Source organism: Rhipicephalus microplus, chromosome 6 (assembly GCF_043290135.1).
Source record: "Rhipicephalus microplus isolate Deutch F79 chromosome 6, USDA_Rmic, whole genome shotgun sequence".
NCBI lineage: Eukaryota > Metazoa > Arthropoda > Arachnida > Ixodida > Ixodidae > Rhipicephalus > Rhipicephalus microplus.
Window position 1 is genome coordinate 47357404 of NC_134705.1, and position 72089 is coordinate 47429492.

A 72089-nucleotide genomic window follows, 5' to 3' on the forward strand; every position below is an offset into this window, starting at 1 on the left:
CATATCGCAGTGCTTAAGACAATTGCCTTCGAATCGTGGAAGCGCACGTTCAAGTCCTACCGGGTGTTCATCTTGTTGTTTTGTTTTGCAGTTTTTCTTTTTTTTCTTTCTGTGACATTCTTTCAATCACCCCATTTTTCTTCACCGGACCAAGCGGCGAACGTGTCCCGGGAGCTAGGCACAGATGAATGAAAGCAGGAACAAGATAATGAAGAAAGCACGTGCTGGTTGTATTAAGAGATGTTAGTTTTGATTACCTACAGACATGTTAGGCCAATCTAGAACAGCTTCACTTTTAAAAGGGGGGATAGTTTTAGCTTTCGAGTTGATTGGAGCGGATGCTTCAGGGAGACTGAGATGTTTTTATTCTTCGTGTAACAAACTTGAATGGTTCCTGCACTAAACCTTGTTTTGCTCCTTACGTGAAGTTTTCAACACAGACATCAATCATAAGGGCCACCGAGCCTTTCTTCTGTTTAACCTAAATAATAGTTTACCAATAACATTCTCAATTTTTATTTGGGTGGCTCCTGAGTTGCAGTGGTTGTGAATCTTAACATGAACAGTGCTGTGCATTGGCCTCTTCAGATTCAGCCAAGGGGGGGGGGAGGGGGAGGGGGGCTATTGAGCAGTTGTCGAAGAGCACATCTTTGAGCAGCGTCCTTATCGTTGGGTTCGAGGTCCGTAGCCGAGGGGTGGGGATCTTCCCATAAGGTGCAAAATGTAGGAATTTCGAGGCTGAGGCTAGTCCGAGAGCCCCACAGGTAAGAGGCGGACACCGACAGACCCCATTTATACTTGTTCGACCTTCGGCCGCAATTGCTCGCTGCCAGCGGCTGCCACGTGCCACAAGCGCGCCAGCGATCGTCATCTTCCTCTTCTATCTCCGATCAGCACGCTCGCGGCCGCCACTCCCATACAGTTTATAGTAGGGTGCCGTTCTCCAATTTTTTAATAAGATTTATTACTAGAACACAGTGCCGTCAATCCAGCCTAATATATACCAGTTGACGTTTTAAGATATTTTGGTACGTGCAGGCAGTACTAGTGAAATTGTGAAATTGTGGGACGTAAACGACACAACGAAAAATTCCGAAAGGCTTCATAAAAGAAAAAGAAGTTCAAGGTTCCTGGCGAGGTGCTTTTGTGTAAAGCACTAAGCCCCAAGTCACTTTCCTATCTCAGGCGTACCAAATTCAGAAGCGAAAAACAAAAATGCCGTTGCTGACTACTCACACGTTCCATCAAAAGTTGTAACCGTACCAACCTGCAAATTTGACAGTTCGGAATGATTCAGAACTTGTGGCGTGTTTTTTAGGCGTCACTATGTCTTTTCGGAGCCTGTGTTTTACTGCCCTTCAAAATGTCTGACCGTAGTGTTGCGGGAGCTCGGGTAGTACTGTACGAATTCTTTGATAACCACGCGACTATGCTGCTGGAGTCGCCGTGTAGTACCCGCGCTTGCATCAACTGGCGCCGAAGAGAGGGAAGCAGTGCGCTTTCCTCGCTCTTGGCACAAACAGGCGCTGTGCGTAACGGCGCGACTGCACTTCGAACTCTTGAATAGGCCTGCGGAAATCACGACAAACGAAGCGGACGCGAAACAAAGATCGATAGATAGGAGGAGACTGAGTGGCCATATAAATCGTTCTCTCACATGCCATTCCGCGTCAAAGCCATTCTGTTAAGCTGTATACAATTTGTCTAAGTATCATGTCCAAGGGAAAAAAGGCATCAAGTTGTTGTGGAGGTGCAAACTAATACAGCACCAAATGGAGACTTCTTTTTCATTATTGTTCCTGGCAACCATGGGGTGTAATGCAGTGTACTGACACCGAGGTAATAAAGATATTAGGCAGACACATTCGAGGGACCCTTAAGCTTTTCCTTCAAGAGTTGAACGTGATAGTAAAATTCTGGTCCCTGTGCGTTCTATACAACAAGTCTTTTTGAATATCTTGAGCAAAAAATGGAACAGGAATGCTAGGAGAAGGTGAGAGAAAACAACCTTGGGGTACGTTTTTCTCCATAAAATTTGAAATATTTTTTAAGATTCTTGTTCACATTAGGTTTTTTAATTCATCTATTTGCCGTCTCTCGCGTCTGTACTCTTTAGTATTTCACAACACACCGTACACGAAGTTTCCTTTATTTTCTTTTTGTCTGGGGAATTAAGCTCTGTTTTACTAAAGCTATGCCGACAAAACCTAGTGACCGAACTGCTGCTGGCGAGGGCTGCTAGCCTGAATGGCTTCGTCTGATGTACCGTCGGGCTTTTCTCGGGTGAGACAAGATTTGTCAACAAGGGCTTGCATTGGGACTAGTTGCGAAATCTTCCTTGTAGCCTCACATAGAGGTAAATTGTTGAAACAGCCATAACATGAAAGAAAGCCCATATCTGTACTTATATTGAAGCAATACTTTTTTGCAGACTAGTTGGTTCATACTGCGCTCTTTCCTGTCTCCCTTGTTTTCCTTCAAGTTTGTGCAGTAATTTAATTTTTCTGTACTTATACTTTCTGCCAATTTGTGCTTCGCCGTTACAAGCCATCATACAAGCCAACTTGCTTAACACCACATAGGTGTTCTATGTCAGCGTGGAAGTCAATATGCGGGTAATTTCATTTTTAAAAAGAATTGGTGGTGTCGAAATGCTTGGTTGTCCATATACTGCTGCTCGTGCCACTCCATGGCACCTGAACGTGTGAGTGATAGGCTCAATCGGGAAATAAAAATTGCGGCAGCGATAACACTCTAGCCAGGGTGTGCATAGATTATCAATACTACAGCAAGACCTGAAAGAGTGGTTCCGAGAGGGAATTACAGAAGCAAGAGAGAAAATGAATTTAGAGAGACGCAGCGAGGTCCACCACAATTGTAGCATTCGGTTTTCTATCCTCCACTAAAAGGAGAGGGAAAGAAAAAGAAAGATGGGAAGGAAAGTAGATAAAAAAAGTAGATGCGCGAGAAAAAAAGACGAACAAGAGCAAGTGTCCTATGGCCTATTCAATAGGCCACTACCACACAACACGTTCAATAAAGCCTTGAATGTTATTCTGTGCGATGACAGATGTCGACTTTCGAGCACTCAATGTTCTGACAAGAGTCTGTCTTCAAGGTGGGCTGACACAGAAGCTAGCGGTCGTCATGGCGCGCTGTAGCCAGGACAGCGACATAGAACTGGCTATATCTTTTCATCACTGCTGCAATGATGACAGAAAATCTCTCGGATGTGATATTGCAGCCAACTCCTAAGTGATTCTGCAACGTGGTTGTATTGGTGTGGCCCAGCACGCTTGGACAAGTTATGTCGCTTTCTAGCCTCATCATGCGGGGTATATCACGTAGCCCACATGCTACCGCTGCTGAGCTTCTGAAGTCTACCAGAATGAATGCCCTCTTAAGAGGGTATCCACATAGTCGACAAATCCTCGGAAGAAAAGCAGCGACTGCCTATCACGCGAAAAATCACGGATTTGCGAGTAGGCTCGACCTTTCCGAGCCTCCTTCGGGGAGATGGAGACCTTTTTGGGGACATAGGGGAGATAGCGGGGAAATAAGGAGCCGACAGGAAAAACAATCGCCCCAGTGAGAGAAAAGCTGCTTTTCGGGTGGGCATTTGGTGCGTCAAACATGTCCCTATTGTCAAGTTCGGGCTTGCAACAGCAAATGCGTATTCAGCGAAAGGCTGCAGCGTACGTCTCAATCGCCTTGTACAGACCACCACAGTATTCTGGTTTCCCGCTCCGTTCACCTCTACCATATAAGCGAGGAACATTTGTGGGGAAGTCTCTACTCGTGCTCATGTCACTAGGCTTCATGTTTATCTCCCGAGAATTCACCCCCCCCCCCCTCGTGTTAATACCCCTAAACCAGCTGCAGTGAAATAGAAAATATGATCAGTGAACAAATAGCTGCAAACCCCTTCAATCCCATTCTAATAACTGCGCCTCAAGGTCGAATCGCCGTACATTCAGAAAACACAAGCAATGCATGAATATAGGAATTCCCTATCTCAAAAGCCAGTGGCACCAGCCCAGCGCCATACCTGCTTACTGTACCAGTGTCCAGTGTGGCGCTGACACTGGGAGAGTGCCACGCTGCGCGAGGATGCTGGCACTGCACACTGGACACCAACTATCAGCCAAAATCAGGCTTTTAAATTATGTTTAGAATTTGTGGTCATGCGGACATCGTAATTAAGGCTGAAACATGCACGCAGTGAAGAAAGAAAAAAACAAAGAAAAATTGAAAAATTCCGTGAGCTTGAGTCGAACCTATTACCTTAACACTTTTTGTATTCTGAGCCAGACACGCTGCCCACTACTCCACACCATAAACACAAGAACTTTTTCATTTTTCTTCATCTTAAAAGGAATTCAGGTGTCCAATATTTTGAATTGGTCGTTTACATACGCAGTGTTTCGTCTGTTCGTGCTCGCGCCAAACTTGTGATTGTTAACTCATTCTTTGTGGATTGCCTTGGATCACAGCCATCTGGCACGTTTTGCCGCAAATCTTGTTAGCGTAGCTTCAGATGCGTTACGGCAATCCTAGTGATTCGCTATGCGGTCAGTCATACCTATTTATAAAAGAGCGTTCATCTGAACTGCTCACTTAACACTGTAGATATCACCCCTCGATATTTTAGAAGTTTTTTCTGTCCTCCTTGTTTACGTTCCGCGAACGACAGCCGCAGCAGTTCACTCTATAGACGAAACGACCACTAGGCTTAAGGTCGTACTTCTTGTGCCCAGGTGCTGTGAAGATTATAGATATTCAGTTAGAAATAGTATAATAATCGTTACAATGTAGTGTTGATCATAACTGACCCATGAATGGTGATAATTTTACCTTCGGTTACACAAATCAGAAGCTAAAAACACCAATATTGGGCATTGCAGTGGATAACTGTGGCTGAGGACGTGTGGCTTTCTACGGGACGAGCCACAACGACTCACTGCTAGAGTAGGTTGGTCTTGATTATCAGACTGATATTACTGTCAGTTCGTGTTGTGAATTTTCAGTTCTATCGCTGCCGTTTGTGAATTACATTGACGAAACTCAATCGAACTTCAAGGAAAGCGCGCCCGCGCCAAGGTGGGCATCCATGGATGGGCTAAAACCTTTTTTCCTGGAATTCTTGCATGCTCCTCTTTTCCCCCTTCTCTCCAGGAGCAAGCATATGTAAAACACGATGCATAACTTCTGTCCTCCCTGCCCCCTGCAGGAACAAAGCTGTCGTTTGTCCCCCGAAGCAAAATCCTGGCAGCACCTCTGACCCGCGCGATCAACATATGAATGTTTTAGCGTACTCACATTCATCGCCTAAATAAACTGAAGCAATAGAAGTGTACCACATAGCTGAGAATTCCATCATATTCGGTAAATTTTACGCTCAACATGTCGCGATTGAATATGAAGTCTTACAGAAAGTGCGCCGATGGCGCCTAGTTTCTACCAAAGTCCCGTTAATGTTATCAGTGTGTGGTAGAGACTGTACTGCGTGACGAGTGGCTCCCAGCGCGCTTTAAGACACTGGGCTACGCTTTACAGTGTGTCTCATTGCCTCGCAGCACGCTGTAGTACTCTGGGACACACTGTACAGCGTTTACAGCGTCACCCAGGGCGCTGAAATGCACTGGACGATACTGTAAACGCTGTGTTTTTAATAGCGTTTGATCGAGACAACGACTGCAAATGATGCGCGGCCTGCCTAATTGTTGATGGTATATAGCATTCGTCGTCGTTTACTGCGCGACACACCCGTACAGCGACTAGAAGAAAGGACACGGTGCAGCGTTTTCTATCAACTGAACTTTTTATTAAAAACACAAAGATATATAGCAAAAGAACGGAAACTGCGTGACTGAGACTGCCTCCAGATTCTATCAAAGTTGCACACAACGCATCGAGGCTTGGACACAAAATTTTGATCGAATGAAAGTGCCGGCTCAGTCACAACGTCTTGTGTTCTTTTGGTGTATGTATTTGTGTTTTCAATGAAAAAATTTATATGAATGTCAGCATTCTACCTTGTCCATTTTTATAGTCTCTGTCTGGATGTTTTGCGCTGTAAACAACAATGAATGCTCACCAACTGGCGCAGTTATCCATCATGCTTAAGGTTGATAGCATCCAAACATATCTAAGACAGGACCGTTTGAATAACACCGCGTTGTGCATATGCGTATTTCTCCTAATGAGAACTAACAGACAACGATGCCAAAAGAGGTCTAAGATGTTATTAGAGCTGATTGGAATATGAATGTAAATGCAGAAAAGTGGACGAAAAGGTAACGAACCACCGGCAGGTTTCTCAACGGCGACCCCGGAATGAAGCATCCGATGCTCTACTACTGAGATACGGTAGCCGTCATCCGTCCGTTCGCTCTATATGGTATATATGTGCACTTAAACGTGGTACACACTCAGCGTAATGGAAAGAGGCGGCGCTGACTGACGCTCTCACGCCGCTTTGTGGCTTGGTGATAGACCATCAAACGCCTTATGTCGTTGTTGCTGGTTCGGTTCTTACCAGTGGCGAGTTATCTTTTCGATAACGTTTCTTTCTTCTTATTTACAATAAAATTGCTTTAAATAACGTCTCACAAATAACTTTCTCTTGTAACCATTCTCACTTTGGTCCTGTTTATATTTTGTCTAAGAAAGAAAAAATATAACAGATATCCACGGAGGGAATGATGTGTGGGGCGAAGCTTCTAGACGGACGGACCGAAGCACAGACGATTGGACGGAAACACGAATGGACAGACAGATGAACGTTTTCACGAACGGACTCAAGGACGAACGGGTGGACGCGCGGACTGCCTGGTGGACGCATGGACGGAAGCACAGACGGACAGATGTACAGACAGACGAACAGAATCACGGATGCACTCATGGAAGGACGGACAGATTCACGAACGTCGGCACCCCTTTCCCCACCCCTGTAAACAAGATACCTAGTTTATATGGGGTGGAAAACAGAACATGGGTGTTCGATTTGACTGTGATTTTCTCAAGGTTATACAAGCCTTTTGAAGGCCGCCAAGTTTTGCGACGCACTCAATTCCATAGTGTAGGCAAACATTCGGTCAACGCACGCACTCTACGTTTGTCGAAATAGAACCTCCATGACAGCTAGACTTCTCACTCTTCGAGCTATGGTTCAAAAGCACTTTGAGGTTTCTTTGTTTTTTTCCATTGTGAGTACATTGCACTCTTTTCGATAAAGTTTCATGCTTGCCTATAGGCAGCGACTTACTTAAAAGGGCCACCGATATGGGCACTACTTGCTTGCCAATGATAGTTTTTTTTAATTTTCTGTTAGCGTCATTTGTCTTTCACCTTCGGACAGCTGAATTGCCGTACGTAGTTGAGTTGCCGGAAGGAGTTCATAATTCCACTCTCTGAATCAGCCACAAATATACGCTGCTAAGAAAACCGCATATAGAGATAATAGAGACTATCTATATGTGAAGTGTTACAAGCCAACAAAGAGAAGCGGCCACTGTAGCCAAATCATAAACCACATCACAAGAGTCTTCCATTGATAGGGCTTAATATAGCCGAATAGCACGTTACGTGTGAGGCTATCTTGATCGTGTCACGGCTGAGGCACACTTTTTTCTATTAAAAAACTGTGATTTTGTATTTTCCCACTAGTACAATGAATATATTCTTTTGATAACTAAGACGGAGTTGAATCAGCCCTGAAGATAAAAATAAACGATCGAGAGAGGCGTTTTTACCTGGTGTATAGGCGTTCATGTGTCGTCAAAAAAGAAAAAAAGCACTTATCTCATCCCTCTGCTTCTGTAGCAAAAATATTATATTGTCAAGAATAAAAACAATTCACCTAAAAGAGTTTGCTGTTAGTAGCGACTGAATGAGTGCTTCTCCTCCGTCATTAGACAGGTCAATACAACTGCACGCTTTAACAACGCAGTACTTTCTCACTCGTTGGCCCATATAGCACTCCAAGCCTCAAATACTAGGAAGCCGAATTGTGTAAAGCTTCGTGGGACGTTTGGTATACGAAACAATAAAAACACCACAAAATGTCAAAGCGCCAAATGCGTATTGAGGCTCTCTTCAGTTGAAATCCCATTTCAATCAGCAATTGAGGATGCTCTGAAGAAGACGTTCAGTAAATTGGGAAGTTCTTACTAGATTTTTCAAAAGGTTTGGTCGGGTCTCAAAGAGTAAACTGATGACTAAATTTTAATAAAACTTGGGAAACAAACCCATTATCGCCTGGATACAAGATTACCTTACCAACCTTTTGCAGTTTGTAGAAATTCACTATCAGTCATCCTCTCTTTCACGCGTCACATCGGGAGTACCTGAGGGATGCTTACTGGCTCCGGTTTTTTTTTCTAAATTTTATGAATAATCTACCAATCAATACATGTGTTGAAATGAGGTTGTTCGCTGACGGTTGTACAGTTCATCAAGAAATTACCTCATTCCAGGATCACATAACAATAAACGAAGCCCTAACCCAGTTTCTAACTAGTGTACTGACTGGCAAATGACCCTTAACGTCGATAAATCGGTCGCCCTAACAATTACCAGAAAAAAACATGTCTGTGTTCTCATATACCACAACTAACGCACAACTATGTCGAGTTCAATAACACAAATACCTCGGTTTATTATTAACACACGATCCTAGAAGGGACTCTCACATCAACACCATTACATCAACGGCCTTAAAAAATATATCCCCTTTCTCAGAAGACTCGTACGTCTTGCGCCTCCTTACAGCAAGCTTTTAGTAAAAAAAAGTTTTATCCGATCAATTTTTTAATTTGCTAACATTGCGTGGGGTTCTCGTTCACTAAACATAACATTGATAAACTCAAACAGATATAAAAATGCCATCAGATTTGTATTTCACAAATTTAATACTTCAAACTCACCGACTGAATTACTAAAAAAGGCAGGCGTTCTTAGCCTTCAAAATAAATCCAAACTAACTAGATTGAAATTCAAGCATCAACTACTACACAACCAGGTAAACATTGCCACCACCACATATATTTTGGTAACCACATGTAGACCTACACGCAACACACACTCCAATACACTAACTGAATATACACACCATTCTAACTGCTTCAAATACTCTTACTTATCGAGAGTCTCAAGAGACTGGAGGGAACTATATACATAAAGTGCTTACACTCACTCACTAGACAGCTTCAATACGGCAATCGAGGTAGAATTACTAACGCACAATGGTTGAGTTGAGTTATTACCTCATTTGTTTGTGAACATAACTATTTTTATGTATGACCTTACTTTCTGTTACTCCTATTTTCTAGTAGAATGATGTTGGTTTTCTATAAATTGTAGTCAGCCTATTCTGCATTTATGCTTTTTAGTGCATTGATGTACAACTTAGCGTAATTTGCTCACTGTTTTTTATGTATTCTGCTGTGAACCCCCCTTTTCCTGCCTTGATCTAGTTTGAGATTGGCAGTATTTCTAAATAAATAAGTCAGTTTGTAAAATCCAGGAAAAGATTTATCCGTCCTACGATGGTTCTAGTTGCAACGTCTTGCGAGAGCTGAAGTTCGCGCTATGTTTTATTGGTCGCTAACCTACGGTAAGACATGTCAATGATATGTGGTGGAGGCCAGACTTTCCGTATTCTCGTGACTAATTGCCTTGGTGATCCGGGTGACGTAGACTGCTACGGGAAGCTATGGCGAGCTGCCAATATGCCAAATTCGAGATGACGCTGATGTCCTGGGTGGGAAGGAGATATGGAAAAGGGTGGTGCCGTTTGCGACAAAAGGAAGGGGGGCAGTGATGGCAGGTGCTTTTTTGCCCCCCATGCCAACGCCTATGACCAATATTGCGGTAATGTAGCCTGGCTTTTAAGAATGAGCCGATGCTAAGCATTAGGCAGGTTTGAGTTCTAAGGCCACACCTGCAGACATACTGCGAAGATTTACGAATCAGCTTACGTCAATATCTTCACGATGTGAAGAAGCGGAAAATAGGATGCGTCGATCCAACCTACTCTTTTTCGGTCTGGAAGACAATGCTGATGAGGATTGGGCAGCTTCTGAACAGAAAATTATTAAGTTTTTTCTGAGAAATCGCAGCTTACACTCACTGTTACTCAGTTTGAAAGTGTTAATAGATTGGGTAAACTTGCTAAAAAAGTGTCGACCTATCATTCACAAACTTGCCTTTTTTTAAATATAAGGACCAAATGTCGTCGTGTGCCCGAAACTTGAAGGGCACTACGTTATCAATACACGAAGATTTTTCATTAAAAACGCGACAGATCCGCAGAAAGCTAATATAATTTGCCAGAACCTAAAATAAGCCATTTAGGCTTGTAGGAAACAAGCTGCGCATCGAAAACGTTACTTACGTCTATGACGCCATCACTAAGTCAGTTATACGCTCAATCAGATAGCTAGAAGGAAACGTAGAAGCGTTTAGGAAGCCGGAGCTGCAAAAGCCATGCACTCTTCTATCACTAACAGTATCATTCACTAACAATAGAAGCATTTTATCCAAACGAGAAATAGTCTCATCTTATATCGATGATAGCCTTTCTGATATTGTTGTCTTCACTGAGACATGGCTCCACGCTGAGATCAATGACAATGAGATTTTTACGCATGCTAACAGATACATCTATTGAAGCGATCGTCCAGACAAAAGGGGTGGTGGTGTTCCTATAGCTGTTAAAAAACCATCACTTCTTATGTCGTCGCTTCCCATTATGAGGTTGAAATTATACGGGTAGTTTGCACAATTCATTCCACAAGGATGTAGCTCGGCAGCTGTTATCGTCCTCCCGATTGTCATGATTGTTTCTTGGAAGAGTTGCGCAGAAGCATTAATTCTGCCATTGAAATCTGTGACGCTCGCGTCATTTATCTATTCGATGATTTTATTCTATCATTTATTGACTGAGAGCAGATGTCATCCTCTTGTAAGTACTCAACTGACTTAATTACCTTAACTTTAGACTTTGATTTGGCTAGGTTGTCACTCACTCAAATCGCGGTTGAAATACACTTTACCTCTTTCTTACAACTGCACCTGAAACTATAGACTACATAAACTATTTGAATGGCTTTAGTGACCACACACTGCTGCAAGTTGATCTTTCTATCTTGCCACCTTTTCCAGGAACCGAATCAAAGAAAATTAGAGATTATAATAAAGCCGATCGTGAAGCCATTAACAGTCTTTCCTTCACATTGTGCTACCGCCTTCTTTTTACAGTCGCTCAGTTGAGTAAAACTGGGTTCTTTTCAAGAATGAGATTTCAGCCCTAATAGGAAAACACGTGCCGTTGATAACAATTACGAATGATAAATTTAATCCATGGTTCAACAAGTCTTTGCGCAGACTTAAAAACAAAAAGAAGCGGCTTTATCTGTCTGCAAAAATTCGCGTTCACACACGCCTTGGGATAGATTCGAGGCATGTCTAAAGAAATACTGCCACAAAATTACAACTGCGAAAAATAAATACTATTCCCAAGATTTGCCTTCACTCCTAAAATCTAATCCGAAAAAATTCTCGAAAGTAATAAGTCTTGATTGGGACGATAACTTCATTTCACTACACGATGCAAATAACACTCCTTTTGCAGACACTGATTGTCCTCATGTCTTTAATTCGTTCTTTTCATCCGTGTTTACTAGCAAACATCATCATCTTCCAGAAATTGTTGAACGCAATTACTCATTCATGTCACCTATACATACCACGATTGAAGACATATATAAAAGTATTGAAAATCTAAAGATGTCATCATCTTCTGGTATTGACGATATCAATTCAGAAATACTAAAGAACACAGTTTATGTGTCTGGCACTATCCTCTTTCACATTTTTCAGCAGTCGCTCACTACAGGAATGTTGCCTTCTGACTGGAAGATAGCGAAGATTGTGCCAGTTCATAAAAGTGGTAGTAAAAATTCACCTGGAAATCATCGCCCCATTAACTTGACGTGCATATGTTGCAAGATTCTTGACCATATCATAGCTTCTAACATTTACACGCATTTAGAATCTAACAACTTCTTTTTCTCTAACAAGCACGGGTTCCGAAAGGGTCGTTCTTGCGAGACTCAACTCTCTAAGTTCACCATCGACCTACATTCTAACATGTACAGTAATCTACAGAGAGATTGTTTATTTTTTTTTTTACAAAGATATTCAATCGTGTTACTCACTGTCGCCTGATATTAAAACTGTCATCACTAAACTTGATTCACTCACTTTAACATGGCTCAGAAACTTCCTAACTAACCGCCAACAATTCACTATCGCCAACAATTACTCTTCATCACTTTGTTACGTTTCCTCTGGTGTACTGCAGGGCAGTGTTCTTGGTCTCTTACTTTTCCTCCTCTACAATTATGACCTGCCTGACAACTTCTACTCATGTATGCGTATATTTTCCGATGACAGCATTATGTATCGTCCCATCCGCAACAATAGCGATCTTATAACTCTTCAAAAAGACCTCGAACATAGTAATGAGTTGTGCAAAACATGGCAGATGACACTTAATGTTTCCAAATGCAAACTAATCACCTTTAGTCGCAAACGTGATAAATTTAATAGCGAATACATAATTGATAGTAGCATTGTAGAACGCACTGATCATTAAAAATACCTAGGCATAAAGTTAACTTCTACATTTTCGTGGTCCACACATATCGCTTCTATCTGTGCCAACACATCAAGATCATTAGGTTTTCTGCGCCGAACTCTTTACAGTGCTCCCTCCGATGTACGCAAACTGGCTTATCTTGCTCTTTTCCGTCCTCAACTGGAGTTCGCATTCTCCATTTGGTCGCCATATCAACAATACCTCATCAATTAGTTAGAATGTACACAGAACAGAGCTAGTCGATTCATAGCGCGAAATCACTGCTACCCGTCCAGCGTAACAAAGATTAAACATAGCCTTGCACTCGAGCCACTGAAAACTTGCCGCGACATCTCACTTTTATCACAATTTCACAAACTCATCCACACCAGCATGATGCCATCTGTTCACCTTAATCTCGCACATCGAACTCCTAGCAGACTACATGACACCTTTTGCTTATCACGCATGTACGGCAATACTAACGCTTTCAACCAGTCGGCTCTTCCACGAGCTGTTCGTTTGTAGAAAAATTTGCCAGATGGTCTTGCGTCAGAACAAGACCACACAAAGTTCTATCATAGTCTTAAAAATTCTTATGCACCAATAACTGCTTTATCCCATCTTTGTAATCGTCTGTGCTTATAGGACTATTGCCGATGCTTTGCACTATTGCTAGGTTGTAGTTACTGTCATAATATTTTTTGTATTTCACCTTCACATACTGTAACTCACTTTTCTAGTATGTATTTTTGCTTACATGTTCATAAGTTGAACTGCATTTTCTATTATATTCAATATTTGCCCATGTATGTGTAGATATATATGTATATATAATTTTCGAACATATTATTTGTACCGCCTCCGTTACACAATGCTCCTCGATGACTCTGTAAGGTACTGTAAATAAATAAATAAAATAAATAAATAAATTTCTTCTTCACAAGTAAGTGTAATGCGGTACATTTCATTCACAATAAATAATTTCTATTTTTGTACCTTGCCGATTCAGTATCTTACTGAGTCAACTAGTCTTAAACGAAACCATTTATAGGAATGAATGAGCGCCTAATTATGTAGGTAGAGAACATATTTTGGGGCCATCTGGCTCCTCATGGCAAGTAGTGTTCTCGGGAGCTGGAGAAGTCGGGTAATTAGACGAAGTGAGACGCCCTGAAAGTTTCAACACTTGATCAGCCAACTACAAGGTTCATGTTGAAATAAATAGATTACCACAAGTGTTCTAAACAGTGATAATGAGCCGTGAGAATTGTGAAAACGACTACTGCTTTCTATCGGTGATGGTGATATTTTCATTACAGGCTGTGAGAATAAGTATGTGAATATTCTACAAGCACGCCGAAGTATTTCGATGTATATACAGCTGTTCAGTGAAGTCGATTCACCTTGCCAGCTCGTTAGTTGCCTATTAAAAATCCCATCTTATTTCCAGTGCCCGTACAGGCTATGTACACCTAAACTGTTCTTCAAACGAGTAACAACACTCAGTAGTGAGCTTCAGCGGAGCAAGGGCCATATTTGGCCGATCAGTTACATCTCTTTTTATGTGGTTTAGAGGGAATTGGTTATCATCATTAGAGGGTGTATAATAGCTTAAAAATGGATGAAACCACACATTGTGTAGAAGCGCAAATTATAAGTATGTAGCATAAATTATGGCACTGACTCGCAAAGTGATGATCGGTGGCCGTGGTTTTCAGAAGTTAAGACGTTTATTACCACCAATGCCTCCTCCACGCATCCGATGTAAAAGCGAGGAGACAGGTTCTACAGCTATGGCAGTACCAACCTCTCTTGACAGGACCTGCCACAAATTGCCTGCTTTGTCATATTGCCACACGTGCTCCGTTTTTTTTTTTTGCTTGTGTTACCGCCTTATTTACACATAAAGTGCCGTCTTGGGTGAACTACGTCGAAATGACTGGGAACACCCTACAGATAATCTGATAACCTTCCTTAGAGTTTACGTTTCCAACGCAAACATCAGCGTTTGTTGCAGAACTGAAGCTGTTGTTAGCAATAACTAATTATGAAATGGAAGCGCACAACGTAGAAGCAGACGGAAAGACAGGGACAAGCGCTAACTACCAACTGAAAGTTTATTCGGAAAAAATATGAAATATATACTAAAAGATGATACAGTGTCAAGGCACATACGATAACACCAAAGCACAGACCAAAAATGGCAACACCGATAGAATATCTTAGTGCGTCAGCCCTACCTTACCATCGCTTACTGTGCTTTACATTGATTAGTTAACTTCTACGGCATCTGCTAATGTTTAAAAACGCTAGCTCCTTATCGGACAAAGCGATTGATGGTTTGCTGACGCAAGCCCCGTGTTCCGCTATGTGTGCTGCTTCAATTATAAGCCTTGTGCGCTCATCTTTGTGCTTTTGGAGAACTACTGTCTTATCAAATTGTACTTCACAGCCACATCTAGTGACATGCTGGGCAAGAAAACCATCATTGCCGCTACGAACATTGCACGCATGCTCACGCAACCTGTCGTTGAGGCATCTTCCAGTCTGCCCAATGTAACAGGCACCGCACGAAAGTATGATCATGTAAACTACGTCACTAATGCAGTTGACAAAACGGTTCCTGTGCTTTGTTTTACACCGCTGTTCCCTGTGTCTAGCGCCACATGTCAGTCTAGCCAGCTGAGAAAGCTTGTGTGGTGCAGAGGAAACTACACGCACTCCCATGCGCTGCCCCACCTTTTTCAGGCGGTGGGTAACCTGATGCATGTAAGGGACAACAGCTACTCTTTCTCTTTCTTTTTCGTGGGTCCTGTTGTCACGTCCTACTGCACCATGTCCCTGGCCATCTTTAGCTCTCCGTTTTCTACGGATACTTTCGGCCACGGACACCAAGACCGCCTCAGGATACCCAGCTGACTTAAGCCTAGCCACCTGATTGTGGAAGCTGGCCTCCATTGAATGCATACAGGACCGGTCAAGTGCATTAGTGAAACACGTACTCACTATGCCTCTTCTTACAAGTTTGCTATGAGCCGACGTGTACGGCAGAAGCGGTTTTCCCGCGCGTGGCTGGAATTCCCAGCAGGTATGTTCAGCCCTAAACGTGAGCCTGAGATCAAGAAACCTGATTGACGAGTTTTCCGGCATTTCATGGGTCAATACAAGTGGACCAAGGTATTTCTTAAAGAGAGACAACACATTATTGGCATGAGACACAAAACCTCGAGGATCACACTTCACTATGACTAAAAAATCATCAACAAATCGAAACACTTTCTTCGCTGCAGTGCTCACTAATTCTTGATTAACGGCCCTGTCCATTTTCGCCAACAACAAATCACTCAAAATTGGGGCCAGACACGACCCAATCGACACGCCTTGTTTCTGAAGATACACGTTGTCATTCCACTCTACATATGTGGAGTTGAGATACATGCCCAATAGGTCTAAAAAACCACGCGCACTCATTCCTGTGCTGTTCTGAAATGACACTCCACCGAATTGGTCAATGCATTCTTCAATACAAGTGAGCAACGCATCATGAGGTAAAGAATAGTAAAGATCTTTAACATCTATTGAGAATGCCATGAGACCTGTGTTAAACTCTTGTCGGAAAAATTCGATAACTTCATCCGACTTCTTAATTAAAAATGGGTCATTAATGGTGAAAAGCTTCATCTTATCTTGCAAAAACACGCCTACATTCTTTTGCCAGGAACCACACTCAGATACTATAACTCTAAAAGGTACATCAGGCTTATGTGTCTTAGCTGAAAAGAATAAGTTCAACGAAAGTTTATCGCACCTATCGAACTTTTTCACTAAGCCTTCTAAATTGAGTTCTCGGCACAGGTCCTTTGCTCTTGCCTTCACTTTACGCAAATCGATGCCGGTGAACGTATCGAACACGGTACTATTGGCGGACTGCGCTTTTTCAAAATACTGCCTTTTTGTAAGCACTGCGAACCCTCCCTCCTTGTCTGAAGGCACCGCACAAAGATCATTGTCAATTAGAAAGTTGATTGTCCGGCTTAAAGGCAGGTGACTGCTGACGGGCTTACCGCGTTGAAGTATGTCCAGTCCTTCCGAGATGCACCGGCCAGAGTCTTCATGAGGAACCCGACTAGATACACTTCTAACAATGGCTAACAGGTCCGGGGGGTCTCGCTTCTTCACAAAGGCGAATTTTGGGCCTAGGCCTAACGTCCTCTGCACAAAGTCGGGAAGCACCACGTTACCAACCAAATGCACTGTTCTTTCACTCTGTTGTTTTCTTCTGACTTCAGAACGCAGCTTCCGAAGCTCTTGAACCCATAAGGAAGCAGAGCTGTCTTCAATCCTTGCTGCGAATTCTTCAAGCCTTCTTTTCCTCTTGTGCGAACGATGTTCTTGAAGAACTTGTAGCTTGAGCGACTCCCGGTATAGTCGAGCCTGCCGATTCCACTCAGAACGCAGGATTTTGCAAACCCTGATTCCGTGACCGGTCGAAGGGCTGAACCCACCAAATAGTGCTTTCACATCTTGTGGTATGTGCCTCTTACGAATGCAGAACGCTAAAGCTCTGGCTCGGCAGGTAGCTAAAGCGATGAGAGTGATTAAAATAGTGGGATGAAGGAACACAGACGAAGGAATGCCCGAAGAACTAGAAACGTAATTTGTCAAAATGGTTGATTGGGCGAGTTGGTGATACATGACTAATTATGAAATGGAAGCGCACAACGTAGAAGCAGACGGAAAGACAGGGACAAGCGCTAACTACCAACTGAAAGTTTATTCGGAAAAAATATGAAATATATACTAAAAGATGATACAGTGTCAAGGCACATACGATAACACCAAAGCACAGACCAAAAATGGCAACACCGATAGAATATCTTAGTGCGTCAGCCCTACCTTACCATCGCTTACTGTGCTTTACATTGATTAGTTAACTTCTACGGCATCTGCTAATGTTTAAAAACGCTAGCTCCTTATCGGACAAAGCGATTGATGGTTTGCTGACGCAAGCCCCGTGTTCCGCTATGTGTGCTGCTTCAATTATAAGCCTTGTGCGCTCATCTTTGTGCTTTTGGAGAACTACTGTCTTATCAAATTGTACTTCACAGCCACATCTAGTGACATGCTGGGCAAGAAAACCATCATTGCCGCTACGAACATTGCACGCATGCTCACGCAACCTGTCGTTGAGGCATCTTCCAGTCTGCCCAATGTAACAGGCACCGCACGAAAGTATGAGGCATAGTGAGTACGTGTTTCACTAATGCACTTGACCGGTCCTGTATGCATTCAATGGAGGCCAGCTTCCACAATCAGGTGGCTAGGCTTAAGTCAGCTGGGTATCCTGAGGCGGTCTTGGTGTCCGTGGCCGAAAGTATCCGTAGAAAACGGAGAGCTAAAGATGGCCAGGGACATGGTGCAGTAGGACGTGACAACAGGACCCACGAAAAAGAAAGAGAAAGAGTAGCTGTTGTCCCTTACATGCATCAGGTTACCCACCGCCTGAAAAAGGTGGGGCAGCGCATGGGAGTGCGTGTAGTTTCCTCTGCACCACACAAGCTTTCTCAGCTGGCTAGACTGACATGTGGCGCTAGACACAGGGAACAGCGGTGTAAAACAAAGCACAGGAACCGTTTTGTCAACTGCATTAGTGACGTAGTTTACATGATCATACTTTCGTGCGGTGCCTGTTACATTGGGCAGACTGGAAGATGCCTCAACGACAGGTTGCGTGAGCATGCGTGCAATGTTCGTAGCGGCAATGATGGTTTTCTTGCCCAGCATGTCACTAGATGTGGCTGTGAAGTACAATTTGATAAGACAGTAGTTCTCCAAAAGCACAAAGATGAGCGCACAAGGCTTATAATTGAAGCAGCACACATAGCGGAACACGGGGCTTGCGTCAGCAAACCATCAATCGCTTTGTCCGATAAGGAGCTAGCGTTTTTAAACATTAGCAGATGCCGTAGAAGTTAACTAATCAATGTAAAGCACAGTAAGCGATGGTAAGGTAGGGCTGACGCACTAAGATATTCTATCGGTGTTGCCATTTTTGGTCTGTGCTTTGGTGTTATCGTATGTGCCTTGACACTGTATCATCTTTTAGTATATATTTCATATTTTTTCCGAATAAACTTTCAGTTGGTAGTTAGCGCTTGTCCCTGTCTTTCCGTCTGCTTCTACGTTGTGCGCTTCCATTTCATAATTAGTCATGTATCACCAACTCGCCCAATCAACCATTTTGACAAATTACGTTTCTAGTTCTTCGGGCATTCCTTCGTCTGTGTTCCTTCATCCCACTATTTTAATCACTCTCATCGCTTTAGCTACCTGCCGAGCCAGAGCTTTAGCGTTCTGCATTCGTAAGAGGCACATACCACAAGATGTGAAAGCACTATTTGGTGGGTTCAGCCCTTCGACCGGTCACGGAATCAGGGTTTGCAAAATCCTGCGTTCTGAGTGGAATCGGCAGGCTCGACTATACCGGGAGTCGCTCAAGCTACAAGTTCTTCAAGAACATCGTTCGCACAAGAGGAAAAGAAGGCTTGAAGAATTCGCAGCAAGGATTGAAGACAGCTCTGCTTCCTTATGGGTTCAAGAGCTTCGGAAGCTGCGTTCTGAAGTCAGAAGAAAACAACAGAGTGAAAGAACAGTGCATTTGGTTGGTAACGTGGTGCTTCCCGACTTTGTGCAGAGGACGTTAGGCCTAGGCCCAAAATTCGCCTTTGTGAAGAAGCGAGACCCCCCGGACCTGTTAGCCATTGTTAGAAGTGTATCTAGTCGGGTTCCTCATGAAGACTCTGGCCGGTGCATCTCGGAAGGACTGGACATACTTCAACGCGGTAAGCCCGTCAGCAGTCACCTGCCTTTAAGCCGGACAATCAACTTTCTAATTGACAATGATCTTTGTGCGGTGCCTTCAGACAAGGAGGGAGGGTTCGCAGTGCTTACAAAAAGGCAGTATTTTGAAAAAGCGCAGTCCGCCAATAGTACCGTGTTCGATACGTTCACCGGCATCGATTTGCGTAAAGTGAAGGCAAGAGCAAAGGACCTGTGCCGAGAACTCAATTTAGAAGGCTTAGTGAAAAAGTTCGATAGGTGCGATAAACTTTCGTTGAACTTATTCTTTTCAGCTAAGACACATAAGCCTGATGTACCTTTTAGAGTTATAGTATCTGAGTGTGGTTCCTGGCAAAAGAATGTAGGCGTGTTTTTGCAAGATAAGATGAAGCTTTTCACCATTAATGACCCATTTTTAATTAAGAAGTCGGATGAAGTTATCGAATTTTTCCGACAAGAGTTTAACACAGGTCTCATGGCATTCTCAATAGATGTTAAAGATCTTTACTATTCTTTACCTCATGATGCGTTGCTCACTTGTATTGAAGAATGCATTGACCAATTCGGTGGAGTGTCATTTCAGAACAGCACAGGAATGAGTGCGCGTGGTTTTTAGACCTATTGGGCATGTATCTCAACTCCACATATGTAGAGTGGAATGACAACGTGTATCTTCAGAAACAAGGCGTGTCGATTGGGTCGTGTCTGGCCCCAATTTTGAGTGATTTGTTGTTGGCGAAAATGGACAGGGCCGTTAATCAAGAATTAGTGAGCACTGCAGCGAAGAAAGTGTTTCGATTTGTTGATGATTTTTTAGTCATAGTGAAGTGTGATCCTCGAGGTTTTGTGTCTCATGCCAATAATGTGTTGTCTCTCTTTAAGAAATACCTTGGTCCACTTGTATTGACCCATGAAATGCCGGAAAACTCGTCAATCAGGTTTCTTGATCTCAGGCTCACGTTTAGGGCTGAACATACCTGCTGGGAATTCCAGCCACGCGCGGGAAAACCGCTTCTGCCGTACACGTCGGCTCATAGCAAACTTGTAAGAAGAGGCATAGTGAGTACGTGTTTCACTAATGCACTTGACCGGTCCTGTATGCATTCAATGGAGGCCAGCTTCCACAATCAGGTGGCTAGGCTTAAGTCAGCTGGGTATCCTGAGGCGGTCTTGGTGTCCGTGGCCGAAAGTATCCGTAGAAAACGGAGAGCTAAAGATGGCCAGGGACATGGTGCAGTAGGACGTGACAACAGGACCCACGAAAAAGAAAGAGAAAGAGTAGCTGTTGTCCCTTACATGCATCAGGTTACCCACCGCCTGAAAAAGGTGGGGCAGCGCATGGGAGTGCGTGTAGTTTCCTCTGCACCACACAAGCTTTCTCAGCTGGCTAGACTGACATGTGGCGCTAGACACAGGGAACAGCGGTGTAAAACAAAGCACAGGAACCGTTTTGTCAACTGCATTAGTGACGTAGTTTACATGATCATACTTTCGTGCGGTGCCTGTTACATTGGGCAGACTGGAAGATGCCTCAACGACAGGTTGCGTGAGCATGCGTGCAATGTTCGTAGCGGCAATGATGGTTTTCTTGCCCAGCATGTCACTAGATGTGGCTGTGAAGTACAATTTGATAAGACAGTAGTTCTCCAAAAGCACAAAGATGAGCGCACAAGGCTTATAATTGAAGCAGCACACATAGCGGAACACGGGGCTTGCGTCAGCAAACCATCAATCGCTTTGTCCGATAAGGAGCTAGCGTTTTTAAACATTAGCAGATGCCGTAGAAGTTAACTAATCAATGTAAAGCACAGTAAGCGATGGTAAGGTAGGGCTGACGCACTAAGATATTCTATCGGTGTTGCCATTTTTGGTCTGTGCTTTGGTGTTATCGTATGTGCCTTGACACTGTATCATCTTTTAGTATATATTTCATATTTTTTCCGAATAAACTTTCAGTTGGTAGTTAGCGCTTGTCCCTGTCTTTCCGTCTGCTTCTACGTTGTGCGCTTCCATTTCATAATTAGTCATGTATCACCAACTCGCCCAATCAACCATTTTGACAAGTTAGCAATAACGCTGCAATCTTCGATGATGCATGTGTAAATGCCGACACGGATCCACACATCAATTATTCATTTTTTCATTATTTCGTTGATACTGTTAGCCTTTAAAAGCACCGTTACAGGGTGGAACGTACAAGTAGGTTTCATGAAAAACTACCTACGCAACTCTCAAGTCACAATGCTGGGTTTATAGCAAAGGCAGTAAAAATATACATAGAGAAATGGCAAAAGGTTACTAAAATTACAAATAAAGAGCAGTGTTAAAGCGCGTCGTGTTCGAAAGCAATGAAAAAGGTTAGATAGCATCAGGAGACAGATGATGGCATAAATGCGAAATAAAAACCACCTGCAGCCGCGAAGGTAGCAGTTTTACACTTTGTTCAAATGACGTTAGCGAAGACCACCTGATTGTGGATTGAGGTGCGGAATTATGTACATAGTATGAGGATGTCTGGAATTAAATGTTCTTTATGCTTACATGAAACAAAACTATGTGAGTTAGCTTGATCCAATTGGGAATAAACAATAAGAGGAGTTTCAGTCCCTTAATCTTTATTCTCATTTCCGATATTTCAATACCCGCTTGCACACAGAGCTCAGAAGGAGAATATCGACCACGACATTTATGAAATATAAATCTGTGGCCAAGTTTTTGTGTGCCTGCTATTGTGTTGCAGTGCGACTGTGTATAGTGGTATCATACACTTTTGGAATACACAACCATTCGTTTGACTGAGGTCTTGTAAGCTAGGCACTTTACATTAAAAGCGCTCTGATAAAGAATACGCCTGTCACTGTACAATGCATTAGTAGCCTTCGAGGAGACATTGTCGATATGTGGGTTCCATCGCAGATCAGAGACATACAATATTCCGAGAAATTTGTATATCTCTATACGCTTGACCTTAGCGTCGCGACCTGGTAGTTATATGTCAGTAGCTTTTTCTTTCTCGTTATAGACATAAGAATTTTTTTGAAATCTCGGTCAGGTTCCATTCCACATAAATTGCAAGTTTTTAAAGCTTGAGGTCTGAATTATTTGATCATGTTGAGTCTCAAATGTGGTATGAACAACACAATCATCGAAGAAAAACCTAATTAGGACACTGACATGGCTTCTTAAATGATAATTGAACAATAAACACAGAAAAGGGATCAATATACTTCCCTGAGGGACACCAGAATCTACTGCATCTATATTAAATTTCTTATATGTTACTTGAACAACCTGTGGCCAAGAAGTAAGATAGTAGGAGGCATATGGCGTGCAGCAGCCATGAAGTACTCGAAGGTGTCGGTGTAGTAAAAGAGGCTATATTTATAACACGTAAGAGGCTTCTTTGACCCTGCTAAAACCTTGGAGGACCCGGTTTTTTCTCTCGCTTATTCCTACTTCATCCTCTTCCTCGTGTGGTCCGCCAGTGCTCACGATAGAATCGAAATTCCCGGCTGCACTGTGAAGTTGGTCACAGAGTTCTAGGTGTTGGAACTTTCGGGCAGACCTTGTTAGGTCATCGCCTTCTCAGTGTTCCACGGTGACAGAACGGAAGTTACTACCCGAAGTTCTAGACTGAAAGATGTATGTGAATTTCCGCAGTTGTCTGGCCTGATTTTCGCAATCATCGCTAGCGTTCCTATTAAAACTGTCCCTTATTTTGCAAGCCTTCTCTGTCCACTTGGAATACAGACTGAGGACATTTTTCCCCGCCAGCTCACGGAAGAAGACAATCAAGTCGACAGGCTTCTTACTTCTCTGTTTTGAATCTTACCCCGGCCTGCTTGTGATCTTTTGTAACTCAGTCCACCAAAACCTTCCCTTCTAGAAAGCCGTCTTTGAAAAGGAGTCTTGCTGTCATGGCACCGATATCAACAGTATAATCAAGAAATGCTTTTTCTGCGACAAGCTCCAAGAGCCTACGTTCCAGCTTTACGATGGCAGCATGCCACTGTGTGAGAAATAGCTCGTTCGCACCCACTGCCTGTGACGACTCTTCTGGATGGCTCTCTCGGCTAGCCAGTCGTGCTTCGCTTCCTGTCTTCTGCTAGTGAGGACGTTCCACAACGCCTTGTGTCTGTTCCTGTCCTTGGACTAACTCACCTCATCATGGTGTGGTTTCTTAACGATCTTCTGCTGCATCTTGGGCAGCAAAGTGGTTGCATGCTGTAGCTTCACTTCTGCTGCCGTCGGCAGCTTTCGCACCTTGTACAACTCCTCATTCAATTGCTATTCTTGTGACTCGTCCTTCACTACTAAGTCTGCCTGAGCAGCCTTCCACATTCCTTTTTAGGTTGATATTCCAATTTTTACAGAGTCATCGCTCCTCGTAAAGCAGCAATAAAATATCCGTAATCTTGGTCGCATTATCACTCTTTTCCTGTTTGCGGTTAATTACTTTCTCACGCAATATTGATCGCAGCTTGGTCATCTTGGCATTCAGCAATGCAGCATTTTCCAGGTCACTTCTATCTTTGGGAACTTTACTTTGTGCTGCGTCGTTCTCATGGGTGAGCCGCTTGCAGTAACCGTATAACGCAGTCATCACGTGGGTCATTTCTTTTGAAAGGATGGAAGCCACCTGTATAAACACACTCGCATCATCGCATTCAGGGGTTCTCGGTATGGTATAGCCAGAAAAGGTTGCTTGTTCAATACCATCAACCATTGATGCATTCCTTGGTTCCGACTTCTTTGCGCTTTTGGTCTTAGGAATTCTTTCTGTGTCACGCAAAGTCAAGGCATGGCGGCCTTTGTACTTCCAACACGAGATTCTCCACATACAGTTGCGTGCCCTGTGGCCTTTCGTGGTACATCGGAAGCACTGTATATCACCCGACAGCACTTCCTTCTTCGTTTTCAAGGGAATGTCGGTAGGACACGCTTCGGTTGAGTGCTGCCTCGATGTGCTGAATACACAAATCTTTCTTTAACCTTCGAAATTTCTAGAGGAGTTTGTTAGCAGAACAGGTGAAGTCGGGTGGTCCCAGCTGCGACTACGGACTGGCTAGTTCGAAGAATGTTCACCCCCACTGTCTCGTCAACTGGTACTTTTGTAACCACTCTTCTCGAGGCTCTCTAGGTCGATTGAAACGAAGTTTATTAGACTGTCAAGCCCCGAAGCATAAGCAGTATGATCCGTAGCTGCTTATGTAGCACAGATACCGTGATATATGACCAAGGCTTCTCCAGGCATTGCTCCAAGTGTGATGTCGCAGAGCATCGACGAAAACGAAGCCCGCTGCACACCCAGTGACTCCAGCCCTCAGATGCTGACTAGCACTTGGTTATAGAGTGTTCGGAGGGCTCTTTTGTCACCAGATGCACGAACAGGAGTCAGATGACGCAATCTTGTGAAATATTCCTGTTCCTGGCACGTCGTGTCACGGAAGCGATTCTGTAGCACGTCTACAGCAGCCTTATAACATGCTTCTGTCCTTGGAAGACCGGTCACCTCTGAAGCAGCGTCACTTTTAAAAAAATTCCACGAATAATGGAACTTCTCCCTCGTTGTCAGGGTGGCTTTGTTATGGACAAGCTTGGCAAACTGCTCACAGAACTTCGTCCATTTACACACATCACCAGAAAAGGGCACCTTGTGAGCTTCGGTAACTTGGTTCTCAGCCTGTCAGATAGTGTAGCGAACTTATGGGTAGCCGTCACAGATCTATCTTCTGGTTGTGTACAATAAATCGTTTCTGTCTGCTTATGAGCTCAGGCAGGATACGCGTCACATTGTCCCTGTGTTCTAGAATTGTATAGTACTCGGCTTCGAAGCACTCGTATGAGATGAGACTTTCCAATTCAGAGTTGATCTTTTTCAGTTTCCGATGGAGGCGGAAATGTTGTAGGCCCGTGTGCTCAGATTTGGGTGCAGGTTAAAGAACCACAAGTGGTCGAAATTTCTGGAGCCCTGCACTATGGCGTCTCTCATAATCATATGGTGGTTTTGGGACGTTAAAGCCCACATATCAATCAACCTGGTTCAGTTCACCGTTATTCGTCGTTAGCCACTTGTATACGGAATCAAGCTACCCATACGTTGCAGACTCGTTCGGAAGTAGAGCACTGGCCTCATGAATGATCCGGCTGTTCAAGGATTGTCGCGCAGTGCGCTTTCCTTTCAGCTTGTTCACGTCTTCCAGACCACTCGTAGTCGTTGGTTGGTCAATCCCGGGTCGATCGGCACCGAAATGTGAGGGACATGGCGTGGAGCAGCCTTAGAAGTACCCGAATGCGTCGATGTAGCAAAGTAGGCTTTATTTACAGGTAAGAGACCCTTGCTAAATCTTTGAAAGACCCCGGTTTCTTCTCTCTCACTTGTTAATACTTTATCTTTTTGCTCTGGTGATCCGCTAGCTCTCGCGATAGAATTAAGAATAATATTCAGTTCATGCTATGAGCAAAGTATTTTGAAAAGCATTGTCAATTTTAGACCACAATTTGGCATGGGGAACTTTGCAACTGCTTTCGCAAAGTCCACAAACACCACGTTAGTTTACTTGACGATTGCATTGCTTTGAAAAGTTAATGAACAAATTGAAGTAACAGAGTTGATTCTCTTACCTCTTCAACAAATCTGTGTTGATTTGGAAACAATATATTACGTCTATCAAGATAGCCCAACAAATTTTTCTAATGATGTGTACCAGTACGTTCGAGCATGTGCCAATAAGTAATATTGAATGGTAATTATTCACTTTTGAATGACAACTTCTGTGAAGTGTACTTATATGCAGTTAAAAGAGTCATTGCGTATGGCTGACTAGAATAGCTTACAAAGAAAGCGGGGTGTGAATTCTCTCTGCTTATCTGTACAAGAGCTTATTGGGCGCAAATTTAGGGTCAGGGCTTTCTATTTTGTTTAGGTTAAGCAAAGCATTAGGGACCCCTTCATCACTAGCTTCCACATTATGAATTGGCTGCCCAGATTATCTTGATTTATGGCCAAGCCCATTTAGTCCTGGCCAGTTTCTTTTTTGTGTACCTTCATTTTCTTTTTTCAAGCCACAGGCTTGGCCAAAGGAAGTTTCATCTTCGACCCCGTGACCGCTGCTTTTATTTACATCACAATCCTGGGACAATATGAAAGGCTTCGAACGACTTGTACGTAATGCAACATGCCAGATTGTATTTAAAATGAGTTATAAAATGACGATCAGTGTGCGAGGAGTTTGATGGAAATATCTGGTATTGTTTTTCTTCAGCGATTGTATTATTGGCACCTGTCGTAGGCCTGGCAACACACAAGTCAGCCTATATCTGCAGAACGACTGCAAAGGAAGGTTTTGGAGGCGTCGGTGCGTCAGTATTGCGGATACACTGAGGACGTCCGATGTTATTTTACGCAGGCTTAAGCAGTCCACAATGAGCCCCATGGGAGACGACGCTGTGGAATATTGAAGAAGGGTTCATTTTATGCCCCAGATGCCTTCTTGTCCGAGTATGGCCGCTTCGTCTTCTTTTCTCAAGCAGGAACGCCAAGAGTCATCTCTTCCGGTTTTGTCGCTCAATGATATTGCCCCGGTGTTGACGTGACAGCATTAGTAAGTGTGATCCTTCCCAGCCGTATTTCCAAAGAATATTTCCTTACACAGCTCTATATTTATTCATCTTATAAGGTGACGCCTGAACAACATTGTCGCAAGCATCTTAGCAACGAAATATCTCATGCCACCAATGCAACTCCTTATCACTGAAAAAGTTTAATATTGTCACCAACTGAATCAATTATATACCTTTTCAGAAAGGAGTGGTGTGTGAGCGCTCATGAATATAGATAGTGCAACAGTATATTCTGCATGCGCAGTGCTTTTGTAAAAATTTATTTTCTTCTGCACAGACTCGGGGATATTCTTCCGACGAGCAATTCATCACGCACGCAGTGGATGCTATTCGTAAAATTCAATAAAAACTAAAATTTCTCATGTACTGTGAGAATGGAGCAAGATTCAATTAGCATAGCGCTTCATGCTAAAGCAGATACTATTAGCGTGTCCTAATGCAATTTTTTGTCGCTTTTGAAATGTTTTTCATAAAACCTTGATCGCACATAGCTTGTTTTCAGTTTTTATTTTTTGTGATGCCTTACGCCCTTTCGTCATTTACACCTAATCACTTCTCTTACAGGTCGTATGAACATTATTGAAGTCTTATTACTCTGCACATGATGAACGGCCACCAATGTTTTGTCATTAATATAACCTGATGATTACTAATTCTATTGCTCTACTTCTTTTATTTCTGGAGGTAATCTGATATCCCCAAATGAAACTTGCTTTTTCTGGACGAGCCATTCCATAATTGTGCATAAATAGTTCAAATGCATAGTTGTGCAGACGTTCGAAAGCAATTTATGCAACTTTGGAAGTACAAAGTGCGCTACATAACAGCTACTACTCTCATATTACAAGTGAGAAGCTCCGCCATAAAAAAATTCATAATATTTTAATGATTATATTACTCAGAGCGGCACTATGATTGCTTAACTGAAGACCTAAGGTTGTTCATTCATTTAATGGCAGCCTCTTCAACCCTCTCTAAATTGAATGCGACCTCGAGCAGGTTCCATCCCGCAGAAAATTACGATGAACGGATGCCAGCGATACTGTAGAATAGCAAATTGCTATAAGAATAAAGGAGAGATTTCGTGTAAAACAGTGGTTACAAGATGAAGTTTACATTTAGCAGTCCTTTTCATCTGCAAACTGCTGCAATACCTCCTCAGCCCAATACTTAAATGTGGCTTGTACAAGGTGTAAAAGATGTGGCACTGCCTTCGTGAAGCCGACAGGCACACTGGTCACCACTGAATGCAAGCCGTCATCCTGTCGACTAGCGTTCAGCTCCGAGGCACTCCAACGTATGTATGGCACGTCCCTGACCACTAACCAATTTGCTGACGTAGCGGTAGTGAAGCACTCTTAGGGCATTATCAGCGCTTTAGGTCATTCCCATTGTATTCATTGAATTGAGATATCACATCCATAGACAACATAAACGAAAATATCACCCTATAGAGTGTTAGCGCTGCACTGTACATCTTGATGTGCTGGCCTGTCCATAGGACGGTGCATTGTAAGATTGCTAATGATTGACTCTGTTTGGATTTTTTGGTTACTACGATAAGTTCGACTTCATCAAAAGAACGCTTCGTTTGAGCCAGTGAGTGTGATCAAGCTCATTCATAGGGGGTCTATCTAGGCATCTGTTGCTAAAGAAACGACATAAGAAAAAAACCGATATTGTTTTGCTAGGATCATTTGTTGCATAGAGCTTCAAAGTCAGACATTCATCAATCCGTAAAGTTCAAGCGGAAGTACCCGGAAGCATCCACGCAGTGCTGTAGTAGAACTTGAACTGGAGTTCTATTTTTTGGTTTTTGATGAGCTTTAGCAAATATTCAGCAAATAGCAACAATGACGATGAAACTCCACTTCTTAACATGAACCTGTGGCCGGGTCTGTTCTCTCTACTCGCGCAATGTCCACGCTGCTATTGCTTTAAGTTAAAGAACCAATTATCTTGAGAGGTGTTACTTCTCGTGGCTTCCCTGAACTGTATATGACTTCATAATCAAGCTACTTGAAAAATATTTGTTATAATTGAATAATTTTTCTTCCAGTATGCACAGTACTTGCGTCGTTCTTCGAACGGCCAACCAACGATGGCTGTTTTCGTAGAGTGCTGTAAGTTACAAAATGTGTACCGACATTAGCTAATGTGATATTTTTTCACAAAAGAAGTGCAAGGCTTTGGTAAGCGAACCAAGGCACAAGTTTATGGTCTAGCATAGGTTTTAATTGCAACTATTTGTAGGCAGTTCAGTACTACTTAAAATAAATACCAACAGGAAGGTGCAGTGCGACTGAAAGATTGAATGAAAAACACACAGCGCAAATGAGTGCAGAGGTCCAACGCACAGACGCACAGGCGCTGCAAAGATCAGATCAGGCAGGACGCACTGGTTGTCGCCTTGGTGTCTTGGCCTAGGATTGAGTAGTGCTTTATTTTATAGGGCTTACGTAGTTTTTAGAGTGCAATAGTTGGTCGAGAAGCTTTTTTTGTGCAGTGTAAACCAGAAAGAATGCCCTATTCGTCGCTGGAACCAGGCAATTTTCCCTGGTCTGCATCTATTCCTCCGCAGGAGCTTCTAGTGGATGTTTTCTCGCGCAATGGCATATCGTCGGTGCCTGCGGCGCTAGTTCCTGCCAAATGGGGCACCATTCGGATGAAAAACGCGAAGGCGATACAAACGGAACTGCGGTCGGCGAAGGCCCACTTCCAGACCACCACCGAGGTCCGCCAGTTCGGCAAAAGGGGTATACTCTGTTTTTCCCAGACCACTCTTGCGTACAAGATCTTCCAAAGTGCAAGATGTTCGCTTATAATCTGGTGAGCGTGTTTATTCCACCACATTTAACATGTTTCAAAGGTCTAGACCATAGCGTTGACGTCAAAAAGACACCAACTGAAATTCTAGAACTGTTTTTGCCAGCAAGTGTTATTTCAATTTATCGGGGCGCACGTGTTGCTGACAAGAAGAAAATACCAACCGAGTCCGTCATAGTGACAATCGCGAGAACAGTCTGACCATCAGAAATTAAGGCATGGCCTATCATTTACCAAGTCGAACCTCTCTGCCCTCGCACTCTTCAATGCGTCAAGTGCTGGTGTTATTGACACATCATAAAAAGTTGCAGGTCTGCTGTCAGGTGCAGAGTCTGTGGAGAAGAGCACGATTCTAAAGAGTGTCAAGGTAACAATGGAAAGTGTTGCTTATGTCAGGCCATCCATTGAAAGGTGGAGGCCTGGCATTTTTTATTAATAATAAAATGACTCTAAAGGCTGAAATCGCATATAAGCATACGTCAATGGAAAGCGAAATTTTCGTCTTAGAAATCACTTTGACAGGTTGCCTGCCATTCTTATTAGTCAATGCATATTTCCCCACAGGGGTTCTAGATACACGATGTTTGGGCGTTGCACTGAATTCTGGTGGGTGATTTGAATTCCCACCATACCTGTTGGGGTTTTCGAACCGATGGTTGTGGTAAACGATTGTGGGAGTGGACAGCAGATAACGGTTTATTGTGCCTCAATTCCCGAACAACTACTTTTGTTAGCGGCATGTCTTGCTCAACATTCGATTTAGGCTTTGTTAGTTCTTCCCTCACTAGTTCGTCATAGACTGTCTTGTATTGTGCTACCAACAGTGATCACTTGCCAGTAATATTTGATATTGTTTATCCTAACACCATTATGCAGTCAAAACCGAGTATATATAAATTATAATAAATTCAAACAAGATCTAGAATCTGCCTTGACCATTCATTCTGAAGAGACAGAAGGCACAGAAGCTATGAGACTATGTGCGTTGCTCAAAACAACCTATAAAAAAGCTGAATTTGTAGTTAAGTCTGCTAACAGCACAAATCAAAGCTCGTGGTGGAATCATGAGCGCGCACAGGATCAGCGATCACGACAGGCCACGTAGAAAGAACATTTGTAAAAACAGTGTCCACGTAATTGGTCTGATTTCAAGTTTTATGCTGCAAATTTTAAGCGCACAGTTTCCTTAGGTATAGACAAATATGGTATAAATCACTATGATTCTCTTTCTAACACTAAGAACAAAAGTGCCCTGTTTAGGTTCCTCAGATCGCGCTAAATTCTGCCATCTCCAACCAATGCAGTCTGTGAAATCATGTCGCCCGATAATATTAAGAAATCTTTGGAGATTATTGCAAAAGAACTAGAGTGTCGATTGACATCAAGCAAATTGAATGATCTAAGACCTCAGGTGGTAATAACATTTTACTAGAGGTACATTGAAAGAGTTAGCTCAAGTTCTTCGAAATTTACCCTCATCAGCTCCCGGTCCAGACGGAATTACAGCTGCCATGATAAAATTATTATTTAAGTTATCACCAGGTGACTTCCTGAACACTGTAAATTACTCGTCAAGACACGCCTGGATTCCATATAATTGCAAATTAGCAAAAATTATTCCAATACAGAAGAAACAAGGTTTAGGCTATACATTAGAAAACATACAACCGATTTCTCTTATTTCTAATATTGTAAAGAATATTGAGAGGGTGCTTCATGAGAGAATGACAAGCTGGATGAGAGAAAGTGAATTATTAAACCCTAATCAAATCGGCGTCAGAGAAAACTGTTCAATATGCTGAGCCCACGCTGATTTAGAAAGCTGCATACATCATCATCATCATCATCATCATCATCATCATCATCATCATCATCATCATCAGGCTGGCTACGTCCACTGCAGGACAAAGGCCTCTCCCATGCTCCGCCAGTTAACCCGGTCCTGTGCTTGCTGCTGCCAATTTATACCCGCAAACTTCTTAATTTCATCTGCCCACCTAACCTTCTGTCTCCCCCTAACCCGCTTTCCTTCTCTAGGAATCCAGTTAGTTACTCTTAATGACCAGCGGTTATCCTGTCTACGCGCTACCTGCCCGGCCTATATCCATTTCCTCTTCTTTATTTCAACTATGATATCCTTATCCCCCGTTTGTCCCCTAATCCACTCCGCTCTCTTCTTATCTCTCAAGATTACACCTACCATTTTTCTTTCCATTGCTCGCCTCGTCGACCTCAATTTAAGCGGAACCCTCTTTGTGAGTCTCCAGGTTTCTCCTCCGTAGCTAAGTACCGGCAAGATACAGCTGTTATATACCTTCCTCTTAAGGGATAATGGCAATCTACCTGTCATGATTTGAGAGTGCTTGCCGAATGTGCTCCACCCCATTCTTATTCTTCTAGTTACTTCAACCTCGTGGTTAGGCTCTGCGGTTATTACCTGCCCTAAGTAGACATAGTCTTTTACAACTTCAAGTGCACTATTACCTATCTGGAAGCGCTGTTCCTTTCCGAGGTTGTTGTACATTACTTTCGTTTTCTGCAAATTAATTTTACGACCCACCATTCTGCTCTCCTTGTGTAACTCCGTAATCATGAGTTGCAATTCGTCCCCTGAGTTACTCAGCAATGCAATGTCATAGGCGAAGCGCAGGTTACTAAGGTATTCTCCATTAACTCTTATCCCTAACTGTTCCCATTCTAGGCTTCTGAAAACCTCCTGTAAGCACGCGGTAAATAGCATTGGGAAGATTGTGTACACCCTTCTTGATTGGTATTCTGTTGCTTTCTTTATGAAACACTATGGTAGCACTACATCCCCTGTAGATTTCTTTCAGAATGGTTATATATACTTGATCTACGCCCTGATTCCGCAGTGTCTGCATGACTGCTGATATTTCTACTGAATCAAATGCCTTCTCGTAATCTATGAAGGCTATGTATAGTGGTTGGTTATACTCTGAGCATTTCTCTATTACCTGATTGATAGTATAAATGTGGTCAATTGTTGAGTAGCCTGTTCGAAATCCTGCTTGTTCCTTTGGTTGATTGAATTCTAATGTTTTCTTTACTCTGTTAGCAATTACCTTTGGAAATAGCTTGTACACTACAGAGAGCAAGCTGATCGGCCTGTAATTCTTCAAGTCCTTGTCATCGCCTTTCTTATGTATTAAGATGATGTTAGCGTTCTCCCAAGACTCTGGCACCCTTCCCGTCAGGAGACACCTCGTAAACAGGGTGGCTAGTTTTTCTAACACAATCTGTCCTCTATCTTTCAGCAGATCTGATGTTACCTGATCCTCACCAGCAGCTTTGCCTCTTTGCATGCTCTTCAAAGCTTTTCTGACTTCTTCTATCATTACTGGTGGGGTGTCATCTGGGTTACTGCTAGTTCTTATCGTATTAGGGTCGTGGTTGTCTCGGCTACTGTACATATTTAAAACTCCTCCGCTATTTTAACTATCCTATCCATATTGGTAGTTATTTTGCCTTCTTTGTCCCTTAGTGCATGCATCCGACTTTTGCCTATCCCAAGTTTCCTTTTTACTGCTTTGAAGCTTCCTCCGTTTTTCAGAGCGTGTTCAATTCTCTCCATGTTATACCTTCTTACATCGCATACTTTACGTCTATTAATCAACTTCGAAAGCTCTGCCAGCTCTATTTCGTCTGTTGTACTTGACACTTTCAAGATTTGATGCTTCTCAAATAGGTTCTTCGTTTCCTGGGAAAGCTTGCCAGTGTCCTGTCTAACTACCCTGCCTCCAACTTCCACTGCACACTCCGTAATGATACTCGTCAGATTATCATTCATTGTTCTTCGCTAAGGCTGGTTTCCTCACTAAGGGCCGAGTACCTGTTCTACAGCGACACTCTGAATTCCTGTACTTTCCCTCTCAGTGCTAGCTCATTGATTGGCTTCTTGCGTATCAGTTTCTGTCGTTCCTTCTTCAAGTCTAGGCGAATTCGAGACCGTACCATTTTGTGGTCACTGCATTGTACCTTGCCAAACACTTCCACATCCTGCACGATTCCTGGGTGTGCAGTAACTACAAAATTTATTTCGTTCTTATTTTCGCCATTAGGGCTCCTCCATGTCCACTTGCGGTTTTCTCGTTTTCAGTAGAAGGTATTCAAAATCCGTAAATTATTGCGTTCTGTGAATTCTACTAGTAGCTCTCCTCTGGCGTTTCTAGTGCCGATGCCATAATCTCCTACTGCCTGGTCTCCAGCCTGCTTCTTCCCTACCTTTGCATTAAAGTCGCCCATCACTATAGTATACTGTGTTTTTACCTTACTCATTGCCGATTCCACGTCTTCATAGAAGCTTTCAATTGAAGCGTCATCATGGCTGGATGTAGGCGCGTAAGCCTGTACTACCTTCATCTTGTATCTTTTATTCAGTTTAATTACAATACCTACCACCCTTTCATTGATGCTATAATATTCCTCTATGTTGCCAGCTATGTTTCTGTCAATTAGGAACCCCACTCCCAGTTCTCTTCTGTCTGCCAAGCCCCGATAGGAAAGGACGTGCCCATTCTGTAGCACCGTATAGGCCTCATCTGTCCTCCTAACCTCACTGAGCCCTATTATAACCCATTTACCACCCTCTAGCTCCTCGAATAGTACAGCTAGACTTCCCTCACTAGATAAGGTTCTAGCGTTAAACGTTGCCAAGTTCAGGTTCCAATGGCGGCCTGTAGTCCAGAGATTTTTAGCACCCTCTGCTGCGTTGCAGATCTGAGCTCCGCCGTAGTCTGTTGCTTCGAAGCTGCTGAGGACTGAGGGCCGTGAGTTATTTGGCGTATCCATGTGGGAGGTAGTGGCCAGATACTGCACCAGGTGGCCAATCCTTCTCTGGTGAGGGAGTGCGTTCCCGGCGGTGGTTACCGGTGAGGCCGCACCTCAGGCCTCTTAATGCAGTTCCATCAACTTGCGTTTTTTTTCCGGTTGGGAACTGCGCGGCACCGGGCACGTTGTCCGACTGTTGTTGTTTTCACAGATTCACACTGTTTTCCGCTCCTAAAATTTTAAGTTTTTATTTGTAATTGCAGTATTTGTAGCGGTTGAACTCCTTGTATCTTTACAAACAAATAGACACCACTCTGACCCTCCTAGGACCACAATTGCTAAAGTTATAGGTAGATATGTGCAGAGCTCACTTACCCGTGCTGTTGACGCGGCCGCTCCCGCAGTTGGAATAATCTGTGCTTATTGGCTAAGAGGTGAAGGAGCAGTTCCGGTGGGCTTAATTCGCTGTGGAAGCTGTTTCGCCAAACCCAGCTCAAGCAGTGACAGCAGTCCGGCAACACTGAGTGTGTCTTCTGAATAAGTCTCTTTTGACACTCTCAGTTGAATTAGGCGCTCGCGGTTTTCGCTGCATACATTTTGTTCGCTGCATACAACTTGCTCGCAAAAGAAGGCAACATGCCGCTCTAGTGACTTTGGACATAGCCAAAGCATAAGAGAGTGTGGAATTTTCAGTGATATTGGAGATTCTTCTAAGCCAGAATTTCGCAAAGTATATTATTGTGTGGCTGGGAGAATTTATGAGAGCAAGAGAATTTTATTGCTTTAAGGATGGCTGCGCTTCGACACAATTCAAACAAACTCGCGGAGTCCCCCGAGGGGCTGTTTTGTCTTCAATATTATTCAACATCTCAATTAGTTCAATTCCTTACAGCCAGGATGTGCAGGTATATGTGTATGCTGATGACATTGCCTTTTTTTGCAGCAGACATTGACATTCATTCCTTATGTAAAAAACTGCAGAGGTTTATGAATTTGCTAGAGGGGTGGTTAGAGACAATATGCATGTCACTAAATGTAAACAAAAGTGGATTGTTGCTATTTGAGTTAACAGATCTTATCTCAATTGATATCTGATTCAAAGGAGAGCCTATTCCCCAAGTTGAGTCACTTGAATATTTGGGAATGATTTATAATTATAAATTAATCTGGGCTTCTCACATAGAGAGTAGGGCATGTAAGGCACAATGTGCTTTAGGCATAATTCGCACATTGACCAGTAGACGCCATGCTTTACGCAGAAACACTCTGCTTATAAATACAAAATGTGTATGCGTCCCATACCGGAATTTGGATGTGTCTTATTCTCAGGTGGCCCAGCTTATAAGCTTAAACCTTTGATTGTTTTGGGGCGTGAGGTTCTGCGACTATGCCTATTGCTCCCTGAGTTTGTTGCGAACAATGTTTTGTACCAGGAGGCGCGCTTACCAACCTTGCCTTGTCGATTTCTTATTCTGACAGTTCAGGTTTATCTAAAATTTTATAGCTGTTCATTAAGACGATCAAAATGTGTATTCATCAAGTACCCAGACCCTTTTTTTCTTGCTCATTGGTCACGTTTCCATACACCACAAATAATTTTGTTCAGAAGCAACTAGACAGAATGAACGTAAACATTCGAGATACACCGCGGCTGCCGGATCAGAACAGATCCGGCAGCCGCGCGGGCACGCTCGCTAACGCTGTCCTGTTTTTGCTGCAGGCAAAGCTCAGGAAACTCTCTTCAACTGTATGCAAGCTAACGTGGTCTTGGGCAGTTGTGTACTACTGCGGCTGCGCAAATCTACGACTGATGTCACCACTTCGACGCAAGGCAGGATCACCGTTCTATCAGGGCTAGCCAGGGGGGCGTTTCCGGAGTCCTTATGAAAGAAAACAGCACCATTGGACTGGCATCAGAGCAGATCCGGCAGCCGTGCGGGCACGCTCGCTAACGCTGTCCTGTTTTTGCTGCAGGTAGGCATCCTGTATCATCAGTTATGTATGAACTAAAGCCTTTGACTAGAATGGCTGTTGGTCTGCTCTGGTGCCATCCGCTGTTTTCAGTGCTTTACTGATGTTGTCCTTTTAACGTTGTGCTGTGCATTTACCATGGCTGGAAAGAGCGACGTGGAGCACACCGACACTGATGCGTTGGTGACCTTCACGAAGGCTCTGGGTGATAAAGCCCCTGACAGCATAAAGGAGCTGGTGAAAGTGTTGGTGGAAATGACCACTAAATTTACCGATGCAATGAACGATCTCCAGTTCGAAATGAAGAAACTTGATTTCTCGAACAATAGCATAAAAGCTGAGCATGCATCAGTAAAGATGTCAATGGACTTTGTTAATACGAGTTTTGAAGAATTTAAGGAGCAACTCAAGTCGCTTTGACAAGAACTTGCAGAAGTGAAGAAAAAAAATGTTTAAACTCTGAAAACAAATAATTGAGCAGTGAAATACAGGTAATCAGGAAAGAGCTAACAGAATTAAAGCAGTACGGAAGAAGGAACAATGTTGAAGTAAAGGGTGTTCCGCTTGCGGAAAACGAAAACATACTCGACAGGATTCACAAGGTTGCCAAATGCTTGCGCATTGAACACTCCAGCAAAGAAATTGATGCTGCGCATCGCGTTCCCACAAAAAGCGGCACGCCCCCAAATATTGTTGTCCGATTTGTGTCAAGGACTTCGAGAGACAACTTTCTGTGAGTGGCTAAAAAGCACCGCCTTAAGACTTCAACGCTTGGTTTTGAAAATAACACGCTGCTGTATGTCAACGAACATTTCTGTGCAGAGAACAGTCTTGCTGGCTAAAGCCATACAGGTAAAAGAGAGAAGTACTGGAAGTTTGCATGGGTATCCGATGGAAAGATACTAATGCGTAAAAGTGAGAACTCCCGAGTACTCCATCTGTCATGTATTGATGACCTTAATAAAATAAATTAACCTCTTTTTATGACTGAGTCTCACACATCAAATCCGAAAAGAAATATAACTCTTTTCCACTGTAACACTCGCAGTATAAGAAAAAAATCTTAATCTTCTTCTCTCATCTATCTAGCGGCATGGCAAACATTATTACTTAATAGCAGCTACAGAAACATGGCTGAGAAAGGATGAAAGAGTTACCATACCGGGCTATAAATTGATATCTCAGCCACGTGCATCTAACTCTCGCGGTGGAGGCGTTGCTTTTTTCGTAAAGAACGGACTCCGCTTGTCTTTACTATCTGAATTCACATGCAGCCTCCCATATATACAAGCACTTTCTGTAAAGATAGAATGCTCTGTTGTTGTTGGTGTGGTGTATCGGCCGCCAAACACCGATACTAGCTGTTGTTTTGATAAACTTGACGGCATTCTGTCTTCCCTGGCAAGGAATGGTCGTACTCGGGTTATTATTCTCGGGGATATGAACATTGATGTCTTTAATGCTAGTTATAAGGACTACGCTTACCTTATACAATCATACAATTTCCGCAATATGATCACAGCGCCTACTCGAGTAACAAGTACAACAGAAATTATGTTAGACAATGTCGTCACAAATATTCCTAACAACATAACAGCAGGTGTTCTTAATGAGCTTGTCACTGTTCACATGCCAACTTTTGTCACTGTGGATGGAGGGCGTATAATAAATCATCAGGAGAAGGTTACTTCTTATGGAATTGATTACTGAAAGGTTCGTTATTACGCTCTTTTAGATGGCATGAGGTTTATCATGATGAGGTAGACCGGGAGTTCGTTAATCTAATTAATGTTACTGCAGAAGCCGTACATACCTCGAAAAAAGTCATCCGTAGACGCTCATATGAAACACCAATCTGTCCTTGGATGAACCAAGGTTTATTAGGGGCGCTTAAGGCTGAAGAATACTGGCATCATAAGTGGAAACGTGATAAGCACAATGCTCATCTACTACATGAGTATAAAACTGCTCGTAACAAATCTGTAGCCATGTCGCGTAAATGTAAAAAAGACTATTATTCGAAGCCTGTTCAGCAAGCTTCCGGTAACTCGCGCAAAGCTTGGCAAATGATAAACGAAGCAATTGGGCATACTCGTGCTGAAAAAACGCTACCCGACAATGTCGCTGAGGACACTGTCAACGACATTAATACTTATTTTACAAATGTTGGTCCTTCGTTAGCCAAAATGCTGCCTATTCCTAACAAAGCGCTGTATGAACCAACATCCTTACCAAATAGCTTCGTTACATAGAGACTACATAGAGATTAAACAACATACATAGAGACAACATAGAGAATAAAGACATTCTGCTTATTGTGAGTACACTAGTAATTAGCAAAGCGCCGGGTCATGACGAGATTCCAGTGGCGTTATAAAAGAGAACATTGATTTAATTGGAGAAGTATTATGTTACCTATTCAACCACTCATTGTATGCCGGTCAATACCCATCAATACTCAAGATAGCCAAAGTCACCCCTGTTTACAAAGAGGGAGATAGGTCCGATCCTTCTTGCTACCACCCGATCTCTGTACTGAGTGTACTTAACAATATATTCAAAAAATAATTTTGAAACGTATGATTTCCTTTTAGAACAAATATCATGTGTTATGTCCGCAAGAACATGGCTTCCGGCCGATGCGCTCTACAAGTACAGCAGTGCTCACACTGAGCCAAATTTTAAATACTGGCCTCAAGGATAACAAGTTCGCCGCAGTGGTTTTTCTGGACCTCAGAAAAGCGTTCGACACTGTGGACCATGACATCTTACTTTACAAATTAAGTCGATATGGTTTTCGCAACACTATGTCAAATTTATTCAAGAGTTACCTCCAAGATCGACAACAGATGGTAATTATCAGTAACATTACTTCTCCTCTCCAGTCCATTCAAACAGGTGTGCCACAAGGTTCCGTATTAGGTCCGTTACTTTACTTGCTATACATAAATGACTTGCCTCTAGTACTAACAACTGTCGAGATGCTTATGTATACTGATGACACTGCCCTAATTATTACCGGCAAAAATCTGTCAGACATACCCCGCCGCGGTGGTCTAGTGGCTAAGGTACTTGGCTGTTGACCCGCAGGTCACGGGTTCGGAACCCGGCTGCGGCGGCTGCATTTCCGATGGAGGCGGAAATGTTGTTGGCCCGTGTGCTCAAATTTGGGTGCACGTTAAAGAACCCCAGGCGGTCAAAATTTCTGGAGCCCGCCACTACGGCGTCTCTCATAATCATAGGGGGGTTTTGGGACGTCAAACCCCACATATCAATGAAATCTGTCAGACATAGAAGAACAGATGAATACTGAACTAGCTAAGCTTGCCGATTGGTTTACACCTAACAGGCTTACCATCCATGCCAAAAAAACAAAATATATGTTATTCCACTCCCGTACAAATCCTACTCCACATGATAAACAACTCTACATCAATAATTGCTCCCTGAAATGCACTGATTCTTTTACTTACCTAGGTACTGTTCTAGACAGCTGTTTAAACTGGCAGAGTCAATTAGAAGCAGTCAGCTTGAAACTAGCTTCGAGTTGTTACGTCCTTTTGCAAAGACGAGAATATTTTGACACTACAATTTTGCACACTTTGTAGATTGCTTTAGTTAACTGCCACCTTCTGTACTGCGTAGAGTCCTTGGGTTCGATGTACGACTCTTATCTTGAGCCAATACGACGGCTGCAAAAACGGGCTATACGTACGATTACTTTCTCACTTTACTACGAACATAGCAAACCACTTTTTTCTTGGTTAAAGATCTTACCATTTGATTTTGCGCGGGAGCTAAAATTAGCTACATGTAGTAACGGTGTCCTTTGGAACAATGAACCATTCCCAATTTCATTACCGTGTATTCCCCGACGCCAAACGAGGAACCAAACTTTTAACAACTTCAATATACCACCCACAAAAAACGCCTATAGCAAACGTCTACTACAATATACTGGAGCGAACGTTTGGAATGGCATACCGCGTTATACCCAGAGAATACCCAGAATACCCAGACCTTTTCCAGATCATTGAACAAATACTACTTTGAAGCAATTTTCTCTGCTTGAGTTGACTGATACTTTAGGTTATAATTTTTCATTATGTATATATATTGCCCTTTATGTGTTTAGCGTTTTATTTGAAACATGTTTCCTTTTAAAGATGTTTCAATACCCTTGTTCTCTTTATTAAGCCATATAAGAGAACTACTATTGATACTTGCAACTGCAAGTATCATTCTTCAGTTCTGTACGCCACAAATCACCAAATATTTGTGTTTACTACAAGTTATATACTTTCCCTTTTTTATGTTAAATTGAATTCAAGTGACTGTTGTTAGCAGATAAACATTACTTCGTGTATGATGATATCAAATTTGAATTGTTTACTTCTGTTTATTTGTAAATAGAGCTATCACAGTTTCAGTTATGTATATTTTCAATGGGACCAGCACTAGCCTTTGGCTATCGGACCATACAGTTTGTGCTTATTTTGTTTAACATATGAGTGCAATAAAGATCATTCATTCATTCATTCAAAAATAACGGGCCAAATAAAAATCTCATAATAAATTATGACGAGATTTTTCCCTTTAAGCCTAAATTTCAATCACACAGGATCCTAAATAGTCGCTTGCAAGATAACCTTGCACACGTGGAAGCAAATATTGTAATAGCCACTGATGCCTCAGTAATAGATTAGAAGTCAGGAGTGGGTATTTTCTCTTCTTCACTTGACTGGTCGTTTTCAGTAATGCTTCCAAACTTTACACCTATTTTTGAAGCTGAACTTTGGAGATTGTTCTAGCACTACGAAAACTAACTTTGGACACCCACACTGCTATAAAATTTACAGACTCCCTGTCCGTATGTACGTCACTGACAGTTTCATCTCAATCAGATGCCTTAGGACATTCCTTACGCTGATTCCTCCACAGCTTAAGCCCTTAAAATTATTATGGGTACCTGGATATTCCGGGTTAGAGTTAAATGAAATGGCGAACTCATTAGCTGGAATGGCAATAAATGGCCCAATACTTTCTGTTCATCCAGTGCTGTCCAGTATAACGGTGATAAGATATCGAAAATTTGCACTCAGGGCTGATGCCATAGAATCAGTAACACCATGCACTGAATTGAGACATTTGAAATATTGATGGAAATCTGGCTGGTGTTATACTAGACAACTTGAAGTATAATGCTAACAAAACTGCCATGTCGTGCGCCCCCTTTGAATCTATATTCAAGCAAGGCTGGTCTTGGAATATCTCCCATATGCCGCTTTTCTCCAGATCTGGAATCAATAGACCCTTATTTTTTGTCGTGTCGCCATTACAGTCAATTAAGAAAACGTCTCCTTGTCATCCCATTTGCTAACCTTGGGTTGCCCTTCACAAATGAGAATATACTCTCCTTTGGTGCTTCGGTTCTGGGCTACAGCCACAGGAAGGTCTTTAATGCCGTTTGCAGTTATCTTCGTGAAACAAAACGAATGCCCCTCTGAACTCCAATTTGCATATTTGTTATTATATTTTCTCAAGCAAAATATAAACATTAATTTTAAGCGTGCGCAAAATTGCCGCATTTTTAATTCGATATACATATATTATTCTGCTGGTCAAAATGGCAAAAAAAAATATTGCACTCTTTCTGTATTTACGTGTGCTCATTCTCCTTCTGTTAGAATGAGGTATCATTCGAAAGGCACTAAATTTCATATCCTCGATTCTCGGCCAATCCCCCTGAGTGGGCAAAAGCCATAGTGGAGGCATCATCACCATAATCATCATGATTGATTGATTGATTTGTGGGGTTTAACGTCCCAAAACCACCATATGATTACGAGAGACGCCGTAGTGGAGGGCTCCGGAAATTTAGACCACCTGGGGTTCTTTAACGTGCACCCAAATCTGAGCACACGGGCCTACAACATTTCCGCCTCCATCGGAAATGCAGCCGCCGCAGCCGGGATTCGAACCCGCGCCCTGCGGGTCAGCAGCCGAGTACCTTAGCCACTAAACCACCGCGGCGGCGCCACCATAATCATCATCAAATGAGTGCTTCGTCCATTCTGTCAGTCACGCTGTACATTTCTATTGCCATGAACCGACTTGCCAAGATCAGAGTCTTACTAAAACAAATACCGCTGTTTGTCTTCAAGCAGACACTGAAGTGAGAATGAACACAGAGACAACACGCACACACACTGACACGGACGCACAAAAGTAGAATTTTTTTATTTATTACATTACTTCACGGATACATGTTTTTTCTTATCGTCCACACTAAGCATGTATTTACAATAATGCTAGAATACTTCTATGTAGTGGGGTTTTGTATATCAGTACAGAAATGTTAATAGCGCCATTTTACCATGTTGTTACACCATTATTTTTATTTACTAAGAATTTACAATCGACGCACCGATTTTGATGGGGGCGAGGGCGATAAGCTAGCGTGGATAAGCGTCCACGAAGCGAAATGTCGGGGTTGATGGTTGATAACGTCGAACGAAATAGTTTCGTTATGGAGGGCGTTTTTGAAGTGAATAGTAGCTGCGCGTTTTGGGTGTTGGTTTCGGATTCACCAGCCAACTAGAGCGAATTTCATCGCTCTGCGGTGATTACCAGTGGCCGCCTTTGGATGGACCATACAAAGTAAAGAATTTCTTTAGCCCATTGGGCTCGATTGGCTATTTTTACTGGTTGAAAAGGTAATTGTTTCAATTTCTGTATATTTTGCCATAACTAGTGTTTGTACCCATCTAAAGATGGCTTCTGACAAGTAAGCAGCATGCCGCAGGTAGCTCTTGGATGCTTCCTCGTGTATTTTAAACATTATGGGACACATTTCTCGAAACACCCAATATAAAAGTTTGGAGTGTCCGTAGCAATCTTGATTATGCCAAGTAATGACAAGTTGATTACTTTCTTCCTTGAAAATACTGGTATACTTCTTTCATATTCATATTTCATACTAATTTCATACCTTCATATTAATACGGATAAAATCGTGACATGTATGTCACTATTGTCAGGAGTTTTATTTCGTGGTCTTGCTGCCCTTGCCTTGGTTTAGTTCACATGACACAATGCAAAACAGTTATTGTATGACATGACCTCATCGCGAACATAAGTGACAGACCATAACGCGGCAATAATATGGTATGCATGCCATGTAAGACATGACTACATGCATCGTTTATGATGCACTCGCCGCCATTTTGCTAGGTTTACTTATAACAATTTTGGTACCAGGTGACGTGAATAGGCGGTAAACGTAAATGACGCGTCGAAACATGAAAATCATGATATGCATGCTAAGTAAAGCATGAATACATGCTACGTTTATAGCGCGCTCACGGCCATTTTGCTAGCTCCTCATATCACTTCACGTGATACTAAATTTTGTATCACCTGATGTGAATAGACGACGAAGGTAACTGACACATTCAAACATGGTACTGACGGCATGGATGTCATGCACGGCACAATTTACGTCTGCCTCGCAACGTTCTGCTCAATTTAAAGTGACATATCAACCCTCCTCATTCATGCTTCAGATATTGTCGATTTCCACTGTACGTGGGATCTGCTATTTTTCTAATGCAATGGAAACATGTGAGCATCACCATTTACTTGTGAATATTCACAGCCGTGCATACGCCAGTTTTATGAAATTTGCACCCACCTAATTCCTGAGAATACTGTGGCTACCATTTTAATATGACACGTAGTTCATGAGACAAACATGCACCATATCTTCAAACGCCGGAAGCATCCTACAGACCTCTTACATGGCTCGCTTATGGCTTACTAGAGAAACTATAGCATCGCTGCTCTACCCCGATTTGGAACCGTTCTAAAATGACACCAAATGAGCGGGATATTTTATAATATTTTTGTTATCTCTAGGGGATTTTTGCGAAAACAAGAGCTATTTTAAGCTGCGGTACATATACGTAAGAAATTTAACAGCAGCTATATCTATGTAGTATAGTCAACAACAGCGTAATAAGTAAAACATCTCACTAGTTAAAGCTATTTAGGGATTGAAAGTTCTGCCTAAACAATCTACCGTACCTTACGCCACTATACTGTGTGTAGGGCCATAGAATTATTTGCTGCGCTACTGCTACGCTGACACCTCTGTGTTTATTGGCATTGTAGGGACCGGATTCTAGAGACCGCGCATTGTAGGGACCGGGCTAATACAACTGAGCCAGCAGGAAGCAAATCAGGCTACTCATAATATGCATGTCACGATTTGCATATTAGAGCCAATAATTTATGTTCCTCGTACAAACGCGTCTCACAATGCGCATTTCGCTTTGTATCAAGATAACACAGAAAACGCAAGTGCACTCTGAGTGAGCCATGTGTACGGCGTTGTACATGAGATGAATGTCATGATTTTAGGAAACTGTTGCACGCATGCTCGGCGCAACGGCTGCGATGGCGTGAAAATGCCATATACAGCGCAGTAAATGACGTGTGTGCTTGGTTAGGACGCTGCGAACGACGTACCTGATAATAGAGCCAATGCAGACCTCTCGTGATACCGCTATGTACCATTATTTCTTCTAGCCATACGCAGCTTTCGCTTTAAAAGTGACATGAAAAGCTCTGTTGCTGGGCGTCGAACCAGTGAGCTCTCGAACAGCGGTGCGCAGCGCTAACTGTATACCACAAGGCTACGTTGTCAAGAGAGCTAACGGTAAGCCATTCATGCGCACCATATACCGATTTGCTGTCCACAAAACTACGCATATGCAGCGCGGTTTGGTCATCAGTAGCGAGGTGGCGCGAAGAGCGCGCGTTGGGCCCTCTATAAGGTCATCGTCACTCGCGTTAGGGAAAGTGCCGCAGCATGGTCTCTTCTCTCCCATGCGCATGCTCCGCCACGGTGGTCTAGTGGCTAAGGTACTCGGCTGCTGACCCGCAGGTCGCGGGTTCAAATCCTGGCTGTGGCGGCTGCATTTCCGATGGAGGCGGAAATGTTGTAGGCCCGTGTACTCAGATTTGGGTGCACGTTAAAGAACCCCAGGTGGTCAAAATTTCCGGAGCCCTTCACTACGACGTCTCTCATGATCATATGGTGGTTTTGGGACGTCAAACCCCACAAATCAATCAATCAATCTCCCATGCGCATGCGCTTATCAGACTGATGATTCGGGTGAGCACGAAAGTGACTTTGCTCTCTGCCGTGGTCGCATTTACGAAAAGAGCACGCTGCTTACACGTGCAGAAGTAAACATGGTGACAGTTGTTCGCGCTTGTCCTGTGTTTGCTTGTGTGTTTACTGTGTGCACCTTTCTGCTTGAAAGGAGCGCTTCAAGGGCTGAGCTGTGACAGTTTTTAGTGCGTGACTGTCCTGCATAAGTTGTTTCCGTGCACTCTTGCTGCTTGAGGTGCGTGCTACAAGCTTAGAGCTGCTACTGCTTGCTGTTCTTCGCATGACTTTGCAGTTTGGTGCTCTAGGAATCATTGCTTCAACAATGTGGCGAAAAAGTACGCAATAAACGCTTAACTGCCTATTTGAAGACACGTTTCACTTTCATGTCATACCGATTCCCATAACGAGGAGTCAGCCGCACATATTTTTGCCCGCAGCCGAAGCATAGTTTGCCGACTGGACAAAATTTATAGTCTTGTGTGCACTCTATGCCGTCGTTTCCACACTTTCCAATGCCACTGCCTCCGCCGACGTGAGAAACACTAGTTCTCTAAAGCGCCAAGAGAGGCTCGCGCTCGTGTGCTTCTCTTATAACAGATGCGCATGCTTCCTGTGTTTTCACCTCGAATAACGATCAAGGGCATTTGGAGAGGTAGACAGATGAGGTGATGAACGCGTTCGCTGTGAGATCCAAGCCAACAGTCCCATCACAGGTAAAGGTAAGTTCAACCAGCCTGCACGAAGCAGACCCAACTAAAGGCAGTGCACGAGAACTTCCGAAATTGTGAAGTGCAACTTCAGATGTGCACACACAGCGCGACTCCGCATATGAAAGACGAGGTGCCGACATGGTGCCAGCCTTATTTTTTTAAGCTAAATTTCAGCCATCCCTATAACAATAACATGTGGCAAACCACTCTTTTCAATCACTGACGAGGCGTAAATATCTCAGCATGCACTTTTGTACACACTTTCGATTATAGGGTGCCTATGCCTCCATTTACATGGTCTGCACAGCTGCTAGGGCGTTCGGGCATGACTGCTCTTAGGCGATGTCGTCAGCAAAGGGGGTGAAGGAAATCTTTGAACCAGCGCTACTCTCCTGCATATTTTAAAATTAACCACGGCGTTCAGAGCTCACGTGGCTGCACCACCCTAACGATTGGCAAGGTAACTAGCTTAGGTGGTGCAGCGAACCAAATGGGTCATAAGTGTGGCGCGGCTTTTTTTTTTGTGTCTCTATCCTTCGGTACAAAGTCGCGTGTAATTGAACAACAAAACTAGATAGACTAGGTCCGTAAATCTTTCACCTGAAAGTTTGCTGTGGCATATGCAAACATCAAGTTCATCGAATTATTGATAACGAGTCCCTGATAACAAGGCGGTTAGAAAATATAAAACACAATGAGCCCTTTTGTTTTCAGGGTTTCACCTGGAAGCACAGCGTTACATGACAACCGACATCTGCCTGTACACGCATACGGTATTGATACACATATATATTGGGGTACTATTAAGCTGCACCTTTAGGACTAGAACGGTAGATCGATCGCACGTCTGCAAACATGCATGTACGCACGCAAGCACGCACAGGCACAAACGCACGTAGGTGAGTCCACACACACATACACACTACATTCTTCAAAGGCGTAACCAAGGGGGTTCCAGCCTTTCAAAATTTTAAATGCGAAGCTTGGCCTCCGAGATGAATCGTTGCGCACCCGGTTCATCCCAGAAGCCACCTGCGATGCATCTTATGGTCGAGCTCAATCAGGTGTGTGGCGTGACCACCATCACTGCCCCCCCCCCCTCCTCCGAAGAACTTGACCTTCAAGGTACTTCCGGTGGGAGATTTTTCCTGAGCGCGGTTGAAGAATAAAAAATTGCAGCGTGCGCGTTAACTGAAAGTGAACTTCGCGCCGCTGTGTCCACTTGGAGTATTTTGTCTCTCATTGCCCATTTGCAGTGACTGACATGTTCCTTTAAGAAGCACCGGTCCACCCCTGCGTGCTTTGCGCCTCCCCAGTTTTTTTTTCCTGCCACAATCCCGCGAAGACCACCAGCGTCACCGCCACCACATGTTCAGCAATCTGGGACATCAAGCAGTGCGGCAAAGCCAACCCCTAGGGGAACAACTTGGCGTAAAGCTATGGGGAGCGTTCTTCGAAAAATTATTACTGAGCAATGCCTCATTTTTCGCTAATCGCAATTGACGCACTTCAGTCCGACAACATTCCTATGCTTCACGACGCAATTCTTTTTAATTGGTTGGTTGCATTATTTTCAAGAAACTTTTGTGTATATATTAAAAATGTATGGAGCGATTTTTTAAAAGCTAATTGCAGCGCAACGATAACTTATTCGCTAAGTGCACTTAAGTGGCATGCATGGTAAGACAACCTGTTCTTGTGTGGGAAAAATTGATAGCGAAGGAAAGCAGCATTACAAGGGTAAAAGAATCACCTGTCGGTAAATAAATGAGAAAGCGCACGTTGATCATGGTAAAACTTCAGCAAAAGTCTGCAGATATGATGTCCATTACAATGTACAGCATAAAGGTCTCTACACCACGTGGTGTGAAAAACTATGAACGAAAGGCGATGTCCCGCATTGCTCGGTATACGCCAGTGTAAGCGTTACAGCCTGCTGCTTTGCATCTATAGTTTTTTTAGCGGGCTATGTTGAGTCGTATATTTTTAGATTTACCTTGCGTATATGTGCCGCTATGTTGAATGGCAGACGTGGCGTATGAGCCAGGTCACGTTTCCCATTCATCAATGCGTCACATGTATACGAACGCAGGGGCTTCTGCGTAAGCAGGCGTTTGGTGTGTAGCGAAACCGCGGACCTGAGCTAACGGGTGGGGGGTTCTCACCCGATAAGGTTATTGGCCACCCTGGTGCAGTATCTCGCCACTACCTCCAACATTCAAACGTCAATTAACTGACGGTCCTCAGTCCCCAGCAGCTGTGAAACAACTGACCACGGCGGTGGTCAGATCTGCAACGCAGCAGAGGGTGCTGAGAATCTCTGGATTCGGACAGGCTGCCATCGGAAGCTTAAATTGGCAACGTTTAACTCTAGAACATCATCTAGTGAGGCAACTCTAGCTGTACTTTTCGAGGAGCTGGAGGGTGGTAAATGGGATATACTAGGGCTCAGTGAAGTTATGAGGACAAATGAGGCCTATACGGCGCTACAGAATGGGCACGTCCTTTGCTATCAGCTATCTGGGCTTGGCTGACAGAATAGAACTGGGAGTGAGGTTTTTAATTCACAGAAACATAGTTGGCAATATAGAGGAATACTATAGCTATAATGAAATGGTGGTAGGTATCGTAAATAAACTCAATAAGAGATACAAGATAAACCTGATACATGCTTTTGCGCCTACATATAGCCATGAAAACGCTTCTGTTGACAGCTTCTATGAAGACGTGGAATCAGCAATAAGTAAGGTAAAAACACAGTAAACTATACTAATGGAAGACTTTAATGCAAATGTAGCGAAATATCAGACTGGAGACCAGGCAATAGGAGATTATCGCATCGGTACTAGAAATGCCATAGGAGAGCTACTAGTAGAATTCGCAGAACACAATAATTTATGGATTTTGAATACCTTCTACTGAAAACGAGGAAACCGTGAGTGGACACGAAGGAGACCTAATGGCAAAAATAAGAACGAAATAGACTTTATACCGAGTGCACACCCAGGCATCGTGCAGGATGCGGAAGAGGTTGGCAAGGCGCGACGCAGTAACCATAAAATTGTACGGTCTTGAATTCGGCTAGATTCGAAGAAGGAACGACAGAAACTGATACGAGAAGCCAATCAATGAGCAAGCACTCTGAGGGAAAGTGGACGAATTTAGAGTCTCGCTTCAAAACAGGTACTCGGCTCTTATCGAGGAAGATTTCTCGCCAAAAGTCTAACTTGCCAGAAAGAAGTTACGCGACTGCCCTAAGGCTCAACGCAAAGGCAATGAAAAATATACGGTGCGTTTTAACAAGCTTCAACTCTGTTACGCCGCGGTAAATGATTGCGTTGTCATGGTGTCAACAAATAAACAAAGTTTTCCTGAATGACCCTGTAAAACACGTCACCACACGCCAAACTTGTCAAAATCGGTCTCACTGCTTTTATTTAATTTTTGCAGCGTTTATAAAATGGTTGATGCAATAAACGCCCTCGTGTACACGTGCTCAGCTGATATAGTCGTAGGTACGGAATCATGGTTGACCGAGGACGCAACGAACAGCGAACTTTCATTTCCATCATCGTTTGTTCTGTTGCGTAAAGACAGAATGGATTGTTGAGGTGGTGGCGTTATTATTGCCACAAAAGAAATCTATCAGCCATCGCTTCTTTCCTCAGATTCCCTCCCTTGAAATTTTCTGGGTTTCATCATATTTTGATCACATTCATTGCATAATTGGTGCCTGTTACCGACCCCCTCATTGCCGGCAGGATTTCGTTGAGCTTTTTCAGGAAGCCACTGACTTCATTCTCCTCATGTTTCCTTATTGTTTTATAATACTTGGTGGCGACTTGAACTATCCTTCGATCAACTGACCCACTTTATCTGTCCCTGCTCATCCTATTCGCCAAGAACAGCATAGCTTTCTGCGCCTTCTCCATTATCACAATCTGCAACAGACTGTGCAGGAACCAACACGTGAGAGCAATATTTCAGACCTTATAATAACCAATCATCCCGACAGCACTAAAGTTGAGATGTTGGAAGAAATAAGTGATCACAGGGCAGTTCACTGCTCTCTGCTTCTTCCGCATGCCAAGGAAAGAAACTTCCGAAAGGATATATATACCTACGCATGCGCCGACACTGATAAGCTTTACAGATTGCTAGAGTCTTTTTCGGATAAATTTATATCTAACTTTCTTAATCAGTCTGTTAAACAAAACTGGTGCATATTTCATGACAAATTAAAATAAATAAAACGTCTTTGTGTGCCGGTGATTACAATAAATTAAAGAGTGGACGATTCATAGTTCACCCGTGGCATTAAAAGATGGCTTATTAGAAAAAAAGAGAGCGTACAGTGAAGCGTCGAGAACAAACACGTCGGAAGACTCGCAAAACTATAAATATGTTTCCAAACAAACAGAAGCTGCAATTTCTTAAGTAAAAAATAAGTACTACGATGACACACTACCTAACATGTTCAAAACTGAACCTAAGATGATCTGGAGCACTGTCAATCCTAAGAAAAGAGAGTCGGTGCCAGCACTCTGTGGAGAGAATGGCAACACCCTGAGCTTAGCCGGCTGTGCTGAAAAACTTCACCGTTTTTTTACGAAGTTCACACAATCGAGAGATCGCTCGATAGCAACCTAAATATGCCACAGCTAACCATCTCTAATCAATTTTGCCCTATCACAATTACTGCACACGGTGTAGCTTGTGCGTTTAGCTTTTAAAACCAGCCCGGTCCTGATAATATTAGCGCTAAGCTTTTAAAACTTTCCAGCCACTTCCCAGCCTCTTCGCTCCCGTAAATTTTTCAATAATCTTGAGATACAGTTTGCGTGCCAGAAGACTGAAAATCTGCCTACGTAATCCCAATATTCAAATCTGGTGATAACACTCAGCCCAATAACTACAGACCAATCTCTTTGACGTCCATATGCTGCAAACTTCTCTAACATATCCTATTCACAATATAATGGCTTATCCTAATTCAGGCAACTTGCTCCTAAACAACCAACAAGGTTTTCGTCAAAACTTCTCATGTAAATCGCAACTTTTCGAATTAATTACTGACCTTCATTCTGCGCTTAACTCTTCCCGTCGTGTCGATGCTATCTTTATTGATTTCTCAAAGACATTAGATAGGGTCCTCTACAAGCGTTCAGAACTGAAAATTCGTTATCTGGAGCTTGAAAACAATACAACACAATGGATACTGGAATTTTTTACTAACCGCTTCCAATCTTTAAAACCAAAGAGCTAGATATCTAACCCTACTAGCGTTTTATCCAGTGTTCCACAAGGCTTGGTTCTAGGTCCTCTATTGTTCCTAATACGCATTAAAGATATAGAATGTAACATAAGTTCGCAAATTCGGATATTTGCAGACGACTGCGTAATTTACAAAGAAATAACTTGCCCTGCCGATAATACCATTTTACAATCTGACCTCGATAGGCTGGCTGAGTTGTGCAACACGTGGCAGATGGAAATTGATATAGGGAAAACTAAGCACTTGGAATTTAGTTCTGCTTTAATCCCTTTGCATAACTCATACACGATAAACAACATTTCAATTGAATTAGTAGAATCCTTTAAATATCTTAGAGTATTTTTCACAGCCAATCTAAACTGGACCACTCATAATTAACATATCACTACTAAAGCAATAAAAAAAACTTGGCATCCTCAAAAGGCGATTATACCTTGCCAACAAAGAAACCATACTCCAATCATACATTTCCCTGATAAGACCATCGCTGGAGTATGCTTCAATCACATGGCATCCTCACACTGAAAATTTAACTTACCTGGTTGAATCAGTTCAAAAGAATGCTGCGCGCTTCATAACGTAGTCATAGTCACCGTATAAAAGCGTAAGCTCTATACTGAAATCGCTTAATCTGCTCTCTCTTACCATGTGCCGAAAACTTACAAGGCTAGGTAATTTCCAATGACTCTTTCACAGCACCTCCTAGTTTGCGCGCAAGCATATACTCTCGCCATCACACATTTCAGCCCGTGTTGATCACCCTAACAAAGTTAATCCCATCTTCCCGATAACAAAAAAAGCAAAACTCGCTGTTAGCCCTATCAATAACCAACTGGGATTCCTTGCCAGCTGGTGTAGTCACTCTAACAGAATCTTCATCCTTTGTGAAAGCGGTAAAGGTGTTCTTAGAAGTCCCAATCGTATAATGTACTTATGCGGTGGTGTTGCTCATGTGAATTACTTGAATATTTTGGTGTGCGTTATTTGGCCTACACTTGGATAGTTGGAGCCTACTGTATTTTTAATAACGTATCTTTTCTTCTGCAGAGTTTATATATATATATGCTTTTTTCCTTATCACTGCTGTTGTGTGTACTCTTTTTTATTTAGGCTATATATATTGATTCTTCTGAACATTTAATGTATCCTAAACATGCTGAAAATCTTCCTGACCCACCCTTATGTAATGCTCTCCCAGGTCCTTAGGGTACGTAAATAAATAAAGAAATAAAAAACCAACCTTAGCGTAGACACAATGAATGATAATCTTACGAGTATTATTACGGAGTGTGCAGTGGAAGTTACAACAGGGTAGTTAGACAGGACACTGGCAAGCTTTACCAGGAAACGAAGCATCCCATTGAGAAGCGTCAAAGCATGAAAGTCTCAAGTGCACAAGACAAAATAGAACTGTAAGAGATTTCAAAGTTGAATAATTAAGCGTATGGTATCCGATGTAAGAAGGTATAACATGAAGAGAATTGAACACGCTCTGAAAAACGGAGGAAGTGTCAAAGCAGTGAAGAGGAAACTTGGGATAGGGAAAAATCGGATGTATGCACTAAGAGACAAAGAAGGCAAAATAACTATCAATATGGAATGGATAGTTAAAATAGCAGAAGAGTTTTACAGAGATCTGTACAGTAGCCGGGACAACCACGAATTTAATACTATAAAAACTAGCAGTAACACAGATGACACCCCACCAGTAATGACAGAAGTTAGAAAAGCCTTGGAGAGCATGCAAAGAGGCAAAGCTGCTGGTGAGGACCAAGTAACATCAGATCTGCTGAAAGATGGAGGACAGGCTGTGTTAGAAAAAATAGCTACCTGGTTTACGTGGTGTCTCCTGACGAGAAGAGTACCAGAGCCTTGGAAGAATGCTAACATCATGTTTATGCATAAGAAAGAAAATGACAAGGACGTGAATAATTTCAGGCTGATAAGCTTACTCTCTGTAGTATACTAGCTATTAACAAAAGCAATTTCTAACCCAGTTAGGAAAACATTAGAATTCAATCAACCAAAGAAACAAGCAGAATTTCGAACAGGCCACTCAACAATTGACCACATTCATACTATCAATGAGGTAATAGAGAAATACTCAGAATACAACCAACCACTAAACATAGCTGCATTGCGTTCAAAGTACAAGCGAGTATCGCCTTCCTAATCGCCAGCCTGCCTTCGCTTCTAGGTGAAGAGCTGAACCGTGCCACTGGGAGAGCCAAAGCGTGAAGGCTGTCTAGCTCATATCTTCATTTGCATATAACTTCAATTTTTGCTCATGGACAAAGCTACTTTTTTGCCCCCCACTATGAACGCCGCCAGCTACACAGATGGTGTTTTTTTCTGCGAATAAACTTTTTAATGCTATTTTGACAGCAACTTCCCTTTTTGCCAATATATTTGCTCGCAAAGAGTTATTCCTGAAACCGAACGTCCAGTTTTTCGTCTTTTTCTAAATGGTAATTTGGAGCGCGTCTCTTTTCTGCCACCCTCTTCATTTTGTTTTCGTGAAAAAGTTTGTTCGCCAAATTCATTTAGTCAAAGTTGCGATGGCAAGACAAGTCGGCTTTTTTGCCTGTTAACATGAAATTATTATTTCTCGTATAAACACACTCGATAGCACGTTTTGTAGTACATCCTATACAAAGAAGACAATTTGTTTTCTACCATAACGGAGCCTTCTACATTATAGAGTTCAAAAGATTGGTGGCAATGCGTCGGAAAAATTTCATCATAAACTTTGCTTATCGAGCGTCTAGAACAATGGTCTCGGAGGAAATTTGTTATTTATTGGACTAATATTGAAAGAAATCATACTGACCTTAATGTTTGCTTTTTGGGACAGGTATTTCAAAGCTCGCATCGCTATGCTTTAAAGAACAATGCTACTGAAATGCGTGACTGAATAATTTTGGTACCTTATTTTTTTTGCAGATGTTTTCATAATGAGGTGATTTTGTCGCTCACTCCAATGCTCACTGCTGCTTCACCGAATTGTGACATCCACGGCTTGGATCGAAACCATCTTTTTAAATTCAATAACGAGGCGCCTAACTGCAGCGCCACTTCGGAGTAACAAGAATGTACGAGGCGGAGCAAGAAGTCTCTAAATATAAAGCTCGTACGTGGTAGCAATAACTGTATGCAGTTATAGGAAGCAGGGGTGAAAAATAATCAACAAAATTTTCTACACTGTTTTGTGTCACTACTACAATATGATTATCAGCATGCCATAGTGAACCGCTCTTAAAATTTCGACCATATCGTGTTAATTTTCTTTAACAAATCGCACAGTAAGTGGACATATAGCATATCACATCTACAGGAATGCATCTACCAAAGCCGGGATCAAACCCGTGATCATTGGGCCTTCAGTCAAGCCTGGTAACCACTTAACCGCAGCGCGTGAGCATAAGGGAATGGCTGCGAAAATAGAGTGCAAGGTCGTGTCACTAAGGACCTTCGGTAAATGCTGTTTCTTGTCGAGATTAAGGTGCCCGATCTCCTCAAGTGTAAGGTATTGAAGACACACTTAGCATACTATTCGTCCGAAATGCCGCAGTAGCATCATTTCGGCTTCGTACTCAAACAGACAACTGCGACGAATACGACTACATTCAGAACCACACAGTAATACATGTAAAACAGCATTTCCGATGGAGGCGGAAATGTTGTAGGCCCGTGTGCTCAGATTTGGGTGCACGTTAAAGAACCCCAGGTGGTCGAAATTTCCGGAGCCCTCCACTACGGCGTCTCTCATAATCATATGGTGGTTTTGGGACGCTAAACCCCACATATCAATCAATCAAGTGAAACAGAGCCATGTCGAAGAAACAATGTATGTTTATTTCCAGATAGTGTCAGCTAATTGGTCAGAAGTGTCGCTGCAGCCTCCAATGCAATGTCACTTAGATATGCGGAAGTGACCCACCAAAATCGGTCTTCTGTCTGCAACACAAACGCAAAATAAAAATGCCAAGAGAAATTTCCGAGAAAATAGACTACATACGGTATTTAGCCACAAGCGTATGAGAGTTCTAACGGTGTATTAAGGACTTACGCAAATTTAGCTTTTCCTATGCACGTAATAAATTAGCTTTAGGATATAAAGTGGAATTTCTGTTCTCAATCTGATGATGTGAATAAAGCCACCTGAAGAAGCTTGAGCCACAGCCCGACGCACTTGTCTGCACAGATAATCTTTAGCTCGGTACACGTAAATCATCTGATGAGCGAGGTTAGCACATACTAAGTTATGAGGGGTGCGTACAGTGCACGTTATTCCACTGGTGCTATGGGGGCAGTGAGCCTATTTTCTGTAACCTACGGGAGAGCGACTCCTAATGAATAACAAATAAAAATTCGCTTCGAAGACAGTTCCTAACAAGAACACAAACAGACAAACTTTTCTTTGTATTTTATAAAGGGCACACGCTATCACTGTTTTTTTATTCATGGCGAAAACTGCAGTATTAAATTCCAACTAACCTACCTAGCAGCGCTTACATCAACACATCGTATAGTCTGACTCACAAATAGGCTTGACACATCTGTACATTAGATTAGCAAGAAGAAAAAAGGGTCCCGTCTTTTGCTGTAGATGCCCCAATGAAAGCCGCATTTTTTAAAAATGAATCGATCCTATAATAAGTAGCATTCTGTCGAATTAAAGTAAAGATACAAGTAAGAAGTCTTGTTGCGAGTTGGCAGACGTGTTAAGTTACGCAACGTGTGTTTTAGCAAAGTTTTTTTTAGCGTGGTCTTGATTTTCCAACTTATATGGCTTTATAACGTACATTATTGCAGTGTTGGGCAATAGGGCTTAGCCACAGGGTACGTTCGACAAACGGAAACAATAAATAACTAGTAGAATGGAATATGGCGCACAATGTAGCCCCCGTTGAAGTAATTCCGTACAACAAATTACGTACCTCGCCGTCTTATACGACAAATTTTTCTCCGCCGCGTGGTGTAGTAAATGGGCAAAAGTATAAAGTCGATTCTATTTTCATGAATGGTCGGATGTTTGGGACTGATCACCGGATTCCCTGCGTGAACATAATTTGGTTTCCAAGGAAGGATAAGAACCATCGAAGCCAGTAAGACGATAAAAGTGATAATAGTTTCCATGCTTCACGGGCTGACTTATTCGACGATGTAAGCTTAATGTTAAATTAAGCATTTTATATTGTCCTATAGCAACAAAGAACTATCATTTATTGATATCTGCATCACTTTATTTCAAAAGCAGTAGCGTTGAATCTTACAAAAGAAGCCCAGAACACCAATTACTTGCAAAGAAAGAAGTACAGAAAAATGATCTCATGGCTCACTTACTCGCGAAAGCAATGTTGCGCCGCTTTGCAGTTTCTAAACTAATTGCCTAATTAAGTATTACACTGCGCAATAAAAGTGCCATTATAGGTAAGCCTGTTACATTTCTAGAAATACCCCTTTTCCCTAGTCTTGCCCTCGGTCTCTATATGAATCACTGCTAAAACATATATTATATCAGCATGATATAGTTCGACATAACTTGAGAAGTTCGGAGAGGCCGCAACCCGATGACCAAAGCGTGGCAGCTATTCACCTCTCTGACTGCACAAATAGAGCCACTCATGGTGAAACGCACACGTAGCGTGTCGTCTATGGCCATGCTATTTGAGAAAAGTGTTCGTCGAGTTTTCATCTTGTCACTTGTTCTAACGAGTTGGTGTACGAACACCTTGCGTAGACCACGTAGGAGCCATATTCTTCAACGTATTTCCATGCAATAATAATTCCATGCGACTGTTTCTAAAAGCATGTGGCAAGAAATAGGCGCTCTGGATTTTTTTATCGCAATAGCACTGATATGGACACTATGCACTCCCGTCGGCTGATATTTTCTGCCAGCGTTGTCGTCGCAATGCCCCACGTATATATATATTGCTACATATAGGCTACCGCAATGCATATTGTCAATGTGCCTGAGCAACCGACGAACAAATTAAAGGTCGCTTTCTGCTCGAGCTCAGAGCCAGACGTGGCAAGTGCTGCGAAAACTCTCACATATATAGTTTATAAACATATTTGCAATATATATTGACTCGTTATAATTGTAAGTTATTTGGTGGAGGTGGAAAGTTCCCCGTCCTCACCACGCAGCTCTGCAGTGGCCGCATGCTCCAACTCCCCACCATGGCTTCTAGTGACAACCCGTCGCCTTTTCCATCTGCGACCTATTCGACAACCTTTGTCGCGGTCTCCACACCCCGTGATCCCGGGACATTTTCTGCGCAACCTGGCCTCGATATCGACTACTGGCTTCGCCTGTATGAACGAGTCAGTTAAACTCACCGCTGGGACCCAACCACGATGCTCGCTAATGTTCTTTTCTACTTGGACGGAACCCCGCGTGTCTGGTACGAAACAAATGAGTCCAAACTCACCAGCTGGAACACGTCCAAGGAAAAGTTACATGACATATTGGCGACCCGACCGGTCGCCACGCAGCTGCACGACAGGAGCGGTCTACACGTGTCCAGTCACCAACAGAATCGTTTGTGTCCTATATAGAAGGAGTTCTCCCTCTTTGCTGGAAAGAGACGAGGCGAAGTCTGAAGCGGGCAAGGTTGGTCATGTTTTAAAGGGAATCGCGGACGACGCTATTCATTCGCTGGTCCACACCACAGTCTGGCATATCGACCGCATCATTCAAGAATGCCGCTGTTTCAAAACAGCAAAAAGTCGTCGGGTGCGCCCTCCTTTTTCTCGTTTGCCAAACACGGCGGCTACGTCTACCCGTTTTGATTCCGCCACGCCAGTGCCTTTTGAACGGAAAGTCACGCGTATCATTCGATGGTAACTTGATGCAGTAAGTCCAGCGCCGCTTCAGCCCTCTCCTTTCGAACATGCTACAATACCAACAACCCCCATGGTCTCTGTTATTCAGGCGGTTGTGCCACAAGCATTCGTCAACCTCGGGCTCCCTGTCGCCTGCTCCGTCTCTCGTCCCTCTTCCGGACTGATACCCGTCAATGCATCTCGACGTGAATGATTCGTTCCTCCACGATCTCTCAACCCCACTGAATGGTGGACTCCCGAAGACGAACCTATCTACTTCTGGTGCCACAACGTTGGACAAGTATTCACTACCGCCGTGCCTCTTGCACGCCGCCAAATAAGAACCTGTCTTTCGCACCTTATCGCCCATACAAAGATCTTCGGTATTCACTCAGCCATACAAATCCTGCTTTCTACACACCTAGCAGCCACCTTCCTGCTCGTTCTCCGTCCACTCAACGCCAACGTTCCCCGTCGCCCCAGCCACACCACCATCCCTCGCTGCCCAACTTTCCATCGTAATTGACAAAAAACCAGACCGTGCAGCTCCTGGAGGTAGTGCTGCATCATATACGTCTGAACCGAACCCCCCATTGACGCTTCCTACGAACAAGAACCTTATCTATGTGCACGTGGACGGTACTTCTTGGACGGCACTAGTTAATATTGGCGCTCACGTGTCCATAATCAGTGTTCTTTTTGTCACCACTTAAGAAAAGTACTGATGCCTCCTGCAACAGAAGCTGTACGTGTTGCCGAAGGCTAAACCGTCCCTGTCCTTGGAATGTGGCTTGCATAAGCATCGCTGAACGCTACGTTTCTGTCCTATTCGCGGTGCTCCATAACTGTCCTCATGACCTCATCTTAGGGATGGACATCAAGTCGACACATTCTGCTCTGATAGACTGCTCCACTGGTACTCTTTGTTTATACCTTCCTCTTCAGCCGGATATTTAACCTGAACTTCAACGTGGCTCCTGCGTCACAGATTTTCTCCGCTTGCAGTCTAAACCCCTCACATTCGTCGAATTCACCACGACCTCACCCGTATTGGATGGGGATTACATTGTCACGCCTATTCCTGATGTCCTACTGGCCCGCGATGTCACCGTCCTTCACTGCGCCGTAACTATAGCCACCAACCAGATACATCTACCCGTCATAAATTTCGGCTTCACGAAAGAAGTCCTCCCTGAAGGCACCTTAATCGCCACGTTGCGGTCCTTAGACGATGACCACGTCCACACTTTCGCAGCCGACGTATGCACTGATCTTTCTTGTCGCCCACCCGATGCCACACGCCTCGACATGTCGATACGTACCATGATCGCTCCTGACCTCCCCCCAGCGCAATCAGCCGCCTTCATCCGCCTTCTCGCTTACTACCGCGAGATCTTCCACTTTGACGGTCGACCACTCGACCAAACTTCTCTTGTCTAGCACCCCATCAACACAAGTTATGCTGCTCCCATTCACCGTCGACAGTATCGCGTGTCCGCATCGGAGCACCAGATTATTCAAGCGGAAGTGAACAAGTTGTTACCTAAACCATTATTGAGCCCTTCAAGCCCATAGGCGTCACCTATCGTCCTGGTTAAAAACAAGGACAACACATGGCGTTTCTGCATCAATTACAAACATATAAATCAAATTACAAAAAAGGATGTGTAATTTTTGCCCGTATTGACGACGCCCTCGTTTATCTTCGTGGCACACACTACTTTTCATCTGTCGACCTTCGCTCTGATTATTGGCAAATTGCCGTGGACGAGTAAGACCAAGAAAAGACCACCTTCGTCACTCCCAGTGGCCTGTACCACTTCAAAGTTATGCCCTTCGGTCTATGCAACGTGCCAGCCAGGTTCGAACGTATGATGGACTCTCTGCTACACGAGTTCAAAAGATCAACAAGCCTGTGTTACGTAGACGACGTCCTTGTATTTTCACCTACATTTAGGACCCGCCTTGAGTGTATGTCAGCCATTCTCGAGGTCTTCCGCAATGCTGGCCTCCAGTTGAACTCCTCGAAGGGTCACTACAGCCGCCGACAGAATACAGTGTTGGGCCACCTTTTCGATGCGTCTAGTGTGCGTCTGGACTCTGAGAAAATTCATGCCGTCACGAGTTTCCCAGTGCCCCAATCCGCCAAAGACGTCTGGAGCTTTGTGGTACTCTGTTTCTACTTCGGGCGGTTCGTGAAAGACTTTGCAGCAATCGCTGAACACCTTACCAATTTTCTGAAGAAAGGCGTTCAATTTTTGTGGGGGTCCACTCCAGCTGCAGCATTCTCGCCTCATCACACTTTTAACGACGCCCCTTATCCTGGCCCACTTTGACCCATCCGCCCAAACTGAGGACCGAACGGATGCCAGTGATCACTGTACCAGAGTCATTCTCGCCCAACGCCAACAGGGACATGACTGCGTTATCGCCTATGCTAGCCGCCCCCTTACGCCAGCAGAGCGCGACTATTCAATCACGGAGCGAGAATGCTTTGGTCTTGTCCGGGCGGTCTCAAAATTCTACCCATATTTATATTTCACACACTTTTCTGTCGTCACAGACCACCCCACGCTCTGCTGGCTTTCATCCTTGAGAGATGCCATGGGTCGACTTTGTCGCTGGGCTGTGCGATTGCAAGAATATACCTTTGCTGTGACGTACAAGTCTGGACGCCTGCATCAGGACGCTGATTGCCTTTCTCGCTATCCAGTAGGCGAACCAGCCGGCGTACCTGACAATAACGCCTGCATGTGCTCCATTTCCAAAATGACCTACATAGCCGACAAGTAAAGCCGTGAGGCAGCCTTACGGGCCATTATCAAGCACCTAGACTTTTCTCCATCGATCCCATTCCATCGTGTGTTCGTACTCCAGAATGATACATTATACTGGCATAACTTCGATGCAGACGACCAATCTCTGCTGCTTACTATACCAAAACACCTCCGCTCGGCTGTACTCCACGGACTTCACGACGTTCCTAGTGCCGGTCAACTCGGCATGTCCCGCATATACGACTGGATTCACTGTCGCTTCTATTGGCCAGGTCTCGCAAGCTCCGTCTGAAGATACGTCGCGGCGTGTGAGGAATGCCAGCGCCACATAACACCGTCGAATTTTTCGGCTGGGAACCTTCAATCACTCGACATTCCTTCTGAACCTTTCTTTCGCATCGGGTTAGAATTACTTGGCCCTTTTCACCTCTCTTCTGCTGGAAATAGGTGGATAGCTATGGCCACTTACTACGCCACACGCTGCGCCATCGCACGCGCTTTTCCAACAAGTTGCACCACAGACGTCACCGATCTTCTTCTACACGACGTGATTCTGAAACACGGTGCTCCACGCGAGCTGCTCACAGACCAAGACCGCAAATTTAGATCGAGAGTCATAGCGGACATCCAATGCTCATGTCCAAAGTGCCACACGCTCACTACGTCATACCATCCACAAAAAATGGCCTCACGGAGCGTCGGAACCAAACACTAACCAACATGCTTTCAAAGTACGTGTCCTCAGACCACTCTCACTGGGACTTCGCTCTGCCATATGGGACATTTGCGTACCATGCATCGCGCCATGACACAGCTGGTTACTCCCAATTATTCCTGTTGTTCGGCCGCGAACCCACATTGCCCCTATACATTCATTCCGTTGCCAGCAGCTAGAATGTGCCCTCAATATACCACAGAATATGCCCCGGACGCCATCAGCCGGACCGCCCACGCACGCGAAGCCGTTCGTGCTCGCCTTCTAACCTCTCAAGAAAACCAATGGCATCGGTATGGTCAACGACACCGCGATGTGCACTTTTCGCCCGGTTAGTTGGTTCTGCGGGGGTCTCAGACCACGCAAGTTGGCCTGTCTGACAAACTGTTCTGTCCGTACGCAGGGCCATACAGAGTGCTTCGTACGGTGACTCCCGTCACTTGTGAAATCGCTCCTGCTGCTTCGTCGTCTTCACGCACCTCTCGGGATAGCGACATCGTACACGTCACACGCCTGAAGCAGTACCACTCGCCCAATGACGTTGACGTCTAGATGCGCCGAGACGGCGCCTTTGCCGAAGGGAGTTCTGCTACATGAAGGCTGTCGCAATGAATATTGCCAATGTGCATGTGCCTGATGAAGAGGATAAAGGTCGCTTGCTGCTCAAACTCAGAGGCAGACTGGCCAGCGCTGCAATCGCTCTTCCCAATATATTTTCTAAATATACATGCAATATATTGACTCGTTACTCATGTAAATATATATATATATATATATATATATATATATATATATATATATATATATATATATATATTGTAATGAGCGAGACAGAGAAGAAGAAACAACACCCGATCCCGGGCCAGCTGTTCTTATTATGACTTCGTTCTTCTCTTCTTTGCTCTAGCTACCCGCGCGCCGAAGCACACTCTTTCAACAAACGAGCCGCCACGGAATGCCGTCCAGGCTTCCCTGCTCGTTGACCTCACCGGTGTGAGTGCCGCAATCGCTTCTTACTCAAAGACCACGGTCATTGACTCTTCGGGCTTAACACCCGGAAGCACCGCGGGCTTGCGGCGTACCATCGCGCTACTACGCGTCGAGACTAACGAACTGACAGCGTTGATCGCCGAGCGAATTCCTACAATGTTGCCAGCATTGTGTGACATGAACGCATTGTTGGATGTAACTGCCTCATACGATCTTGAGGCAAGCACACCGGAGCTACGCAGGGAGCTTCGGTCTTCTCTGATCGAGCTCTCACACTAGCTCGACTGCTTCGCAACGGTGATCTCTGCGTTGCCATCTGCCGCCTCACAATCATCAGCCATCTGCGAACTACCGGACGTTTCGACTACGATTTCTCGCAGCTTACCGAGTTGCAACTCTGTCACCTCCCTATTTCGGGGATCGCTTTGTGCCCACATTTTTTTACGGGATTTGAATGGCATTCCTGGATGGAGAAGCCCGCACTGCCGACGAACCACGAAGACACGTACCGGTGGCTTCCCCCAGAAAGTTCACTTGTCGGACTGCGCTGACGACAGAATCCATAGCCAAGAACCCGTGGGCGGCGTCCCTTGTGAATGGTAACGGTAACGTGTACTGCAGCCGCCGAGGAGGCCTTGATGCCGTCCCCGAACAGTGGTGGCAGTGGCGGCAGGTTAACAGCTGCCGAAGATGCCTTGACGCCGTCCTCAAGCGGCGCTTATCACGGCTGTCCTGGATGACGAAGCCGGGACGTAAGACATCTTCTTCGTCGACTGCTCTATTGTAATGAGTAAGACAGAGAACAAGAGACAACACCCAATCCTGATGGGCCAGCTGTTCTTATTCTGACTTCGTTCTTCTCTTCTTTGCTCTAGCTACCCGCGCGCCGAAGCGCCAGCGTCTTTCTTGGTCATGACAATATATACATATATATATATATATATATATATATATATATATATATATATATATATATATATATATATATATATATATATATATATTGTGAGGAGGTTTATTAGCCGTTAAAGACAGCGACGAGACAGCGTGAAGAACCGTCCAGCGATCGGCAGAGCAACGAACCGAAGCACGAGCCGAGAGAGCCGGGCGTTGGCGATGCTGCTCGCTCCAGGCACATCTTCTTCTTCACAATCGCCCCCGCTGAAAAAGAAGCCATCCTGGCGACTTAAGAAGTTTCAGGCAAAGGCTCATGGTACGGTTTCAGTCGGGAAATATGGACGATGTCACGTGCACGCCGGCGCATCTCGTCCGATTGGGAAACTGGTTCAATTAGGAAATTAAACGGAGAGGTTTTCTCCAAAACGGTGTAAGGCCCCTCGTACCGGGGGACAAGTTTCGAGGAGAGTCCCGGTGTTTGGTATGGGATGGCAAGCCACACAAGAGACCCTGGGGTATAGCTGGGATCCGGAAGAGAGGTGTTACGGGTTTCTTTCTGGCGTTGTTGCTCTTCCGAGGTGAACGTACGGGCGAGCTGGCGGCACTCTTCGGCTTGTCTAGCAGCATCGGAGAGAGGTGGACACTCGGAAGCATCAGGGCGGTAAGGAAGTAGGGTATCAATTGTATGGGAAGGCTCACGTCCGTAAAGAAGAAAGAAAGGTGAGAATCCCGTGATGGTTTGTATTGCGGTGTTATATGCGAACGTGACGTATGGGAGAACACGGTCCCAGTTGCTATGATCAGATGCCACGTACATTGAGAGGATATCACCTAGCGTGCGGTTGAACCATTCCGTTAGTCCGTTAGTCTGCGGGTGGTATGCTGTCGTTTTCGGATGAATGACGTGACATTCCGAAAGCAGAGTTTCGACGACCTCGCAAAAGAAAGCGCGGCCTCTGTCACTAAGGAGCTCTCGAGGTGCACCATGTCGAAGGATAAAGCGTTGCAAAATGAAAGAGGCGACATCCTGAGCTGTAGCGCTCGGCAAAGCGGCTGTTTCGGCGAAGCGTGTCAGGTGGTCAACCGCCACTATAATCCACCCATTACCATTTGGTGTCAGTGGAAGGGGACCGTAGAAGTCAACGCCGACGACGCGACCAAATGGCTTAGCAGGGCATGGAAGTGGCTGCAATGCGCCAGTCGCACGTGGCAGTGTTGATTTACGTCGCTGGAAGTCACGACAGCACGCACAAATTTACGTACAAAATTGTACATGCCGCGCCAGTAATAGCGATGGCGAAGGCGTTCATATGTTTTTAACACTCCGGCGTGGCCACATAGCGGATCGTCGTGAAGGGAGGCGCATACTTGCGATCGTAAAGTGTGTGGAATGACAAGCAACCACCGGCGGCCATCGGGAGCGTAGTTGCGTTGATGAAGAAGTTGATCGCGGATGGCGAAATGGAAAGCTTGACGTCGGAGGGATCGAGATACTGGAAGGTTGGGCGTGCCAGATAAATATTCGATAAGAGAGGTGATCCACGGGTCACGACGTTGTTCGGTGGCAATCGAGTCGAGATCTAGCGATGACACGGTCTGGAGGCAAGTGTTTCCGCACGTCTGATCTGGTGGTAAAGGTGAGCGGGACAGGGCATCAGCGTCAGAGTGTTTGCGTCCGCAGCGGTATACGACGCGAATGTCGTACTCCTGGATGCGGAGTGCCCATCGCGCAAGGCGGCCAGAAGGGTCTTTCAACGTAGAGAGCCAGCAAAGCGCGTGGTGATCAGTTACTAGATCGAACGGGCGGCCGTATAAGTATGGCCGGAACTTTCCAAGCGCCCACACCAGGGCCAAACACTCTTTTTCTGTCACGCTGTAATTAGTTTCGGCTTTCGTCAGAGTGCGGCTAGCGTAGGCTACAACGTATTCTGAATAGCCGGGCTTTTGTTGAGTGAGAACCGCGCCAAGCCCGACGCCGCTGGCGTCGGTGTGCACTTCGGTAAGAGCCGTCGGGTCGAAGTGGCGAAGAATAGGTGGGGAAGTGAGGAGACGGCGCAGAGTAGTGAAGGCAACGTCACATGCAGGGGACCAGGAGGTGAGGTTCACGTCACCACGAAGAAGCTGGGTTAACGGTGACAAGATAGATGCAAAATTGCGAACAATGCGCCGGAAATAGGAGCATAGGCCTACAAAACTGCGAAGTTCTTTCAGGGTCGTTGGCTTGGGAAATTCTGTGACTGCTCAAAGTTTTGCTGTGTCTGGTAATATGCCGTGCTTGGACAAGATGTGGCCTAGGATGACGAGCTCGCGTGCAGCGAAGCGGCATTTTTTCAGGTTAAGCTGCACACCAGCGTTGGTCAGACAACTCAAAACGTGCTTGAGGCGAAGGAGGTGCGTAGGAAAGTCATGGGAGAAAACCACGACATCGTCGAGGTAACAGAGGCACATATTCCATTTGAGGCCACGTAGTGTATCATCCATAAGACGTTCAAACGTGGCAGGCGCGTTACAAAGCCCAAAGGGCATGACGTTAAATTCATATAGTCCGTCTGGTGTAATAAATGCCGTTTTTTGGCGATCGGATTCTGCCATTGGGACCTGTCAGTAGCCAGACCGCAAATCTAGCGACGAGAAAAATTCCGCTCCGTGAAGGGTGTCAATGGCGTCATCAATGCGCGGCAAAGGATAGACCACCTTGCGGGTTATCTTATTTAAACGACGATAGTCCACGCAAAATCGGATAGATCCGTCTTTCTTACGCACCAGGACGACGGGAGACGCCCAGGGACTGTGAGATGGTCGAATGACGTCTCTACGAAGCATATCTTCGACTTGATCGTTGATGACGCGGCGCTCTTGAGCGGAGACACGGTATGGTCTTTGACGCAGTGGTTGGTGTAGGCCGGTGTCAACATGATGTTTGACTTGTGATGTGCGGCCCAATTGAGGTTGCGACACATCGAACGAACTCCTGAACTCATGCAGAAGATCCAGCAGGTTGGCATGTTCGGTGGGAGTGAGAGTGTCGGCTATGGAGCTGGAAAACGTATCATTGGACGACTCCCCGAGTGCCGACAGTGCTTTTGGGTGGTCGCAGTAGTCGTCCGGGACATGAAACAAAAACGAAGGGTCGAGACCCTGCACGCGGCCGAGACATTCCCCCGCAAGCAATGTGACAGGTGTGGAAAGCGGATTGCTTACGAACATGTTGCTACTTCCGCCGGCAAGGTCAATTGTTGCAAAAGGCAGCGGAAAAGCTCGACGACATTTGAAGATATCGGAAGACATTAAAAGAACTGTAGCGTCTGTGTAGGCGTTGCATGAAACGGGAACAAGGCCGAAATTTCCAGGCGGAATATCGGTATCTTCATGAACGAGCAACTTCGGCGGCTGATGAGGAGCGTCCAGTAATGGGACATCACACAAGGGTGAAAAGTCAACTTCGGCGCGTGCGCAGTCTATGACGGCATTATGGCGGGATAGGAAGTCCCACCCGAGGATGACGTCATGCGAACAGACAAGAAGAACAATAAACTCCACGATGTAAAGAATGCCTTCGAATGAGACTCTTGCAGTGCAGGCTGCGAGATTTGATTGATTTGATATGTGGGGTTTACCGTCCCAAAACCACTATATGATTATGAGAGACGCCGTAGTGGAGGGCTCCGGTAATTTAGACCACCTGGGGTTCTTTAACGTGCACCAAAATCTGAGCACACGGGCCTACAACATTTCCGCCTCCTTCGGAAATGCAGCCGCCGCAGCCGGGATTCGAACCCGCGCCCTGCGGGTCAGCAGCCGAGTACCTTAGCCACTAGACTACCGCGGCGGGGCGTGCAGGCTGCGAGAGGCGTTACTTACTGTGCACTTGCGGTGTGAAGCGACAGTCCTGAAAGCGGCGTCGCTACTTTGCGTAATAAACGGCAGAGATTAGCGGCAATAACAGAAACAGCGGCGCCAGTGTCCACAAGGGCGAAAGTACAATAACCTTCAACAGTTACTGCGACAACGTTAGCAAGAGGAGCGAGGGCTTAGACAGTTCAAAAACGGCGCAGTTCTTGCCTCTTGAACTGCGTTGCTTAGTTTTTCTGGTCGGAGGGTCCGGGCCGGCGACGCATGGGGGAGGGCGATCGCCGACGAGGAGAGGGTGCGCGTTGCGGCTGGAAGGCAAGGTGGTCAGTAGGCGCATAGCGAGGTGGCGAGACCGGCCCGTATTGGATGAAGGGTTGGCTGCCGGGATGAGACGACCGGGCACAGTTGCCGAACGTCTGAGGTTGACGGCGGCAGTAGCGAGCAACGTGTCCGGGAGTGAAGCAAGCGTAGCAAATCGGTCGGTTATCGGGCGTCCTCCAGGGATTGGCGACTGGTGCTGCCGCCCAAGGTGCAGTATAAGCCGTCGGGTGTGCGGGCTGTGAGCGCGTGGTGTCGGGTGGTTGCGGGAGCCTACGTACAGCGTCTGCATATGTGAGCGGCGCGGCTACAGGCTGCATCTCTTGCGAAAAGGCAACAGGAGGAGCCACAGGCTGCGTTGCATAGGTTAGGGGCGCGGCCACAGGCTGAACGGCTGGCGGATAGGCGACAGGAGCGCCTACCGGCTGTGCGACACCCGGGCCGTGACCACGGCTAGATAGAGGTGGCTCGTAGTGCGCAAGAGGAACAGCTTGTGCAACGTCTTCCGATATAGCAGTGCGAAGCTGGGCAGGTAGACGGGTGGTGGTCTCGTGAGTAAAGGGCACTAGGGAAAGTTGGCGGGCGACTTCCTCACGGACGAAGGCTCGGACTTGCTGAAGCAATGGTGAATTGTCGGGCATGGAGTCGAAACTGGACAGCGACTCACCACCAGGCTGAGGCTGCCTAGTCAGAGTGCGTTGCTTCTTCAACTCGTCGTAGCTCTGACACAAGCTGACGACTTCAGAAACTGTGCTTGGATTCCTTGCCAAGAGCATTTGAAATGCGCCGTCGTCGATGCCCTTCAAGATGTTTTTGACCTTGTCAGATTCGGGCATGGTGTCATTCACACGTCGACAAAGGTCGACGCCGTCCTCAATATAGCTGGTAAGTGTCTCGCCAGTCTGCTGAGAGTGGACACGCAAGCGCTGTTCTGCCCTCTGCTGATGGACAGCCAGCCGGCCGAACACTTCAGCACATGACGTCTTGAAGACGCTCCATGTGAGTATGTTGTGTTTGTGGTTAATAAACCACAATTCGGCGACGCCAGTGAGATAAAATATCACGTGGCCCAGCTTGTCGGCTTCATCCAACTTATTGTTGGCGCTCACCAGTTCGTAGTGCTCGAGCCAGTCTTCGACGTCGGTCCCATCCGCACCGCTGAAGACCTTCGGCTCCCGTAGCGTAGGATGGCCAGGGCAGTTGAACTGGAGCGAAGGCGTCGATGTAGTGGCGTTGGCAGTCATGACAGGTGGTAGGGTGCGGCTTCGCAGCTTCCGGGTGTAGCAACGGGGATTAACAGCACCTTCCACCAAATGTGAGGAGGTTTATTAGCCATTAAAGACAGCGACGAGACAGCGTGAAGAACCGTCCAGCGATCGGCAGAGGAACGAACCGAAGCACGAGCCGAAAGAGCCGGGCGTTGGCGATGCTGCTCGCTCCAGTCCAGGCACATCTTCTTCTTCACAATATATATATTTATATATATATATATATATATATATACATATATATATATATGTATATATATATATATATATATATATATATATATTGTGAATAGTAGTGTAAGCAATAGTACACGTCATCTTATACGTACATACTCATCATCATTAGTCTGACTTTTGTTGTGGCGCAGAGTCTCGGCGAGTAATATGGTTGCCTTGTGGCTTAACCTTTGCCTTACAAGTGGTAGAGAGTGCTTTCCGGTCCCCCGGTCCTCTTCCTACAGCGAAGTTTCGTCAGCTTCAACTACAAACCATCCCTAGACCTCCGGTCTGATCGCCATCTGCACGGTCTACCCACGGTCATGTAGCAAGACGAGCACAGCACATCTTGATCTACCCCATCTGCACTCATGAGTAGGTATTATTGAACTGTCACCACCCCTCAAAAAGATCCACCGATGTTCGCCGACCTTCAAGGTTATGACGTTGACGCCATGTTGGATAAGTGCAACCGTGTGAGTGCGCTTAATCATTGGTATAATTCGGCGCAGCTGTACCGAGGACCCTTCTATCTGATGGAGGTTGCAATGTTTTTGTCTTTAAAAGATCAACTGGATTTCGCCGACTGAACTAGGTTTAAATGGTCCATAAACCACGAACGCAGAGGCTTGCGTCCTGCTCTCTGTGCCTTTTCTCTATTGATAACAACTGACATGATGTCAAATCAGGCTGTTGTGCAGCGCAAACAACGCGCGCACCATAGACGCTGCCATGGGGGGAAAAAACTGTCGTCTGCTAGCACATGCACTTGTCTGTTGCGTTTCCACCTCAGACGAGCCTAATGAAGGAAATAACGAAACAAGAAAGAGCGTGGAGTTCAACCAGCGTTCACTGCAGACTAATACACAACTGCAACACCACAACATTTCGGCCTCTGAGTAGATTACAGGCCTTTTAAGCAGCAGCTTCGTGAGATCTTTGTGAACCATTCCGTCAGGGCAGACATTGTAAACGGAAGCTTGCTGAGTTTGTCCAGAACTTCGGCGAGTCCTATACCTGAGGTATAGCGCATCCGGAATGGGACAGAGAAAAAGAAACGTAACACAAACACAGCAAGTTTGAACTGAGTGAGACTATTGCAAAATGAGTCCTATACTACGAACGTTGAAAACGTCATGCCCAGTGCCACCTCGTCCACAACTCGATGGAGGAGCATGACCACGTTCGCCACTATCTCGTGGGCATAGGCACCGTAGCCATCAACGCTCTAGCGTCAACAAACCCCACCACGGTCGCGGATGTCACCCGCACGTGTCAGCGACTCGATGACCTCCAGCTCATTTGTTTGCAACTTCACACAGCTGATCTCTAGCCAATGCATGAGCCTGAGCTGCGTGCGTTGATACAATCCATGATCATTGAGGAGCTGCAGCTGCAGAACACCTCGTCAATTTAGAGCTCCGTATGACGCATTCTGCCAATCGCCTCTGCAACATTTTGAGGGAGGAGCTAGCAGCCATGACATGTGAGCAAATCTCAAGCTCGCGTATTGATTCAGCGCCCACGTACGCTCAAGATTCTGCACAAGCGTCACCTTCTCAGCAATCGCCGCAGCATTGATAAAGAACTTAGCCTCCACTCAATGCTCTCACCCCAAAGGTAACTCGTACCTCTTTAAATATCTAGCAACAACTACCACGGCCGCCTTTCACGGTTTAGCCATCAACGTCAACAAGACGAAAAGCGCGGCTATGATGACTTCGAGGTGAATGAGTTTTTTCCTGTTCCACAACATCGCCACCCATACTAACTTTACCAGTGCCAATCACCATCTCTACAGCACTGAGATGCAGTCGGTACTTTTCGTTGCTGGCGTCTCCGATTCCCGTCGCCTATGCGGCATTCCTCGTCCCTCATTTGCCCCGCTACAGGGCATCTGATGATCGCGCGGAAGAAAAAATTGGCAGATCTCATGTACAGTGGAAATGGATGATACGCGAAGCACGATTGAGAAAGGTAGATATGTCACTTTAAATTAAGCTTGACATTACAAGGATGAGGTAAATTATGCCGTACATGACTTCTGTGTAATGATTATCAAGTTTGGACGTGTCATTTACCTTAGTAATCATCATCATCATCATCATCAGCCTGACTACGTCCACTGCAGGACAAAGGCCTCTCCCATGTTCCGCCAGTTAACCCGGTCCTGTGCTTGCTGCTTCCAATTTATACCCGCAAACTTCTTAATCTCATCTGCCCACCTAACCTTCTGTCTCCCCCTAACCCGCTTCCCTTCTCTGGGAATCCAGTCAGTTACCCTTAATGACCAGCGGTTATCCTGTCTACGCGCTACATGCCCTGCCCATGTCCATTTCTTCTTCTTGATTTCAGCTATGATATC